This window comes from Miscanthus floridulus, chromosome 11 (assembly GCF_019320115.1).
Source record: "Miscanthus floridulus cultivar M001 chromosome 11, ASM1932011v1, whole genome shotgun sequence".
NCBI classification, from domain to species: domain Eukaryota; kingdom Viridiplantae; phylum Streptophyta; class Magnoliopsida; order Poales; family Poaceae; genus Miscanthus; species Miscanthus floridulus.
Window position 1 is genome coordinate 10,395,968 of NC_089590.1, and position 72,089 is coordinate 10,468,056.

The 72,089-nt window shown below is 42.6% G+C and overlaps 1 protein-coding gene, 1 non-coding gene and 1 pseudogene across 2 annotated transcripts; 2 read left to right on the top strand and 1 right to left on the bottom strand.

Moving 5' to 3' along the window:
* The first annotated feature begins 22,974 nt into the window (after positions 1–22,974).
* On the top strand, positions 22,975–37,591 carry LOC136494448 (ABC transporter C family member 4-like; annotated as a pseudogene).
* LOC136494929 (uncharacterized) lies at positions 32,134–33,109 on the top strand. Its single transcript, XM_066491096.1, has one exon. The coding sequence runs from the start codon at positions 32,336–32,338 to the stop codon at positions 33,020–33,022; it is 687 nt and encodes a 228-aa protein (XP_066347193.1). The 5' UTR covers positions 32,134–32,335; the 3' UTR covers positions 33,023–33,109.
* Positions 37,592–40,837: 3,246 nt separating the features above from the next.
* On the bottom strand, positions 40,838–40,946 carry LOC136495107 (small nucleolar RNA R71). Its single transcript, XR_010768888.1, has one exon. It is a non-coding gene; the product is annotated as a small nucleolar RNA R71 (small nucleolar RNA).
* Between the last annotated feature and the right edge of the window lie 31,143 nt (positions 40,947–72,089).

The window sequence follows — 72,089 nt, forward strand, 5'->3', positions numbered from 1 at the left end:
GGCCACATGGCTCTTGCTTTAGCTCAGTATGAGGACCTTTTCTAGCTTATTAGAGGTTACCTTTATTGGCATAAGAATGGCTTGCCAAATTGGGTATAGGACTAATGGAGACGGGGCTTCCGATCTTCCGTTAGGTGATGGTAACTATCGTTGTGGCGGAGAATGACACACCGATCCGGCTTCAGATCGAAAGATCGAACCCTGCAATCTTAGCACCACAGCTCCTCTGGTTATCAACCAAGTCATAGACCAGGTTGACCTCGCCAAGAAGGCTAATCCCTGCCTGCGCAACGAAGAACATAAGCAAGAACAAGAAAGAACGCAACCAAATTGCAGATGAAAGATTAATCTCACGAGTTGGGGTCTCACAAACCGAAGAACGGCGAAACTGTTTCTTGACAGAATAATCTAAGCAAAACCCAAAACCTAAAGTAGGTGGTGGCTACTGATTATATAGCCTAAGGGATGTCCAAGGATCCCTCTTCACGTCCTAAAGGTGCCCCAACACGTTACAAGGCCCAACGGCCCAAAAGACGACGATACAGTGCCGTGATAGATTCAGGACGTTAACTTGTTTCGACGATTTCTATTGATTCCGAAGAGGTTTTGATGTGAAACCACTTGGATTGGCTTCCTTATCAAATTAGCTTTCCATCCATATATGGATCATCGAAAACGGAGTTCGGATGCGTCTTGGGCATCCATTTTATTGCAGACTGGTCCTGACTGCCGAGGCAGACTCGAACTCGGATTGGACTGGGCCTCTGGCTTGGCTTGGACGTCCTTGCTGGCCTCCTAAGGTGGTGGCCAAGGAGGAGGACATCTCTTAGGTGTTCTCCATCTTCTTGGGACGTGCTCCAACTTGGGCCTGGGTCCCAAGGATGTCTAACAAGCCCATGACGACAGTGTAGCTCCCGCCAGAAATAATGATAGAATATATTGGTGATTTGGAGGCCTTGCCGACGTGATATTGAGATGGGACCAGATCTATTTGAAAGCTTATCAAACAAGCTTTCCATCAAGTGCTCATTGACCTCGATCGCACTCCGGATGGATGAGTTATGGCCTTTCCAATGAGGCACTGTCGGGCTGCTGATGAACCGAAAGTTCAACTTTGATGAACTTCCATTATGAAACACATTTGAACCTACAATCAAATAGTTGTAAAATGATTAGGGGAACGAGAGTACCCTTTCCTGGGCTCTCGATGCATGTTATATAGATAGGGAACAGCCCCCTATGTGGCATGTACATCTTGATGTTTGTTACAACAAACTCTAGGTCATCCTTATCTCTATCTGCATGTTACAACAAGCTATGCCGCGTGCTCAACAACCTTGAGCCTAGCGCATGTTCAATGAATCTAGACAATACAATCCTATTGTCTAACATCCCCTCTCAATCTCAGCCACCTACAAGGTTGAGATTGGACCTAAATTCTTTCATCTTGGACACTGTCAAAGGTTTGGTGAAGCCATCAGCAAGTTGATCATCCGTATGAATATATCGTATGTCAAGAAGCTTCTGAGCTACCCGTTCGCGAACAAAATGAAAGTCTATTTCAATATGTTTGGTCCTTGCATGAAAAATAGGATTTGCTGATAGATACCTGGCACCAACATTGTCACACCAAAGCCGAGCTACAGGAGTGTGACGAACTCCAAGTTCCTTTAGCAATCTTTGAATCCACATAATTTCTGTTGTAGTATTTGCCAAGGCCTTGTACTCCACCTCTGTACTAGAATGTGAGACCGTAGGTTGCTTACGAGCGCTCTAGGACACAAGATTAGGCCCAAAGAATACGGCAAAGCCGCCAGTCGACTTCCTGTCATCGACGCAACGGATTTGTGATGAAGGAAGTAAATCCAAGTAAATTTACTGAAGTCATCAATAAAGCTAACATAATAAGTTTGACAACCAACGGATGAGGGAGCAGGGCCCCAAACGTCTGAAAACACAAGTTCTAGAGGACTAGAGGACGCACTACTTGATTTGGGATAGGGCAGCTGATGGCTTTTGCCCATTTGACAAGCATCACAAACCAAGTTCTTATTTGAATCTAAAACAAAAGGAATCCTATGGCGACTAAGGACCTGCCGAACAATGGGTGTAGAGGCATGGCCCAAACGGTGATGCCATAGGGTGGAGGTGGACTTGATGACAGCAAGCAAATTTTTATTTGGACTTGATCTGGATGAACTTGACTTTAGCGGATAAAGACCACCCTCACATGGTCCTTGGAAGATGACCTTCCTCGTGCCCTGTTCCTTGATAAAGAAGCGATTCGGGTGAAACTCAAGAAAAGCATCATTATCACTCGCAAGACGATGAACAGATATTAAATTTTTACTAGCTTCAGGAACATGGAGAATTTTTTGAAGATGAATGGCGCTAGATGGGGTACGCAAAGTACTAGAGCCAATGTGATTTATCTCCATACCTGCACCGCTTGCAGAGTGGACTTGATCATGGCCGCCGTACTTGTCACGCACGGTGAGCTTGTCGAGCTCGCTGGTCACATGGTCGATGGCATCGGAATCGACATACCAATTGGTGTCAATCCCATAGGAAGCAGTAGTAGCTGAGGACGCACTCTTCTATGACGTAGGAGTGAAGTTGGCGTCGAACCGCTTGTAGCATCTAAAGGCGCTGTGGCCTTCCTTTTCATAGACCTGGCAGAACACGCCGGCCTAGAAATTGCCGCCGCTACAGCCACCACCACCGCGGCCACCCTTGCCACGGTGGAAGCCCCCATGGTTGCCACGGCCACCATGGTTGTTGGAGGTGTGGTTGCCGCTGCTGCCATGGCTGCCCTTGGTCGCAACATTGACGGAGGAGTTGGAACCCCCATCACATGCCTCCTTGCGTTGCTCATGGCTCATCAGTTGAGCGTAGAGCTCATGGATGGAGATCGGTTCGACCCACGCTGTAACGGCAGCCACGACAGAGTCAAAGTCCTCACTAAGACTGGTGAGAACGTAGGAGACGATCTCTTCGTCCTCCAACTTGCGGCCCGCTGAGGCCATCTCGTCGGCGAGACTCTTGATCTTGGTGAAGTACTCCACCACGGTGGACGTCCCTTTGGATGCCGTGGTGAGTGCCATGCGTGTGGCGATGACACGGGCATGGCACTATGATGCATGAAGTTCTTGGATCGCGGCCTAGAGGGCGGCCGCCGAGGTCGTAGAAGAAACCTGGGAGAAAATCTCCTTGGAAAGAGATGAAAAAAGGTAACTAAGGACCTGGCTATCGTTGGCGATCCACTCCTCGTACTCCGGATTTAGCACCGGAGCAGCCTTCTTGTCGTCAGCATCGGTGGGCGGGTCGGGTGCGACGAACGCGTCTAGAGGCGCCGCTCCGACCCTAATGTGCTTGGTGAGGCGAGCACCCTTGAGGGTGTTGGAGACCTGGGCATGCCACATGCCAAAGTTCCCCCGGTGAGCTTCTTAGTCACCGGCGGAAGGAAGCTAAACGCAAGCTTAGCGACGTCGGAAGCTTGCGCCATGGAGACGAATGTGTGGTGGATTGGATCTACCTAGTCTGATACCATGTAAAATGATTAGGGGAATGAGAGTACCCTTTCCTGGGCTCTCGATGCGTGTTATATAGATAGGGAACAGCCCCCTATGTGGCATGTACATCTTGATGTTTGTTACAACAAACTCTAGGTCATCCTTATCTCTATCTGCATGTTACAACAAGCTATGCCGCGTGCTCAACAACCTTGAGCCTAGCGCATGTTCAATGAATCTAGACAATACAATCCTATTGTCTAACAATAGTGACATGTACATGTAGAACCAAGTGAATTATAACCAAAGCCACTATGCAAATGTAGGAACGAGCGCACCTTATAATCATTGTTCGTATCCGAAGGTGCCATGTCCTCATCATCCTCCCCTTCTTGACAACAAACCGTCCTCGGTTTGAGCTTAGCTGGAGGACAAGTTGTTGGTAGTAGGCAACATTGCTCCCCTTCTTGAAATTTAACCTGTTGCCTCATTACAAAACTTGGGGATTTCAACATGACAACATTATCGCTATTGGTGCCCTCTAGTTGATCATATTTTTGCACAATGAAAGGAGATTTCATAGCTGAACAAATATAGACACAATGCACCATATACTCTCCTTTACAATTATATTTTCCAATAAAATGATATGTACAAGTAGACAACCATGACAATTCAACACATTTAAGTTTCTCTTCTAAACTACTAAGAGCATATAAAGTATCAAACTCAATATAACCCAAAGTATTTGAAGAATACAATAATTTTTTTTCTTTTTTTCGGTAGCAATGGGAAGCAAACGTTTATGTTCAGCATAAGTAATTGGTTCCAAAACATGGAAAACTAAAGCATCATCAACTAATTCATCTTTATCACAAGAAACATCAAGCAAATTATCATGGGACAAAGATAAATCAAGAGAGGGTTCCACTAACAATTGCTCTATGATAGCATGGTTTGTGGAAAAATTTAGTACATTAAGACAATTTTCACCTTTCGTGAGTGTAGCACCATGGGTATTACCTGTGTTCTCAGCAGGAGTAATAGGTGCATTGTGAAGTGATGGTTCTAAATTTGCATATGAGGTTGTGAGCTCCTCATTTTCTTCCATGTCATCCTCTCGCTTATATACATTATCCTGCAGAAGGTTAGTCATAGCAAGAGGAATAACAACAGACTCTTCCTCTAAATGGTGCACCTCATTATATGAAGTCAAAACAGGAGGTGGATTAACAAAGGTTTCTCGCATAAGGAGTTTCATATCATTCCAAGTTTGAGGTTTATTAGAAGGATCTAAAGACTCCCACCAAGATAGAGCAGAATGTAGCAAAACACTAGCTGCATTTTTTACCTTCCTCCTTGGACACATAAAGCGAGTAGCAAATATGTTGTCGATGGCAATTTCCCACTCCATGTACTCATCAGCACCTATACCATCATAAGTCGGTGGATACGAACAACCTGTCATTGTTAGAAGACAACAAAAGACAATACAAAAATATTATCCCTATCAAATGACTACGTGGTTGCAGTGGTGTCACTTTTGACATTAAGTGGAAGCATCTTACCAAGCTCTTACAAAGTTCTTATCAATATAAGCAGTGGGCGGTACAACCGGCGGCTAGTTCATGATACCTATGAGGTAGTGGTACCGAGATTGCAAGGACCTTTTTTTCTGTACTGATCTGAAATATATATGTGGAGCTTGGGAGGCACAAAAAAAACATATATATATATATGTGGCACACAAGTTAGTGACAGACAACAATATTGAATAAATGTCCAGAGCACTTGTCCTAGTTGCTGGCCTATACATGTTCCTATCACCAGTTGTGATAAATAAGAGAGGAAACAAGGATGAAAGGAAACAAGTATCAAAGGTAGCAACGGATGTGAACAAGGCAAAAAGTATCACAAACAATAGAGCTATTGAGTGTTCCTTATGTGCTCCTTTTCGATATCTTCTATTCTCTTTTACTATTTTTTTCTTTTATTTTTTTGTCTAATCTTTTTTTTCTTGCTTTTGCTCTTTTGATATTTTTTTCTCAGCAAGGAGCATACAAGAATAAACCATAAAAAATTTGAGCTCAATTGAATAAAAGATGTGGCCTATAGAAAATTAGGACTGTGCTCTAAAAAGCATACCAAAACTTGTGGGCCCAGAAACTCAATTTTCCTAATCGAATTTCGCAAATCTAATTTTTGTGAACCCAGCTTTGCTGGGATGAAATAGATCCAAAATTTTCTGGCGTTCTTCGTAGATATAAAATTTTCCTCGTTTCGAGTTCAGAAGCAAAAGTTATCACTGTTTTAAGGAAGCTGCTCGAATAAGGGTTTTAGTGGACACAAGATGTAAACCGATGGTGATACGGAATAGCGGCGGGTGAAGGGATCAACACAAACTAGAAAATAACACAATCTAAACCAGCAACAAGACTTTGACCAAGGACACAAATGTGGCAGAACCTCCTAAGTTATAGGGCCCACATGCACCTGTCACTGTCCGACGACCTTTGACATCTATGCATATGTTTCCATGAACTTAAAAAGACTGTCGGGTGTCCTCGGGGAACCCCGAATCATCCACGATTTCCGAGCAGGATCACGTTACAGAGTCATTGCAGTATTACAACATTTATTCAAGTATCAGTACCAGAGTAAAAACAGCGGAAGTCTTATGATAGCATAGTTTACAAACCAGTTGTTTCAAACCTTACAAACTAAGTTCGATAATTATTACAAACCATAGTAGTAGTGGAGCGGCATAATTAATATATACATAACACACAAAATAAACATCCTGCCCAAGGATCACACATTTTACTTCTCATCGTCAGAACGAACGATAGTCATGCAGCACGATCCAAAACAGATCTGCTCATGAGGCTCACCTGCAACAAGGGGTCAACGAACCCTGAGTACAAAAGTACTCAACAAGACTTAACCGAAACAAAATTGAGAAGACTCAGGAATGCAGGCTCAGGGATTCAAGGTATAGCTTTAACAATAATCAAAGTTCTTTTGCGTAAAAGCTCTTTAACAAAATTCTTCATATAGAAAACTTCATAAAAACATATACAAAGCTGACATGATCCATGTTGAGATCATGAAACTTCATATCCAACACCTTCACAAGCCTTATTTGAGTTCCAGTTGTTAATACTACGATGATGAACAGAGAAGTGAGTCTCCATAACCGAGGAGCAACGACGATTCGAACCGATTAAAACCCAGCTGGGGATTCCAGACCACACGATATATGCAGGTCCCCGACCTACATATACCAACCTACCCTCGGATCCTCTAAACAAGAACGGGTCCGCGCCACCCGAGAATACAGTACTCCACCAATCCAGCCCATTGCCACGTGGGTACATGCTATTCCCGCCATCTCTCCACTCCCAGTGCGCGAGTAGCCATTCTCGTAATAGAATCGCCAAGTTCAGGCTTACCAGAGTATGTGGTTAGTACTACAAAGTCTCACCACACACAGTTCAACAACGGACGTGCCTTAATCGACCCAGGCAGAAAGAACCCGCTCACAAGATCTCCATGTCTTGTGGCTCACACACACCGAGTCCACCCGGTCTAGATTTATTACTCCACATGCTCATATTTCATGATAACATAAGTAACCAAAGATCCATTTAAAACCTGCAGGTGACAGGTAATCACCTGGCTAAGCATGACTAAGCATATCTAGTCATTTTCGAATTAAAACAAGTAACAAGGTAGATAAGGAAAAACAAGGTTGGTAATGCACCAATTAGGTTTCCACTTAACTCCTAATCACTTAATTCAGTAACGGAAAGCAAAAGCGAATTTAATTTGTAAAACACAAGGTAGGGTTGTATGCATCCAGGGCTTGCCTTCGTTGACGGAAAAGTCCGGCTCCTGCGATGTTACACAAGTATTCGATCCCACCTCAATAGACGGATTAACCTCCTCCACAACTTGATTAACTACCACGTGCTCACCTTCGTTCACTACACGTAGTAACATTGCCATGTTTAACATGATGCGAGATACAAAATATGATGCTCGATGATGGATGCCAATTAACAACTAATTAAACATATTCATAAAACTTATTTCAATTGAACTCAAAATTTTTTGTAAAAGTTCATCACATGATAACTAAGTGGCAAAACAATTTTCATAATTTTTGGATAATTAATTAAGCCTAGAAAAATCATGAAAACTCATTTATTAATTAATTGAGCAATTTTTATCACATTCAAAAATGACTGAAAAGTAACATTTAATATTTTTCCTAAATAATATACATCACAGAGAGGTCACACAAAAATTTTCATAATTTTTGGAGCTCTAAATAAATCTACACAAAAATAACAAATTACAGCACTATTCAATCATTTCTGAAAAAGGAAAAATTCCATTTTGAACTCACCCGCTCACACAAACAACTCGGAAAGAACCAGGAGTCACACAAACAACTCGGAAAAAAAAACCTAGAGCTCACACAAACAACTCGGAGAAGAACCTGGAGCTCACACAAACAACTCGGAAAAAGAACCTAGAGCTCACACAAACAACTCGGAAAAGAACCTGGAGCTCACAAAAACAACTCGGAAAAGAACCTGGAGCTCACACAAACAACTCGGAAAAGAACCTGGAGCTCACAAAAACAACTCGAAAAAGAACCTGGAGCTCACAAAAACTACTCGGAAAAGAACCTGGAGCTCACAAAAACTACTCGGAAAAGAACCTGGTGCTCACCCCGAACGCACTGGAGCATAAAGCTGGATCAAAAGAGCAATGGATGAGTGGTTCGACGTGCACAGGAAGCACCAGTAGCTCACCCTAAACTCGATGGAGCAAAGAACAGGGCTGGAGAAGCAACGGTGAAGCAGGTTGACGATCCGAGCAACCACGGCGGAGCAAAACGTCGACGGTGGCGGTGCTCCGGCGACTGCGGTGGACAAAACTATCAAGCAATAAGGTATTAAGCACCACGGCATCAAGGCAAAGCTGGAGCTACGCCGAGCAAGGACAAATACGCACCGGAGAGCTCTGGCCACGGCGACACGCTCACGACGGTGGTGCTGCCGGCCGCGAGGAAGAAGAGCAACGAACGGGGGTTCCCGGCGAAATCAAGTGACCAAAACTGGCTGGCTGGGTGCGCAAGGATCAGGCAAAGCTAGGACAGGCTTTGCTGGGACGGCAACGACGCTGAATCAACGGTGAAAGCTCGACAGAGCAGCGGCGATGGCGACGGGAGAAAACAGAGGAGAAGGAAAAACGAAGAACGACGACTGCACAGGCTTTATAGGACGGCCAGGAAGCAAAGAGAAGCCACGCAGGGGCCTTTCCCATGCCAGCGCAAAGCCAAGGGCGGCCACAGTCACGTCTGGAAGCAGAAGGAAGATCGTAGACGGTGAGTTGGCTTCCGCGGTTACTGTTCATCAGAATTACCAAACTGCCATTCGATTTAAAAATCCAAATTACTCCCAATTTTATGTAACAACTCAAAAATCTCCAAAAATAAAAGTTGTTCCAAATTTAAAGTTCTACAACTTTGCTTTTATAACCATACCCAAATTCGGTCTACATTTTGAAATGCAAATTTGAATTCGAAAAGGGAACATTTAAAGAATCTCGCCTTTTCAAATTACTTCAAATTTTTCTAAACAACTTTGAAAACTCCAAAAACAAACTTTGTATAACTTGACAAGCTCTACACTTTTGCTTTTAGGCTCAACCCCAAAATATGCTTAGATTTAGAAATGAGTTTTTTAGGGCAGGCTTTAAATACTGAAAAATCAAGGTTTTCTTGAAAATTCAAAATCCAAACCAAATTTTTAACTCAATTCAAACCATACAAGGCAACACTCATAACATAAATGTAGACTTGTTTTAGTGAATGCATATCAAAGTTTTTCATATAACCAAATGCTTTGCAATGCATATGATGACATGTCCTGTTTTAGTATTTAAACACCCGAGGTGTTACAATCCTTCCCCCTAAAAGAAATCTCGTCCCGAGATTCAAAGTCATAGGGTAAGTAATGGAAAAGGAAATGTGTCAGTCCAAAAATATCCAAAATATGTTCATAAAACAGCTGAGGTTCCTTTACAAACTTGATTGGTAACAACATAGTACACTAACATTATTCTATATTGCCGCAAGAAACTCTGGAAATTTTTCTAACAAGTAATCTTCGGATTCCCAAGTAGCTTCTTCTTCTGAATGTTGATTCCATTGTATTTTGTAGAACTTGATTGTCCATCTTCGAGTAACACGATCTTTCTGATCTAACACTCGGATAGGATATTCGGAATAAGTTAAATCCGGTTCTAGTTCCACTCCTCCAACTTCAACATTCTGTTCAGGCACTAGGATACACTTTTTCAATTGAGAAACATGGAACATATCATGCACAGCTGCGAGATGTTCAGGTAATTTTAAGCGATATGCCACTTTTCCATACCTCTTCAAAATTTGATATGGTCCAATGTATCGGGGTGCCAACTTTCCTTTAACACCAAAACGGTTAACTCCCTTCATTGGTGATACTTTCAGATATACAAAATCTCCTTTGTTGAATACCAATGGTCTCCGCCGTCTATCCGCATAACTCTTTTGGCGAGACTGAGCTATCTTTAGATTACTCTGTATTTGCCTAACCTTGTCTTCTGTTTCTTTCACAAGGTCAACTCCAAAGAATCTTCTCTCTCCCGGCTCAGACCAACTCAATGATGTTCTGCATCTATGACCATAGAGTGCTTCAAATGGAGCCATTCTAATGCTTTCCTGATAACTATTGTTGTATGAGAACTCAGCCAAAGGTAAGCACTCATCCCACTTATTGGAATAGTTAAGGACACAACACCTTAACATATCTTCAAGTACTTGATTGACTCTTTCAGTCTGTCCATCAGTCTGTGGATGATAAGCTGTACTATACAGAAGTTTAGTACCCAATGAAGAATGCAATTGTTTCCAAAAGTTGGAGACAAACTGTGTACCCCTATCTGACACAATAGTCTTGGGTACTCCATGGAGACTCACAATTCGCTCTAAATACATCTTGGCATACCGTATAGTGGGATATGTATTCTGGACTGGAAGAAAATGTGCTGATTTGGTTAGTCGATCTACAATAACCCATACTGAATCAAATCCCTTTGATGTCTTGGGTAGACCAACAATAAAATCCATACTTATGTCCTCCCATTTCCAAGATGGAATAGGTAATGGTTGTAATTCACCAGCAGACCTCAAATGTATTGCTTTCACCTTTTGAAAAGTATCACACTTCGTTATATATCTAGCAATCTCTATTTTCATTTTAGTCCACCAAAATCTTTGCTTTAAGTCATGGTACATCTTGTTGCTTCCCGGATGGATAGATAACCTAGTAGCATGTGCCTCTTCTAGAATTGACTGCCGCAACTCAGGAACTTTTGGTACCACCAGGCGATCCTTGAACCATAACACATCTTCATCATCTATGCTGAAGCATTCTGCTTTTCCATTCTTGACTCTTTCCTTGATATGGGCTATACCCTTGTTTTCCTTCTGAGCAACAATAACTTGATCTCGAATAGTGGCTTCAACAATTATGTTGGTCAAACTACCTTGTTGAATTACCTCTACATTCAACTTCTCCATTTCTTGACATAGCGTCAAACCCATTGTTCTCACTGTCAGACAATTGCAATAACTTTTGCGACTAAGGGCATCTGCAACCACATTTGCTTTACCCGGGTGATAATGTACTTCCAAATCATAATCCTTAATCAGTTCTAACCATCTTCTTTGTTGCATGTTCAAATCCAATTGAGTAAAGATATACTTTAAACTCTTGTGATCTGTATAAATATGGCACGTATTACCAAGCAGGTAATGCCGCCAAATCTTCAGAGCATGGACAACTGCGGCTAACTCTAGATCATGAGTCGGATAGTGTTCTTCATGTTGCTTAAGTTGCCTAGATGCATAGGCAATGACTCGGCCTTCTTGCATCAACACACATCCAATACCAATACCTGAAGCATCACAATAAACATCAAATGGCTTCTCAATATCAGGTTGGGCTAATACTGGTGCAGTAGTCAACAGTCTCTTTAAAGTCTGGAAAGCCTCCTCACACTCTGATGACCAGACAAACTTGACTTGATTCTTCAACAACTCAGTTATGGGCTTTGATACTTTAGAGAATTCTGGAATAAACCGACGGTAATACCCCGCCAATCCAAGAAAACTCTAAACTTGATGAACTGTGGTTGGCGGTTTCCAATCAAGCACATCCTTCACTTTGCTAGGATCAACTGCAACTCCTTCGGCTGACAAGATATGTCCAAGAAATTGCACTTCCTTAAGCCAAAAATCACACTTGCTGAACTTGGCATATAGTTGATGTTCTCTCAAGCGGGTCAGAACAATCCTAAGATGTTCCACATGTTCTTTCTTATTCTTGGAATATACTAGAATGTCATCAATAAACACTACTACAAACTTATCTAGCTCAGGCATGAATACTGAGTTCATCAGATACATGAAATGAGCTGGAGCATTTGTCAAACCAAAAGACATTACCAAGTATTCATACAATCCATATCTTGTGGTAAATGCTGTTTTGGGAATATCCTCAGACTTAATCTTGATTTGGTGATAGCCTGACCTCAAATCTATCTTGGAGAAAACTTTGGCTCCGGCCAGTTGATCAAAAAGCAAATCTATCCGAGGTAAGGGATACTTATTCTTGATAGTCACTTCATTCAACGGGCGATAGTCAACACATAACCTCAGGGTCTCATCTTTCTTTTTCACAAATATTGCCGGACATCCCCAAGGTGAGAAACTAGGTTGGATAAACCCCTTCTCAATCAATTCTTGTAACTGAGTCTTCAACTCGGCCAATTCCTTAGGTGGCATCCTATAAGCCCTCCGAGAAATCGGAGCTGTTCCAGGTTGCAATTCTATGTTAAACTGGACATCCCTATCAGGTGGTAGACCGGGTAGATCTTCTGGAAACACATCCGGAAATTCACACACTACCGGAATATCTCTAATCTCTTTGACAACAGTTGCACAAACCTTGCCCACTGATCTTCTTAGAGTTGGAAGTTGGATGAGAAGTTGAGAATTACTATCAGGCAAACTTACTCTTAAAGTCCTATTCAAAGCATCTATAATAGCCTTATGCTGATACATCCAATTCATTCCCAAGATTACATCTATATCCTGATCCTTAAGGATAATCATGGTAGTGGGAAAAATATGCCCACCCAGGTTTACGGGTACCTGGTATACCATTTCCTTAGTACACAGACGTCCCCCGGGCGACTGTATAAAGAAACTTTCCTTTGTTGCCCCAATTGAAATTTCATGCTTCACGACAAATGTTCTATTGATGAATGAATGCGATGCGCCAGAATCAAAAAGTATAACTGCAGGGTGATTGGCAACAAGAAACATACCCATCATCACTGGCTCCCCTTCTGGAATTTCTCCAGCTTGAATATAGAACACCCGTCCTGTCTTCCTCTCATCTTTGCCCTTCTGAGCATTCTGATTGGGGTTCTTGTTTGGTGCCTGACCCTGTTGTCGATTAGCAGGGGCCTTCTGATAATTTTGATTAGCCTGCCTAGGATATGGACATTCCTTGGAGAAATGACCAGTCCTTCCACAATTATAGCATGGGTAGTTGTGACCCTGGGACGTTGGAGCATTGCCACCAGAAGCATTGGTTGACTATGAATTCGGATAGGTTATAGCAGGACGGACATTTGACTGTTGCCCAGCCTGAAACTGCGGCGGACGATAAGGAGGACGATTATGATGTACTGGATGATAAATCACCCTCTGCCTCTTCTGATTTCCCCCAAAAGATCCAGACGGCACACTCTTTTTCTTTTTGAGCTCCTTATGCTGCCGATACTTTGACTCTGAAGCAATTGCAATATTTACTGCCTCATGATAAGTGACATTGGTGCAAGTTGTCATCATTGTTTGCAGCTTGGTATTTAAACCTCTCATAAACCACCTCTTCTTCTTGGCATCAGTATTAACATGTTCGGATGCATATTGTGACAGATGATTGAATCTTCCCACATACTGCATCACTGTTTGATCTCCTTGTTTCAAAGCAAGGAATTCATCTAGCTTCATTGCCATCACTCCTTCAGGGATATAATGGGCTCTGAAGGCAGTACGGAACTTAGCCCAAGTTATTGGAATGCCAGCTGGTTGCATAGCCACTAAGTTTGCCCACCAAGCACTTGCTGCTCCTCTAAGTTGCTGGGCGGCAAACGTAGGTTTCTGATACTCCGTGCATGGAATAAGGTCAAATTTCTGCTCCATGGTTCGAAGCCAGTCATCAGCCTCCAATGGTTCATCTGCCTTGGTGAACACCGGTGGTCTTGTGTCTGTAAAATCAACATATGTAGCCTCCTGTCTGTTATGGTGACGACCACGGTTTCCTTGCATCTGATTCTGATTACTTAGGGCGATCTCATGAAGCAAACGGGAATTTTCAGCCGTCACATTGACAAGTGCAGTTATAGCATCAGCTAGATTTGTTGGAACTGGTGGCGGATCTGGAATACCATCCTCATCTTGTGAAGTTCTAGGAATATATGAACCCTGCGTACGATGCATCTGCTTATAACAAACCAAACTTTATTCACAAGCCTTTATTGAATTGCACAAAAGCCTACTCCAGACATATTACATAGGGTTTACTACTATAAACACCAGACCCTATAAGTACCAAAATAAGATACATAGCTTAACCATATTTAACTATTATACAACTCTACTCTTTTCCATGATTACTTCAAACTTCAGACTCGGTATCCATTCCGGAATTATTACCGCCTTCATCATCACTTTCATTGATCATTACTAATTCTTCAGGATCTTCTTCTTCTTCCTCTTCCGATTCGTTATCATCGGCAAGGATGACACCGAGGTCCATGGCATCAGCTTGAGGCTCATGATTTGGATTTAGTAGATTGCTAAGCCTATGAACTTCCTCATGTAGATAGGTATTATGTTCTTCTAAATCTTCTACATAGAATTCTAGCTCATGAGTTCTAGCTCTAGGTACATTTTCCCTATGCCAAGCCTCATTTCGTCCCTCCACCGTACGAACTAACATGCTTTCACAGTTCCTGTGTGCGGTGGTGAGACGCCTTAATTGATCCTGTAATTCTCCTACCTGTATAGCATCCAAAGCCCTATCTCTAGTAGCTTGTGCTAATTCTGCAGAAATTCTCTGTATCTCCGCCTGGGGATCAGGCCTAGAGCTGCTACTACTAGCACCGTCATTCCTAGGGGCAAGTTGGTGATGAGGAACTCCTTTGGGTCCAGTGGACTTACGGGGCAACATCTTGGTACGAGCCATACTGTAGGAAGCTAATTTAATCCAAGTAAGACCACTTGATCAAAGTCTAAAGAGCAGCTATGATGGATTACATTACTTAAACCAGACTCACTACTCAACTCTAGACTCAGAGGTGAAGGAAGTAACGAGTGAATTAATAATGATGCATGAATCGTTCTTACGAACAAAATCATCAAAGCTTATAATGCACATAAACAACATTTATTTTTATATAGGGCATAGTAATATTACTACTCCACCACACAAAACCTTTTTAATCAAATAAGGAATGGTGAGAAAGAAATAAGATAAGTCAGAAGCAATTTGGACCAAATTAGCAAGTTAAATTTAGTCATCCCAAATCATTTTGAAGTTTTTGTAAATCAATACAACAAAAACCTTGTAACGATCGCTCTGATACCATTCTGTGGCAGAACCTCCTAAGTTATAGGGCCCACATGCACCTGTCACTGTCCGACGACCTTTGACATCTATGCATATGTTTCCATGAACTTAAAAAGACTGTCGGGTGTCCTCGGGGAACCCCGAATCATCCACGATTTCCGAGCAGGATCACGTTACAGAGTCATTGCAGTATTACAACATTTATTCAAGTATCAAGTACCAGAGTAAAAACAGCGGAAGTCTTACTGATAGCATAGTTTACAAACCAGTTGTTTCAAACCTTACAAACTAAGTTCGATAATTATTACAAACCATAGTAGTAGTGGAGCGGCATAATTAATATATACATAACACACAAAATAAACATCCTGCCCAAGGATCACACATTTTACTTCTCATCGTCAGAACGAACGATAGTCATGTAGCACGATCCAAAACAGATCTGCTCATGAGGCTCACCTGCAACAAGGGGTCAACGAACCCTGAGTACAAAAGTACTCAACAAGACTTAACCGAAACAAAATTGAGAAGACTCAGGAATGCAGGCTCAGGGATTCAAGGTATAGCTTTAACAATAATCAAAGTTCTTTTGCGTAAAAGCTCTTTAACAAAATTCTTCATATAGAAAACTTCATAAAAACATATACAAAGCTGACATGATCCATGTTGAGATCATGAAACTTCATATCCAACACCTTCACAAGCCTTATTCGAGTTCCAGTTATTAATACTACGATGATGAACAGAGAAGTGAGTCTCCATAACCGAGGAGCAACGACGATTCAAACCGATTAAAACCCAGCTGGGGATTCCAGACCACACGATATATGCAGGTCCCCGACCTACATATACCAACCTACCCTCGGATCCTCTAAACAAGAACGGGTCTGCGCCACCCGAGAATACAGTACTCCACCAATCCAGCCCATTGCCACGTGGGTACATGCTATTCCCACCATCTCTCCACTCCCAGTGCGCGAGTAGCCATTCTCGTAATAGAATCGCCAAGTTCAGGCTTACCAGAGTATGTGGTTAGTACTACAAAGTCTCACCGCACATAGTTCAACAACGGACGTGCCTTAATCGACCCAGGCGGAAAGAACCCGCTCACAAGACCTCCATGTCTTGTGGCTCACACACACCGAGTCCACCCGGTCTAGATTTATTACTCCACATGCTCATATTTCATGATAACATAAGTAACCAAAGATCCATTTAAAACCTGCAGGTGACAGGTAATCACCTGGCTAAGCATGACTAAGCATATCTAGTCATTTTCGAATTAAAACTGAATAACAAGGTAGATATGGAAAAACAAGGTTGGTAATGCACCAATTAGGTTTCCACTTAACTCCTAATCACTTAATGCAGTAACAGAAAGCAAAAGCGAATTTAATTTGTAAAACACAAGGTAGGGTTGTATGCATCCGGGGCTTGCCTTCGTTGACGGAAAAGTCCGGCTCCTGCGACTGTTACACAAGTATTCGATCCCACCTCAACAGACGGATTAACCTCCTCCATAACTTGATTAACTACCACGTGCTCACCTTCGTTCACTACACGTAGTAACATTGCCATGTTTAACATGATGCGAGATACAAAATATGATGCTCGATGATGGATGCCAATTAACAACTAATTAAACATATTCATAAAACTTATTTCAATTGAACTCAAAATTTTTTGTAAAAGTTCATCACATGATAACTAAGTGGCAAAACAATTTTCATAATTTTTGGATAATTAATTAAGCCTAGAAAAATCATGAAAACTCATTTATTAATTAATTGAGCAATTTTTATCACATTCAAAAATGACTGAAAAGTAACATTTAATATTTTTCCTAAATAATATACATCACAGAGAGGTCACACAAAAATTTTCATAATTTTTGGAGCTCTAAATAAATCTACACAAAAATAACAAATTACAGCACTATTCAATCATTTCTGAAAAAGGAAAAATTCCATTTTGAACTCACCCGCTCACACAAACAACTCGGAAAGAACCAGGAGTCACACAAACAACTCGGAAAAAAACCTAGAGCTCACACAAACAACTCGGAAAAGAACCTGGAGCTCACACAAACAACTCAGAAAAAGAACCTGGAGCTCACAAAAATAACTCGGAAAAGAACCTGGAGCTCACACAAACAACTCGGAAAAGAACCTGGAGCTCACAAAAACAACTCGGAAAAGAACCTGGAGCTCACAAAAACTACTCGGAAAAAAACCTGGAGCTCACAAAAACTACTCGGAAAAGAACCTGGAGCTCACCCCGAACGCACTGGAGCATAAAGCTAGATCAAAAGAGCAATGGATGAGTGGTTCGACGTGCACAGGAAGCACCAGTAGCTCACCCTAAACTCGATGGAGCAAAGAACAGGGCTGGAGAAGCAACGGTGAAGCAGGTTGACGATCCGAGCAACCACGGCGGAGCAAAACGTCGACGGTGGCGGTGCTCCGGCGACTGCGGTGGACAAAACTATCAAGCAATAAGGTATTAAGCACCACGGCATCAAGGCAAAGCTGGAGCTACGCCGAGCAAGGACAAATACGCACCGGAGAGCTCTGGCCACAGGCGACACGCTCACGACGGCGGTGCTGCCGGCCGCGAGGAAGAAGAGCAACGAACGGAGGGTTCCCGACGAAATCAAGTGACCAAAACTGGCTGGCTGGGTGCGCAAGGATCAGGCGAAGCTAGGACAGGCTTTGCTGGGACTGGCAACGATGCTGAATCGACGGTGAAAGCTCGACAGAGCAGCGGCGATGGCGACGGGAGAAAACAGAGGAGAAGGAAAAACGAAGAACGACGACTGCACAGGCTTTATAGGACGGCCAGGAAGCAAAGAGAAGCCACGCAGGGGCCTTTCCCATGCCAGCGCAAAGCCAAGGGCGGCCACAGTCGCGTCTGGAAGCAGAAGGAAGATCGTAGACGGTGAGTTGGCTTCCGCGGTTACTGTTCATCAGAATTACCAAACTGCCATTCGATTTAAAAATCCAAATTACTCCCAAATTTATGTAACAACTCAAAAATCTCCAAAAATAAAAGTTGTTCCAAATTTAAAGTTCTACAACTTTGCTTTTATAACCATACCCAAATTCGGTCTACATTTTGAAATGCAAATTTGAATTCGAAAAGGGAACATTTAAAGAATCTCGCCTTTTCAAATTACTTCAAATTTTTCTAAACAACTTTGAAAACTCCAAAAACAAACTTTGTATAACTTGACAAGCTCTACACTTTTGCTTTTAGGCTCAACCCCAAAATATGCTTAGATTTAGAAATGAGTTTTTCAGGGTAGGCTTTAAATACTGAAAAATCAAGGTTTTCTTGAAAATTCAAAATCCAAACCAAATTTTTAACTCAATTCAAACCATACAAGGCAACACTCATAACATAAATGTAGACTTGTTTTAGTGAATGCATATCAAAGTTTTCATATAACCAAATGCTTTGCAATGCATATGATGACATGTCCTGTTTTAGTATTTAAACACCCAAGGTGTTACAACAAACTCAACAAAGCGGACTCTGAAACTAAAATATGCAAAGGCTATGGCGCGGAAGGTTCTAGGACAGGAAAAACGAGTATGGTACTGGACTATGGGACGAATGCGAAACACTCCAACAAGGGAATAAATATGAACCTGACGGTATACCTTAGCTCTGATACCACTTAATGGAGACGGGGCTCCCGATCTTTCATCAGGTGATGGTAACTATCGTTGTGGCGGAGAATAACACACCGATCTGGCTTCAGATCGAAAGATCGAACCCTGCAATCTTAGCAGCACAGCTCCTCTGGTTATCAACCAAGTCACGGACCAGGTTGACCTCGCCAAGAAGGCTAATCCCTGCCTGCGCAACAAAGAACACAAGCAAGAACAAGAAAGAACACAACCAAATTGCAGATGAAAGATTAATCTCACGAGTTGGGGTCTCACAAACCGAAAGAACGGCGAAACTGTTTCTTGATAGAATAATCTAAGCAAAACCTAAAACCTAAAGTAGGTGGTGGCTACTGATTATATAGCCTAAGGGACGTCCAAGGATCCCTCTTCACGTCCTAAAGGTGCCCCAACACTTTACAAGGCCCAACGGCCCAAAAGGCGACGACGCAGCGCCGTGATAGATTCTGGATGTTAACTTATTTCGACGATTCCTGTTGATTCTGAAGAGGTTTTTACGTGAAACCATTTGGATTGGCTTCCTTATCAAATTAGCTTTCCATCCATATGTGGATCACTGAAAACGGAGTTCGGATGTGTCCTGGGCATCCATTTTATTGCAGACTGGTCCTGACTGCCGAGGCAGACTCGAACTCGGATTGGACTGGGCCTCTGGCTTGGCTTGGACGTCCTTGCTGGCCTCCTAAGGTGGTGGCCAAGGAGGAGGACATCCAAGGACATCTCTTAGGTGTTCTCCATCTTCTTGGGGTGTGCTCCAACTTGGGCCTGGGTCCCAAGGATGTCTAACAAGCCCATGATGACAGTGTAGCTCCCGCCAGAAATAACGATAGAATATATTGGTGATTTGGAGGCCTTGCCGATGTGATATTGAGATGGGACCAGATCTATTTGAAAGCTTATCAAACAAGCTTTCCATCAAGTGCTCATTGACCTCGATCGCACTCCGGATGGATGCGTTATGGTCTTCCCAATGAGGCACTGTTAGGCTGCCGACGAACCGAAAGTTCAACTTTGATGAACTTTCATTATGAAACACATTTGAACCTACAATCAAATAGTGATATGTACATGTGGAACCAAGTGAATTATAACAAAGCCACTATGCAAATGTAGGAACGAGCGCACCTTATATTCATTGTTCATATCCGAAGGTGCCATGTCCTCATCAAGGACAACCTTTGTCCCCTTGTGTAGAGGCTACGTGTCATTGTGCCATCGGGAAGGGGAGTTCCTACATCTGTTTGCCGAGTGAATCTAATGGCTCTAACTTGTTAGACGAACCTTTGAAAGGTTTCATAGTGAACCCTACCGACCTTTACTTGGAAGTGGGTCAAGAGATTAGCTACCTCGAGCGAAATGGTAAATCACGACTCACAGTGAAAGTGTATAACCTCTGCAGAGTGTAAAACTGGTATATCAGCCGTGCTCACGGTCACGAGCAGCCTTGGAACCCTTACGGAATAGGTGATCACTAATGGTTAATGATGATGAACACTAATGATATGGATGATGTAGATGCTCACTAATGGTTAATCGTTTATGCTATTCATTATTCATGTTTACCTAATCATGTGTTTATATGGGCTTGTGATAAACTTGTTGCTACTGAATTGCTAAAATCATGACTCATTAAAAGCTAATTGCAGTTAACCAGTGTCAGCCTTTTGAGCCTCATGAATCCCATGTTATATTTGTTGAGTACGCCATGTACTTATGCTTGCTTTATTTTTCAAAAATTTGGATGAAAATCCCAGATGGATACCAGATTGCTAGAGTTTGGAAGAATTAGGCTTGTGGTCAACCAGTCAGTTGTCTCTGTGGATTTGGGGTCTTCGCCTGAAGATCGGAGTTGTCTTTTCGCTGTCTATACTCTGAGGTTACATTCTGTATATTAATACATTATGTATTTAAGCATTGTCTATTGATGTTACCCTTATTTGTAGCTATATGTGGGATTTAACTTCCTGGGCTCACATATGGTGCGTATCTGGTTTTGTTTTTAAAATCGGGTGCTACAACGTAGTTCTTAGAATAATCAAACCTAGATCGAAAATAATCTTTTTATGCTTAGCAAATTGGGAATAACTTATTAACAGCTCTAGCTGATAGAAACTTCCATCGTAAAGTGTATCAAAGAAAGAAAAAACTTTAATCCCAAACTTGCCACTATTATTTTTTATTCTAATTCAGGAAAAACCACTAGAAACTTTCATCTCAAAACAAAAAATTATCAGGAGTGGGATAGCAACGCATGGAGGTTTTGAAATAAGACATGGAACACACCGTGGATCCTTGCAGAACATGACACATGCGATTTTATAGAACCTTGTAAGAAAGGATATACCTTGGAGAGGGCCAGTCAATGAAAGCGGCATCCATATATATATGAAAATTATCTTTGTACCTATATATATAATACATAAAGTTGCCTCGTTGCAGCTTAAAAATTAACGGAGAGGGCGTGTCAACAGTGAAAACGACAAACTAAGAAACCGCGATGAATTTTCCTCCTCCGAATGTAAACCGACAAACTAAGAATCCTCGCTACTGCAACCGTACAACTATGCTATTGTTTCCTTTCATTGCCTGCAAATTTTCTTTAATCTACATCAATGGGGGACCATGAATAAGATCATGGATGTGAGTTAGAAAAGATTACCATAGAAAATAAGTGTAGAATTGAGATCCAAAGGTCTTGATCTTTAGACTAATTTGTATTGTTCATTTTCCCTTTTATCTGACTGTTAATGGAAAAGGTGCAATAAAGAATTGAAAAGCTATGTAGACATGCCAACTATTATGTGCTCAAGAGGAATGCAACATTCAAATTGACCTAGGCATCATTTTGCTTTTCTCAGTGAATTCTACGGTCACGTGATTGTGGCAAGAGATGTTGAGGTATAGATGAAGAAATTTGAAAATAATTAAGACAACAGTAATTGGTGCAAACTCTTTCACAAAAATGCCAACAGTGGTAATATTCATAGTAATGAGTACATGTGCAGTAGACGAAAACTAACTTTATTTACATCATACCAAATTTTCTTTTGCAATTCCCGCAGCAAGGCGTGGAGTTCTCCCCTAGTATTAGTTAATTAGGATCAACACAATTCACGCAAAAAAAAGGATCAACACGTCTTCAATATAATACTTTTGACAAGTAAGTCTATAAAAGTATTATATATTAATGAAAATAATTATACACTATGAAAAATAGTTTTCAGTAAATCTAGTAACACCATTCATGTGTTCACAATCTACATAAAAACTTTATATACTCATAGCCAAAGGGGAAAATTTTGATTTGAGACAAACTTAGATATACTTATATTCGATTTGTGTTTAGATGAAGTTTATAAATGAAGATGCTACGGCGTTTGGATTTATAGGGTTCGTAGTCATGACTTCTCCTTTCCCGCGTGTTTACAAGCTAAAATCTATTTGTCCCACTCTATGTATTTCCATGTCTTAGATGGAGTTTTGAGAATAGAGGGCCCCCACCCACATCCACTTCAGTAGGCAGGAAGCTGGATTTTTTTTTTAAAGTTTACTCAACATTGACCGCCTCCGGTCCTCCGTTGTTCAGTCAGTAGTATCAAAGAATCTGATTTGGTGCCATAGAATATATCCTACTTGTTCATTCTTCTACACTATCTTCTTAGTGTAGTTCTTAGGATAATCAAACCTAGATCGAAAATATCTTTTTTATGCTTAGCAAATTGGGAATAACTTATTAACAGCTCTAGCTGATAGAACTTCCATCGTAAAGTGTATCAAAGAAAGAAAAAAACTTCAATCCCAAACTTGCCACTATATATATATTTTATTCTAATTCAGGAAAAGCCACTAGATTTTATAGAACCTTGTAAGAAAGGCTACACCTTGGAGAGGGTCAGTCAATGAAAGCGGCATCCATATATATACGAAAATTATCTTTGTACCTATATATATAATACATAAAGTTGCCTCGTTGCAGCTTAAAAATTAACGCGACGAAATTTCCTCCGCCGAATGTAAACCGACTCAATCCCGATGGAACGGATCCCCAACGACAACGAGCTCCTCGGACTCGCAGTCTGCAGTCAACGCCGCAGGCACACGGGATGGCGCTCCCATGGTGGCTCGCCACCACGGCGTGCGCCTCGCCGCCACCCGGCCCCGCTCCTTCGCCGACGCGCTCGCGTTCATCTTCCTCTCCCCGTGCCCGCAGCGCTTGCTCCTCGCCGCCGTCGACCTCGCGTTCCTCGTCGCCTGCCTCGTCCACCTCGCCGGACGACCGCCTTCGCAGGGGACAGGGACACCCGGGGACCGCGGCTGCCCCCTCTCCCGAACGCGAGCCGCTGCTGCAGAAGCCGAGCCATCCTCCTTCGCCGCCGCTCTCCCGCCGCCACGTGCTCGCTCTCGGGGCCCTCCGCGGTCTTCGCGGCGGCGTCCGTCGTCCTCCTCGCGCTCGCGCTACTCCTCCTGCCGAGCACAGCCCTGGCGCGCCGCGGAGGGAACCTTCCTGGCCGTCCACGCCGTCGCGCACGGCGTGGCTGCATGGACCGTCGTCGCCTCTTCGCGGAGGAGCAGCAGCTGCTGCCCCGGAGGCGCACCTCCTCCGCGTGTTCTGGCTCGCCACCCGCCCTCGGCGCCGCGCTTCTTCTCTGCCTCGGCGGTGGTTCGCGGCGCGACCGCTCGCTGCTCTTCCCCGATGACATTCTCGCCTTCGCTGGTCTGCTCGTCTCGCTGCCTCTGGCATACACAGCGGTCACTGGCTTCACCGGCCATGGCACCGGTGCACAAGAAGGTGAAGCAGAGCACACCGGCGCGGAGGATCCTCCCTCCTCGCCGTACGCCGCCGCTTCGTTCCTGTCGCGCACGACCTTTCAGCTGGATCAACTCCCTCATCAACAAGGGCTACGCAGCCGATTCCCTCAAAACCGAAGACGTGCCCCCGGTCTCTGCCGGCCCACCCGCGGCCGAGGCGGCGTAACGCCCTGTTCATGTCCAATTGGCCGGCGTCGCCGGGGTCTCGGCACCCGGTTGGCGTGGCACTCTGGCTATCTTTCTGGCCGCAGCTCGTGCTGACTGCGTTTCTTGGCCTCGCGCGCCTGGGTGCCATGTACGTCGGCCCGTCGCTCATCGACGGGTTCGTCGAGTTCATCCGCCGCGGCGGGACACCGTGGGAGGGCTTCCGGCTCGTTCTCATCCTGCTCTCCGGCAAGGCCATCCAGACGCTGGCATCCCACCATTACAGCTTCCAGGGACAGCTTCTGGGCATGCGCATCCGCGGCGCGCTGCAGACGGTCGTTGTACCGCAAGTCGCTGCGCCTCACCGCCGGTGCCCGCCGAGCGCACGGTGCGGGCGCATCGTCAACTACATGCAGGTCGACGCTGGGATCGTGTCCTACGCCATGCACGGCTCCACGGCTGTGGCTGATGCCGCTGCAGATAGTGGTGGCGTTGCTCCTCCTGTACGCCTACCTCGGCCCCGCCGTGCTCATGACGCTCGCCGTGATCACCGCAGGACCGTGGTCACCGCCTTCGCGAACAAGCTCAACCTGGCGTATCAGCTCAAGTTCCTTGGCGTCCGCGACAGCCGCGTGAAGGCCATCACCGAGATGCTCAGTAACATGCGTGTCATCAAGCTGCAGGCGTGGGAGGACACCTTCGGCGGCAAGTTCGCGACATCCGGCGGGAAGAGCTCGGGTGGCTGGCCAAGATCATGCTCTTCATGTGCGCCAACACGGTGGTGTTCTCGAGGGTCCGCTCGCCATGACGGTGCTCGTGTTCGGGACCTACCTCGCCTCCGCGGGCAGCTCGACGCCGGCAAGGTGTTCACGGCCACGGCGTTCTTCGGCATGCTGGAAGGCCCCATGCATAACTTCCCGAGACGATTGTCATGTCCATGCAGGCGTTTGTGTCGCTGGATAGGCTGAACAAATTCCTGACGGACGCCGAGATCGACACTTCGGCCGTGGACCACATCGAGAGTGGCGGCGCTGGGGACACGGTGGCCGTCAAGGTGCAAGGCGGGGTGTTCGCTTGGGATGTGCCAGCGGACGAGGAGATGAAGGGCAACAACAACAGGAGCCCCGCCATGATGTGGCAGGAATGGCCAGGAAATGGGGCGGAGTTGGTGACAGTGCTGAGGGCATTGACGTGAGGTGAGGAGGAGTGAGATTACGGCGGTGGTCGGGACAGTGGGCTCCGGCAAGTCATCGCTGCTTTCCTGCATCATGGGGGAGATGCACAGCTCTCCGGCACGGTGAGTGTCTGGATTCCTGACTTCATTGGTATATTTTGGTCCCAGTCTAGTTTTACGCACTGTCTTTTTCGTTGCTTCTGTTTTTTGTTTTTTGGTCCCAGTCTAGTCTAGTGTCTGGATTCCTGTCTTCATTGGTGTTTTTTCGGATCATTTTACTTCGTTCTCATCTCCATTTTCTCTTTGATATAGGTTAGCATATGTGGAAGCACAGCATATGTTGCTCAGACCTCTTGGATCCGAAATGGAACCATTCAAGAGAACATTTTATTTGGAAAGCCAATGCATCCGGAGAGATATTCAGAAATCATAAATGCTTGCTGCCTAGAAAAGGATTTGGAAATGATGGAGTTTGGCGACCAGACTGAAATAGGGGAGCGAGGGATCAATCTCAGTGGAGGGCCAGAAACAGCGCATCCAGCTTGCAAGAGCTGTTTATCAAGACTGTGATATATATCTTCTTGATGACATATTTAGCGCAGTTGATGCTCATACTGGATCAGCTATTTTCATGGTGAATACCTCTTTCGGTTCATTTTGATGTTAAATTTATTCAGTTATTTTAATTTGAAACTAGTGAGTGTTGCAACTGTGATTGGTAAATATGTTTGGGAACTTGTGGACACTTCATGCTTGCAACAAACCACATTGGCTAGATTTATACCGACATTATGAAATTCAGAGTTCTATTTCAACATCAGATACCAAAACACACATGTCATCATAAAGTTGCAGAAAATGATAAATTTGGCCCTTGAATAAGAATTGTGCTGATACAGTATCTATCAATAAGCTCTCTGTTTCTGCATGCATTTGGTCTTTCAATATCTTTGGTTGCTGAGTTTGAGAAAAAAACCTTCACGTTCGTAGTGTCGTAAATATTCACCATGCCTCATATGTGATACATCATAACCGTCATAGGGAAATGCTCAATTGCTCAGTGACCTTCATTCCTTTACTCTGTTTTCTGTATAAAATAAATGTGCACCGACTTTCCAGACCATGCAGATTACAGATCTGCCCTATATGAGATTTTATTAGAGAAACTGGCAGAGGATTGATGAGCATTGTAGATTAAAAAAGAACCTTGCATGATATTCTGTTAGTTCTAGCATTCATAATTTATGCAGAACCATGATGGTATTGAATCTGTTCACAATCAGGTGGACTCATGACCTACTTAATTTCCCAATGCTATTTTTTTGTTACTTTTGCTATTAGTTATTACAAAGAAAAGTTCTTCCAAACAAGTCCAATATGGCCAGTGTTTAATTATGGTTCCTAAGCTGTACTCTAAAACTAGCCTTTGTTTTGCAGGAATGTCTGAAGGGCATACTCAAGAATAAGACCGTGTTGCTTGTGACTCACCAAGTGGACTTCTTGCAAAACGTCGATACTATAATTGTAAGTTTTTTTATCTAACCATATTACATTTTGATGAGCACAGATAGTATTATGTTGTGCTTGCTTGTGATTCACCAAGTGGACTCTTGCAAAACGTGCATACTATACTTGTAAGTTTTTTGAACTGTCCATATTACATTTTGACGAAACAGTTTAGTATTTCGTTCTTCCTTCATCAGGTAATCTTAGCAACACTGTGTGTTGACTATAGTTAGTAGCAGCGAGTCCCTTCTCGGCAGACGGCAGCGCCGTGAGAAGGTGCGAAGCAGTTGAAGCACCTCCCCCTGAGGTCCACAGGCACCGGACGACGGGGACCCGCCAGGCACCGGGCGTCCTGCTGTGCCGGTCGTGGTCAGGCTCCGATCTCAGCGGCGCCTCGGAGTCTCCTTGTCTGGCGTCCGAAGGCAGCAGCGCGACGAAGATGGAGGTCATGGAGTCCGCACCCGGCGGGCAGAGCTCTGGTGCTGCGGGTGATCATGGCACGCAGCACAGACGACGGCGACGCCGTACTAGGAAGCGGCGGCGTTCTGGCGCTGCTGATCAGGGAGGGCCTCCTAGCCAGGCGGATGAGGATAGCGGCGAGTCTCCTCTGGCCGCTGCTAACACTGGCACTCAGGCCCCCTCTGCGGGTGTCCCTGCCCGACATCGGCGCATCATCAACACAACCGCTCGGCTAGGATGGCCAGGGCCGAGGACGAGCTTTGCAAGGCACTCTCAGTTTCGATCGTTGTACTCGGCGACCCTTTCGTTGACGTTCTGGTGGCTGAGCTTGCTTGCCGCTATGAACTGCGGTTGAGTCGCTTGAGTTTCATCATCTGAATCGGGCTGATTGCTTGCTGGTTTCTCCCCGACGAAGATACAGCAACTCGTATCTACAATGATGGGCGGCCTCTGCTCCTGCTGTTACCATGCCACCCCAACGCTTACCGAAACACCCGCCAAGCGAAAAGACCCACCGTAAACAGGAGCTGTTCTCTTATTTTCCGGCGTTGGTCCCGACTCAAGAATGCGTCTGCGGTGGTCTTGCCCTCGCTCGTCAACGTCGAGTTGAACGGTATTCCAGAGCACGCCTGGGAGCTCGAGACGGCGGAGCACTTGCTGGCTGAATGGTGTTGGGTGCGAGAGCTCCACCCTGATACTATTGAACCGGCGGGATTACTCGTCCTTCCGGCTCAAAGCATGTGTTCCCAGCCTGAGCTTATCCCGGCGGACATGGAGTTGGTCATCGTCGAGCCCCCTGTGCTTGCTGAAGAGGTTCCCTCCATTGAAGCGTGCGTTGAAGTATGATATCAAGATCACCTCTACGTTGGCTCGTCATCTGGGGCGGATGACGTCCCGCCTCCACCTCTGCCGCGTGAAGACCCCGACCATGGGCGACGTTGACGCCGGCAGCAGGCCCCTGCTACGCCGGAGTCCGCTACCCGTGGCTCCGGTGTTCGAGATGGCGCTCCTCGGGTCTCTGTGCACCGTCGACTCGGCTCTGGTCCGGTATCAGGCAGCCACGTGGCGGATGGTGTGGAGCCGTTTGATGGCTCGCAGGCTCCTGTGCCCGATGCGACGCAGCTGCCCTCAATTCCTTCAACCGCCTCGATTCAGTCGGACCCTATTGATGATATGTCGGCTGTGGTTATTGTGCCAAGGCATGGGGAAGAGAATGCGATCCCGGAGATGCCGGGGCTTTTCGTTTTGGCTGTCGACAGATGGCCCTGTTTCACGAAGCCGCTGGCCATCGCTTCTGATAAAACTGGATCTGTGGGCTCATTCTTGGCCAAACACCGGGCTCTTCTTTCTGCTTTTAGCCCAGCTCGTAGAACTGAAGATATTCCCAGCAGACCTAAAGCTGCAGCCACCTGATCGGCTGGGCCTGATCTCAAACCCACCAAGGGATGCGGATGGAGGTCTCTTCCCTTCTCCGTCGCCGGATGACATCCCAATCCTTGATCCTGTTCTGACGGCGCTCTGCACTTCTCCGATGGGGACTGCTATTCGGAACGGCGGGACACGGCTCCGCTCCCAGAACTCATCTGGCTTGCGTGGTAACCATGCCAAGCCAGTTGACGTGGCAGTACGGCAGTGACTCCGCAACCGGACCCCCATTCGTGGTCCTGGGGCGTTGATTGTCATGGCCGTGACTCCTTCCACTGGGTGCACCTCGTTTCCCCTGCCGGCAAGGATCTCACTCAGGTCTCCCTTGATGACGGCAACGAGTCGAGCAAGCTCATTATGGGGGGACCGTTGCCGAACCTGCTGCAGTCGGTGCCGCCGCACACATCACCCGGAACCACAATCGATGACTCACGCGCTACCGTCCTGTTCTGCTGGCGCCTCCACTTTGGGGAGACCCCCCTCCCTTGCAAGTCTATTCACGTCGCCGTCCAGCAGAGGGCTGGCGACTATGGAGGGGGAGGCTGTTGTCTTCTACTTCCCCTTCGGCAACCCCTCATCCAGCCACAGCTTTCATTCTGAAGATGGCAAAGACTCCTAATGGTCTTTTGCGATTCCTCACACATCAGCAAGAGAAGAAAGAAAGCCACCCCCCAGTGAAGCTCCGCGCCGCAGCCGGCGGATTGCTGGGTTGGGTGTGGATCAGCATAAGGCTTGTCCCACACATCTGATGAAGCGTGTGGATGCGGGCTCTGGATTTGGATGTAGATGATGAGAAGGAGCAATTGGACCAACAGCTTCTTGAAGACTACGCCCAGCGTTTTCGTCAGCATGTTACACCCTCCCATACAAGGGCGCTGGCTGCTCTCTTTGGATGGGCACCTACAGAGGAGGACTTTGTTGTTGGGCCGGGTGGAGTGTGTAGTTTGATTTTACTCTTAGAGTTCCTGGTCGTTCTCTGTTTGTATCCAAATGAATCCATCACACATCTTATTTTGGAATGTAAGGGGGCTAAATTCTGTAGCAAGAAGAGATGCAGTGCGCGTGCTTGTTGATGCAGCCAGAATTGACATCCTTTGTCTTCAGGAGACAAAGATGAGTGCAATTTCTCGTCAACTTATCTTGTCTATGCTTGGAAGCGATTTTGACAACAATTTCATTTGCCGCCCTTCTATTGGTGCCAGTGGAGGAATTCTAATTGCCTCGAGACGCCGCTTGGGTACTGTTCAGGATAGCCGAGTGGATAATCACAGTGTGTCAGTCCAATTCTGTCCAGCCACTGAATCCCCTGGTGGCTTACTTGTGTGTATGGCCCCCAAGATAATCAGGAGAAATTCAGTTCTTGCAAGAGCTCAGGGATATTAGGAGTCAGTGCACTGGCCCTGGGTGGTAGCAGGAGACTTCAACCTCATATACAAAGATGAAGACAAAAATAACAGCAATCTGAACAGAGCGATGATGGGAAGATTCAGAAGATGGATTAATGATATGGCAGTAACGGAATTACCTCTCCATGGGCGCAAGTTCACATGGTCCAGCTCCCCCTCTAGTGCCTCTCCCACATTGGTGAAATTGGATCGGGTGTTCTGCTCCCTTGATTGGAAGAGATGTTTCCTGATTGCCTTCTCCAGAGCTCGGCTTCTAGATGATTCAGACATTGCCCACTTATTCTTGGGGCTGCGGAACAGTATTGCAAGTAAGAGACGGTTTCATTTTGAATCTTTTTGGCCCAGCCTGGCTGGGTTCCTGGAGACGGTTGCGACAGCGTGGAGTTCAGTGCAACCCCTTCCCTGCCCTGTGCAAACGCTGTCCCAGAAATTCAAAGCAACAGCTAGAGCCCTCCAAAGTTGGAGCCAAAAGAAGATTGGCCATATTACATCTCAGCTAGCCCTCGCAAAAGAAATCATCCATCAGTTTTGATATTGCACAGGATAGCAGAACCCTCCAGTCTAATGAATTATGGTTGCGTAACAACCTCAAGAAACATGCCTTGGCCTTGACCTCGTTGTTGAGGACAGTGCAAGGTTGAGATCTCGAATTGGATGGCTGAAAGAAGGGGACGCCAACACAGGCTTTTTCACAGGCAGGCAAGACATAGAAAGAAGAACTTTATTGCCAAGCTGAAAGATGGGGACAATATCCTCACCAATCATGAGAGAAGGCTGCTGCAATCTTTGATTTTTACTCAAATTTGATTGGGGAGGACAGTGACAGGGGCAGAACAATTAATCTGGACAGTCTTGACATACCCAGGTATGATCTGGAGGCTCTGGATACCCCTTTTTCTGAAGAGGAGGTTTGGAACACTATTAAAAAGTATGCCATCAGATAAAGCTCCGGTCCTGATGGATTTACTGGAAAGTTTTATAAAACTTGTTGGGTGGTGATCAAGGGTGATCTCATGGCTGCCCTGCAGGCTGTCTAGGGAAAAATTTCAGGAACCTCTGGATGCTAAATTCAGCATATATTACTTTAATCCCAAAGAAGACAGAGGTTGATCAAGTGAAGGATTTTAGGCCCATCAGTCTGGTTCACAGCTTCGCTAAGTTGGTGACTAAAATGCTTGCGAACAGATTGGCAAGTCACCTCGATCAGATGGTCCTCCCCCAATCAAAGTGCTTTTATTAAAAAACGGTTCATACAAGATAACTTTATGTTGGTCCAGCAGACTGCGAGATTCTTGCACTCCCAAAAGCAGCCCAGAATACTACTTAAACTGGACATTACTAAGGCTTTTGATTCTGTATCTTGGTCATTCCTCCTGGAGGTTCTTGATAAAATGGGTTTTGGCTCGAGATGGCGTGATATTCTGTGTGGTCTATTGGTATCTTCTTCCCACTCGGGTGCTCCTTAATGGTATCCCTGGAGATTTTATCCAACATAGAAGAGGACTTCGTCAAGGGGATCCCCTCTCTCCGATGCTTTTTATTCTGGTCATGGATGTTTTAAATTGGATGGTTACAAGGGCTTCTGAGGCAGGGCTGCTACAACCCCTATCTAGAAGACCAATTAGCATAGATTTTCCCTCTATGCGGATGATGTGGCCCTTTTTCTCAGACCGGCTGCAGAGGACATCTCTCTGACTCTAAGCATGCTCCATCTATTTGGGGATGCGTCAGGGCTCAAGACTAACGTTCAGAAGAGTAGTGTGATGCCAATTCAGTGCTCAGAGGATGATATGGCTGTAATACAAAGCTTACTGCCTTGTGAAATTATGAATTTTCCATGCAAGTATTTGGGTTTGCCCTTGTCTCTCAAGAAACTAACAAAGGAGCAATTCCAGCCAATAATTGACAGAATCGCGGATCAATTACCGGGTTGGAAGGCAGATTTGATGACACGAGCTGGTAGGGTAGTGCAAGTGCAATTTGTCTTGACAGACATGCTGATCTATCTAGCCATGGCTATAGATCTACCTCCCTGGGCAATTAAGGCCATTGATAAAATCAGAAGAGGGTTCGTGTGGAGAGGACGCAAGGAAGCAAAAGGTGGACATTGTCTCATCGCGTGGCCCAAGGTTTGTCGAGCAAAGGAGCTAGGTGGGCTTGGGATTTCTGATATGAAATCTCTATGTATTGCACTAAGAGTAAGATGGCCATGGCTCAAAAGTCTGAACCTAATAAACCCTGGGCAAGTTTGCCACTGCAAGTCAGCAAGGATGCTGAATGCCTCCTCTCCCTGGCCATTATTACTGAAATTGGTGATGGTGCCAATACCCTTTTTTGGAAGGATAAATGGTTGGCTGGTAAGAGCATTCAGGATCTTGCACCCAATCTGTATGTTCTAGTACCAAAAGGAAGGGCACGCAAACACACTGTGAAGACTGCTCTTGATGAGATGAAATGGACAGAAGATATCCAAGGGGAAATACCTGTGCAAGCTTTAATGGAATATCTTGAGCTATGGGATATGCTAGAGGATATAAGTGTACAGGAGGGGATCCCTGATAGGCATATTTGGAGGCTGTCCGCCTCAGGTAAATATACAGCTAAATCAGCCTATGGTGCACTTTTTGAGGGAGCCCTCAGTTTCGCCCCATTTGAGCGCATCTGGAAATCTTGGGCGCCCCCTAAGTGTCGTTTCTTCATGTGGCTGGTTGCTCACAATCGCTGCTGGACAGCTGACAGGTTGGCTCGAAGAGGTCTTCCTCATCCGGACCATTGTCTGCTATGTGATCAAGAAGAAGAGAACATCCAGCACCTTCTCATTGGGTGTGTGTTTGCAAGACAATTCTGGTATGACATCCTACATAGCATCGGACTGGCAGCACTAGCCCCGCAGTCAGATGTTTCCTCCTTTGATGATTGGTGGGACAAGGCGGTCTTGACAGTAAGCGAAGATGCGCGAAAGGGACTGAATTCCCTCATTATCCTAGGAGCCTGGACCATCTGGAAACATCGAAACGATTGTGTCTTCAACGGAGCTACCCCTAGATTATCTACAGCTTTGAACCTTGCTAGGGAGGAAGCCCTCCTTTGGTCTTTGGCTGGTGCTAGGGGACTGTCCCCGATACACAGCTCTTGATGTTTAGAGGGTCTCTGGTCATGGTTTTCTTCTCAAGCATAGGTGATTAGTTCCAGTCAGTAAGTGGAAGTGGAGGTGTGTTGGTGTTGTGTTTGTGGGTGTGGGTGTGTTTGGGTCTCATGTATGACTCCTTTCTCTTCTATTAATACAATGATATGCAGCTCTCCTGCGTATTCGAGAAAAAAAAAGACTATAGTTAGTAGCAATGTTTTCTTTCTTGATATATGGAAATAAACAGTAATCTATAATATTCACATCCGCGGCTACTTGGAAATATAGATACATTTTAATTCAAGTCCATCTTCAGTTTGTTTTTGCTATGAAGATATGTTGTATCTTTATCTAAAACATGAGCATATGTATGTATAATGATGTTACTCCGATGATACCATGCTTATTTTGTTGAGAGCTACAGGAAATTACATTACATTAACTTGTGTGTCAACATGCAGGTAATGAATGATGGGTTAGTCATCCAGTCAGGGATCTATCGTGAATTACTAGCATCATGCTCAGAATTTTCGGATCTTGTTGCTGCTCATCATAGTTCAATGGAGACACCAGGGGCACAAGGTTTTCATGTTCAGAACACAGAGAGCTCTGAGGCTTCCACTGGATCTGTAGATGCCCCATCTTCGGCATCAAAATCCAATGATGAAAATAGTGAATCAGCTGGCACTGCAACAAACAAAGAAGCAGGTTCTTCTAAGCTGATCCAGGAAGAGGAAAAGGAGAGTGGCCGAGTAAGCTGGCGTGTGTACAAGTTATATATGACAGAGGCCTGGGGATGGTGGGGAGTTGTGGTCATTTTAGCTGTGTCACTGCTGTCAGAGGGCTCCAGTATGGCTAGTAATTACTGGTTATCATACGAGACATCAGGAGGCCCTGTATTTGACACCTCCATATTTCTTGGTGTTTACGTTTCGATAGTTGCTACGACAATTATATTGGAAATGATCGCCACTCTTATTGTGACATTCTTGGGGCTTCAATCAGCACAGGCCTTTTTCAACAAGATGTTTGACAGCATTCTACGAGCACCAATGTCATTTTTTGACACCACTCCTTCAGGAAGGATCCTAAGCCGGGTATGTGCTGTAAAGCCAACTAGACAGCTTCTATTTGTTATACATTATGTAAATAATCACTCCTTGAAAAGTAATGTTAATATTTTTGTGGTTTTGACTTTCACAGGCATCATCGGACCAATCTAAGATTGATACTAATCTTGTGTTCTGTGTTGGTTTTGCCACATCAATGTGCATTTCAGTGGTTACCAACATAGCTATTACTTGCCAAGTTGCATGGCCGTCAGTAATTGCAGTACTTCCTCTACTGCTTTTGAACATCTGGTACCGGGTATGATGTGATCCAACTACCACAATGCATCCCGGAGGACTTCTGTTAATGTACTACTTAAGATAAATACAACACTCATAATTGAATCAATAATAAAATGAATTTCTTTCCTTTCATCCTGTTTTTCAGAATCGTTATATTGCGACATCTCGAGAGCTTACTCGTCTTCAAGGGGTAACAAGGGCGCCAATTATTGATCACTTTACAGAAACCTTTTTGGGTGCCCCAACTGTAAGGTGCTTCAGAAAGGAGGATGAGTTCTACCAGACAAACCTGGACAGGATCAATTCGAATTTGCGTATGTCATTTCATAATTATGCAGCTAATGAGTGGCTTGGATTTCGCCTGGAGCTAATCGGCACACTTATTTTGTCTATAACTGCTTTTCTCATGATCAGCTTGCCTAGCAATTTCATCAAGAAAGGTAATATTCTAATCTGAATTTGCTGCATATTCATAAAACTTTGTATCTTGAGGTAGAGTAGAATTGAATCAATTGATACCCTTGTAGTATGTATATTGAATCAATTGATACCCATGCTAATTTAGAAGTTATGTTAGAATGTCTAGTTATTGTGCCTGTCATATTGTTCTAATAAGAGTTGTTGCCTGTTCCCTAAAACGAGTTATAGTGGATGTTCTCATTTGGGAATAATATAATATACTAGAAATAAATGAATTGCTAAGTAGGAATGGATTGCTTTTTTCTGGGGTGAACTTCATAGCATGGCTTATTGTCCTTATTGTGTGAATATTTTTTTTTCGTGACCTTGAATGGCACACTTTTCATTAAGAGGAAGTAGAATTTGGATTACAGGAGCAGGTCACCAATGGTAATGAGAATTATCATCAGTTGCCTAAGACCGATATAGCACTAGGCGATATTACAAACCAAACTTTGCGACAATAGCTGATAGCATCCACTAACTACATGATCATGACACAGAGTCACTGCGCCTCAGGGAGGATCCCGTCAACCTCCGGAGCAAAACTCTATAGATGTTTCTTTCAGCAATGAAGCATTAATAGTTTTTTGAAAGCATGTCAAGTCTTAAAATTTTTCTGTTGCATCATTGTATGTCTGAAGGTGAATACTCAAAAAGGATAACTGACGAATTCTATTGAAAGATAAATCACTATATTTTCTCAGTTTGATCCTTTGCAAAACTTAAAAAACACAATTCTGATGCAGAATTTGTCGGCATGTCCCTTTCCTATGGTATTTCTCTCAATTCCTTGGTGTACTACACAATTTCCATAAGCTGTACGATCGAAAATGATATGGTAGCCATAGAGAGGGTGCATCAGTACAGTACTCTCCCTTCTGAGGCAGCATGGGAAGTTGCCGACTGTCTTTCCTCACCAGCTTGGCCCAGCCGAGGAGATATCGATGTGAAAGATCTGAAGGTCAATACTTTTTATCTGTATTACGTTCTAGTACCTTAACAAGTGGTAAGATGAATGAGTAATAAGCACAGCTCTTTTCAGGTTCGGTATCGTCAAAACACACCACTAATCTTGAAAGGAATTACTGTGAGTATTAAGAGTGGAGAAAAGATTGGAGTTGTGGGAAGGACTGGCAGTGGAAAGTCGACTTTAGTGCAGGCTTTATTCAGGATTGTGGAGCCTGCAGAAGGTCATATCATCATCGATGGTGTCAATATCTGCACTTTGGGGCTTCGTGATCTGAGGTCTCGCTTTGGTGTGATTCCCCAAGAACCTGTGCTCTTTGAAGGAACTGTAAGGAGCAACATAGACCCAACAGGGCGGTATTCCGAAGCTGAGATATGGCAGGAAATACAACCTAAACCTATGCTCTGTTTAACAAGATGAACTCCCTCTTGGATGCTTAACTGTTTTTTTTCCCTTCTATCAAGCCTGATCTGGCCAAATTTACTTCTCTGCAGGCCCTCGAGCGTTGCCAGCTAAAGGATATAGTAGCCTCAAAACCAGAGAAGCTTGATGCACTAGGTTTGCTCTGTTTCTTGAGTAAAAGATAACTGTGCTATAAGTTTCAAGCTTATTCAAGTTGTCAATTATGTTATTAACCAAGCATATTTGAGAACTTGTATAATTTGTTCCCCGTGTGGTTTCCACACACTACTTTGCGTCACAAAGTTACAAACCCGCTACTTAAAAGTACAGCTTCACGGATACAGTTTGAAATACACACAAGTTTAGACCTGCAGTGCAATTCAGTTGTGGCCCCCCTTTTTTGTGGCACGATTAGCAAAACATGAACAATGTTTCTTTGCTCATCGTTTGTTCTTTGCAGTCGCCGACATGGGGGAGAACTGGAGTGTAGGGCAGAAGCAGCTCCTCTGCTTCGGCCGAGTTATACTGAAACACAGCCGGATCCTCTTCATGGACGAGGCGACAGCTTCTGTTGATTCTCAAACAGATGCGGCCATCCAGAGGATTATCCGCGAGGAATTCACCGAATGTACCGTCATCAGCATTGCACATCGGATACCGACTGTTATGGACAGCGATCGAGTTCTGGTGTTGGACGCAGGTAGGCCTTTGCGTGATTTTCCTGCCTTTCTCCTATTTTTCTGAAGACTGCTAGGTTACATGTTGCGATGTTTTTCATTACCATAGCAACAAAAATTACAAAGTAATTACACAGGTTTAGGTACCACGATTATCACACACAGATAGTTGTAGCAAAAGATCTAGCTGCAATCCAGGCCATCCCAATTGAAACTGAAGTGGAGAGCTGATTGCCTTTATTAAGATTTTGTGCCTCTGTTCAGCCATTGTGTATGTGTTTATCTGTATCAGGTCTCGTGGCAGAATTCGATGCACCCTCCAAGTTGATGGGGAGGCCATCACTCTTTGGTGCGATGGTTCAGGAGTATGCAAGTCGCTCTTCTAGCTTGAAGGAAACCGTTGGATGAGACCACTTTTCATGCCAAAACACGACAGTATAGGAGAAAGTTTAGGCATACGCATAGGCATAGCATCTAATGAAAAGGAAAAAATAAATTATAGGAGTTTCTGTAAGCTTGCGAGCATAAAGCTTTGTTCGCTACACCATGTCTTATCTTCAATAGAACTGAACTATTCGGTTTGCATTTCCACCAATTTTGTATGTGATGAAAGCTCAGAGCATCTACAGGAAGTTTGTGTAATTTACTTGCTAAACCAATACTTTTTCAAGTTAAGAAAATACTTCCTCCATCCTGTAATATAGCGCATTCTAGCATTCAAAATTTGCCCTCAAATATAAGGCATTCTAAAAGACAGAAACCCATTTTTCATTAAATACTTTTCATTTATTAGCCAATCACCACTAATCGTGTCGATGATAGCGTCTTATTAGGAAATAAACGGAGGGCACATATGTCTTTTGTGTTCTCTCTTAATCTGTCCTAAAATTTTTTAGAATGCACTGTGTTATAGGACAAAGAGAGTAAGTAGCAATCTAAATTTATCTCACTCTCCAATAGTTTCATATATGAACTTTCTTATAATAAAAAGGCCATATGTTGTTTTTTAGACGAAAGAAGAATTATATTAGATCTAAGTACATCATCACGTTACAAGTACACTGAAATACACTACGTATATCCAAAACCTGATCATCTAAATTGTCCCCACGCTTTGTATAGCCCAAAATCTCAACTCCAAACCTATATGACTGGTTCGTATAGATGACCACACAGGCAAACACTCGGCAAAAGGCCTGAGAATATATGCCCAAGGAACGACGGCCAACATTCCTGCAGGCGAAGTGGAGAAACTTCTTCTTTCTTGTGTTTTCCTTCTTCTTTCTGCCACCGAAAAATAAGAAAGATTGATCTAAAACTTATTCTCCCTAATCCATCATTGTGGTCAGATCTAACCACAATAAAACGGAGAAGAGACCGGAGAAAATTATTCCATGACGGCGACATCATCTCCGCCTTGATGTCGCCATCCGGAAAGCCAAGTCTCCATGTCTTCAAACCGATGAAGTTGCTGACGCTGATGCCGCCCTCATCTTCAACAGAGCTGCCATGGAAAAAACGAATCCACCCTGCCCCCTAGCCATCATCGGGGAGGAGGGGGAGGAGATAAATTCCCAGTACCAAGAAACTTGGCATGGAGAGTCTCTAACCCTAGATGACTCGTTCTACTAGAAAACTTATAAAAAATAATGGATCCCCACTTCCCACCGGCCCTTGGCGAGACGCTGGAGGGGAAGGGAGGGGGACTATTGACGGTAGTTAACGACCATTATAAACCATCAATATAACTTGTGTAAGGGCATAAAATAATCATCAACATAGGTTTAGGGGTTTAAACTAACAAATTTCACAAGTTTTGCTGAATCCGTGTTTTCAGCAGGGTTTATCCAGAAAACCGTCAAGATGGACCCGAACGTCAGAATTAATCGCGCTTCTCTGCGACGAATACAACTCCAGAAGGTTTCAGAGGACAATAGAAGGCAAACCACCAAAGAAGACCACAAAGAGGCAGACAGGTGAGGACAGCCGACCCCACCTGTAGGACGTCTGGCCCCCTAGGCCCACATGGTAGCCCCTCCTCGTGAAGTCGGTTCTCCACCGCCTTAGGGTTTGCATATACGCCGTTCTTTCAAGTTGGTTTGATTCGAGGGCTCAGAATTGATGCTTCCCCCTATATATACCAGCCCCTGCCACCCCTAGGGTATCCTCCATCATTCAAACAGTCATTCAATCAAGAGATCAAACCTTGATCATCCTTAGAGCTCCACCATATTCTAGGTCATAGCTAGCTAGGCTAGATCTAGAGGAAGGCAAGCTTCGCTTAGATTCCTGATCTTATCAAGAGCGTGGCTTGGTATAGCCCCTTGTATCCTCTTTTATATCTTTCATTATTCATATGTTTACTACTAATTGATTCGACATTGTTCTTAATATTATTTATGTTCCTAGTTATCATGTTCATCATTTACTTTGATTGTATGCTTAGTATAACTTGATTGTCTTTATGTTCAAGCATAAGTTCATATAGCGCTCACCCTAATGTACATGGGGTGAGTGGTCGACATTGTGTAAGCGTGGCACTTATATGTTGTGTACCTATGGATGCACCCCTATATTCCGGGCCATGTGGTAGATCGCGGATGTGACACTCCCGTTGAGTCCTTTGTAGTTCACTCCCCGAATATAGGTCAAGTAGGATCTAGTTATGAAGGAAGTCATGCTCTGTTCTTGATCTTCCTTAGTAATATCCCTTATGTGTAGATATAAAGTTGATCTTAGCCATGACTACTAAGTGTAATTACACTATTCATAGTATGCTTTAACTTGTAATAAAAAGTGACTTAGGAATTATTTCTCTAATATCTACTTAGCCATGTTAATACCTATAGAAAGGAGTACTCTGAGTGATCAGTGTTCATTTATCATTTACCATTCATATATATTTATCTCTTGACTTACCCCTGTTGTGAGTAGAGTAATGGTTATGGTTTATTTCTCTATCAAAAGTATAAGTTATCAATATATTCCATCTAGTCCGTCTTCCCTGTGGTAAACATATAAATAACGATACCTAGGAATACTCCCTGGGTGAAATGCTACAATGGTAAATTATCTGTGCACATGCAGATCCCTTCATATACATATTTGCATTCTTCCTAGTCACAATAAAATACTTAAGTACTTCTTAGTGTCATTCTAGAGATGACGCTAGAAAGTACCAACAAGCATTTCTAGCATCATAGCTAGAGATGACAACTTAGCAAAAGTGATATTAAGAAATGTCAATAACATTAGGTGGCTACTTAAACAAATGACAAGTTTATAAATACCAATAAGCATTTCTGGCGTCGTTGTCGAAAAAGGTAGCTAGGCAAAAAGGAATATTGATAAACTTTTAAATATTGATGTTATCGAGGAAACCATTGACCTCTGCTCAAAACAGGCTCAATCAGGCTTACCCTTGTTCTATCTACTTTTATATCTTATGTAGGGTATTGTATGACTGGTTTTGACCTTTTGACAAACTACATTGAAGATCTAGAAGCATTAATTAGGAGGACCAGAGCTAAACTTAAGAAAGTTCCCACTTTAGAATCAGAAGACAACCAGACAAGAAGCTTAACACTAGTTTTTGAAGCCATGGCTGACAAGTCTCTCCATGAATTCTCTGCTCTAACTATGACCAACATCCATACTGGACCGGCGATTAACATTGGAGACAATGCTTTTGAGCTCAAGCCAGCTCTCATCAATATGGTGCAAGCCAGCCAGTTTTGTGGAAAGGCACATGAAGATGTGAGGGCTCATCTCCAACACTTCCTGGATATTTGCAGCGCTTTCACCATCAAGGGAGTTACCAGAGATGCCATTTTACCTTGCCTCTTCCCATTTTCACTTTTGGGGAAGGCAAAGCAATGGTTCTAAGCCAACAACGATAGAAATACTACATAGGAGAATTGCTCCACTGCCTTCTTAGCAAATTTATTTCCCACAGGCAAAACCAATGCTCTACGTGGAAGAATTTCAAGTTTTTAGCAGCAATATGATGAATCTATCCCTAAGGCATGGGAACGCTTCCAAGACTATATATCAAAATGTCCTCATCATGGGATGGAGGATTGGCTACTCATGTAGACTTTCTACCATGGGTTGACAGACAACACTCATGAGAATATGGATGCCGCTACTGGAGGTGTATTTTTATCACTCACAATCACACAAGCAACAGCTCTTGTGGAGAAGATGGCCTCCAACCAAGGTTGGAATGAAGAACGTCTTTAAACCCGCAAGAGAGGTGGATGTATGCATCAACTTAAGAAGGTAGACATGTTGTCTGCCAAGATGGACCTACTGATGCAGAGGCTTGAAGACCGAGCCACTGAAAAGAAAGAAGAAAGAAGTCATGCACATTCATGATTCCCGCATGATGTATGAAGAATGTGGAAACACCGGGCATTCAGGAAACAACTGCCCTAAAATCCACGAGGATGTGAACTTCATCAACAACCACAATTATCGTCCTTAACAGAATCGAGGATGGAATCAGCAACAAAGACCCTAACTACCAAGGTAATTACCAGTGTAACTATCAAGGTAATAATTTCAATAATCAACCACCCTTGAAAGATTTAGTTTCAGATCAAGCTAAAATTATGGAGGGCTTATCTAGAAAATTAGCTTCTAATGACAAAATGTTAGAAAATATAAATAATAGAATGGATAGCTTCTCCTCAGCCATTAAAAACCAGCATAACTTTAATAAAATGATAGAATCACAAATAGCTTCAGCTGGCGGCTGCTGTTCCTTCGACCGACAAAGGTAAGATTCCAGGACAATCGGAAGATATCGAAACTGCAAATCTTGTCGATGTTCACAATGCAGGTACTACTACATAGAGCCATCGATAGGGGCTTGGAAAGATGAGTCTCTGCCCATCAAGAAGGGTGATCTGAAAGACCTGTCTTCCCCATAGCCATTGGACCTCACATATTCCAAGAAGCTATTTGTGACTTCAGAGCAAGTGTCAACATTATGCCAAAGGTAATTTATGATAAAATTAATGGAGATACTTTGTTGTACACAAACATGTGTTTGCATCTTGCAGATCAGTCAATCTGCTACCCCAAGGGAGTTCTTGAAGACATCTATGTATGAGTTGGACTATCGTATGTTCCCGCAGACTTTGTGGTTTTAGAAATAGGTGGAGATGTAAGGGCACCCATTATCTTGGGCCGACCTTTCCTAAACACCGCAAAAGCCATCATCTACATAGACAGTGCCAAGATCTGCTTCACAATCAAGGATAGAAATGAGAAGTTCACCTTTAAGAATCGTATACACCACTCTCCTAGTCATCCACAAAAGGCATACTTGCTCGAAGAGACAACAATGACCAAGAAGAGCAACAACTAGAGAAGAAGGAAGAATAAGGCCTAGGTAGCCATAAGAAGAATCAGTCAAGATGATCAACACACTTCAATTAGAGTACGACCACCTCCTCGCTTCACCATTCCTTTCCAAGAAGGAAGATCCAGGTGTACTGATGATTGAGTGTACTATTGGACAAAGAATCTTCCACAACACCTTCTGCGACATTGGATCATGTATTAGCATAATATCCAAGGTAACGTATGACTATTTGTTTGGTGATGAACTTTTGTTCCCTACATATATGTAATTACAGATGGCGGACCAATCAATCTGATTTTTGGTGGGAATAGCAAAAGACATCGTGGTCAAAATACAAGATTACTATGTTGCTACCGACTTCATGATTCTAGACATGGGAGAAGAAGAAGACGTACCTATCATCCTTGGAAGACTATTCCTCAACACTATGAACGCGATCATCTACATTGGATCAGGGCAAATCCACTTCCAATTCCCTGGACAAAAGGTACGTTGCTATTTCAATAGTTATACCACTTATGAATAGCCAAAGAAGACCCGCTCTAGGAGAAGACATCGAGCATCCCAATGCTAGAGGAATCAATCCCCAAAGAATGAAGATGAAGATGAAGAAGTTGTGAAGAATGTACCTACCATGTTGAAGTCGAATTCATAGACCAAGCATGTCTAGAAAGAGAAGGTGACATCATCTTTAGAGTCACCATCACAAGAGGTACAACCATCAAGGTATCCATTATCGGGGCCGATTAATGCACCTGAAGAATGAACAAGACTGGAGAAGAGTCTTGTCCGGAGGACTTAAAAATCTGAACCCTCAGTTAGGAGGTAAAATTAGTAGTTATCCATATTTACTCTTTCACATTGCATAAATTATTTTCACTTTAGCATATTTACTCTTTCTACACTTGGCATTGCATTTAGAAAAAGAAAATAAAAATTGCATTACTGCATTATAAATCCTATGCTCCATGTGTATACTTTTACGGTGTGTAAAAATCTGCAGGAATATTCACCGTGGTGGCATAAAAATAAAAATACCATGCATACATATAGTTATATTTCATTACATCATAAAATCAAAAAATATTAGAAAGACATCCTGCTAAAATTCTGCCAAATCAAAAATATTTCTAAACCTATAGAATGACTAACCCCTAGACGGTTGACCACTAACCCATTTTATCCTAATCTGTTCCATGAGTTTTGTTGTCCTTGTTGATATTATTGCAAGAGCAAGTTCACCTAGTCGTCTTCATCTTGTTTCACCAGGAGTGCGTCCTCTAGAGGAAACTCAATTTCCTGATGGATGAGAAGGACATCCAATGGTGAACCCGCTCTGAGAAGTACAAGTTTGAACAACCACACCAACAACTAACTTAGGGGAAGGGCATCCCCCGTGTATCTAGATAAGTATTTCTTTCTCTTTTGTTTATAAGTTTGCTATATAAAAAGATGCATAACTAAAAACAAAATAAAAATTTATCCATATATAGTAATAGTAATAGTAATGTGTGATCTAAAAATAAAAACAAAATAAAAATTGTGTGTCTAGTTTTCTATTTTATGAGCTGAATAAATAAAAAGGACTCTAAAAATAATTTCTTGAATAGAAATGATGAATAGTTGCTCTATTGTAATTTCTTTCAAGTACCTTGTTTTTAGCCTTGAATTCTCCCGTGTTTTGGAAAAGACTGTTTTGATATAAGAATTTACTCTGAACTTGAAACTCGTGGGTAGCATATGCTTGATCTAAGTCTAGGTAATTGATGGATATGATATGAGAAGGTTTGAGCTACTGTTTATCTTGTTCCAAGTGATACTAAAGTTCTGGAGATTTATCTTTTGAAAAACATAAAAATGTTACATGATGAGTTCCTGTATGACAGCTTGAATTTCTACCAGAGCCATACATGATATTTCAGCTAGGAAAACTTCCACTTATATGCTGCTTATTTTGCATTGAGTTTAGTCAAGCTTTGTTGGCCCTTATGAGAGGTTTGTCATGCTCTTAAAATCAAGATCACGCACACACCACCCACATATGCACTACTCCTACACTGGGGGTAGGCGCAAAATCATGCCATTCCATTTTAGATCTACCCAAAAATGGTTTACTCCTACACTGGGAGTAAACACCAAAAAATATGCTTGATAGGTTTTTTTCATTTACCAAATAAATACTCCAAGTTCTTGTTGCTATCTCTCAAAAGTTCTATTGCATTGAAGAAGCATGGGCTATACAAAAGTTATTCATAAAAGAAGAAGAAGAAGAAAAAAGAGAGAATTGAAAAAATGGACAAGTGCTCGAGATATCTAAAATAATGGGTACTCGGATGCCCACCTAGAAAAAAAAAGAAAAAGAGACGAATAAGATAGCCCATAATCTGTTGCCAATGTTTCCAAGTTTCAAAAGAGGGATAAGTTTTCAAGGATCATAGTAGAATTAGGATAGCCACCATATATATCCACCATACATATATACACACATATGCACATCTTGATTTGATTGTATGACTCAACTCTCTTTAGATCCAAGGTTTGACTTTACAATATATGTATTGCAAGTATTCTCTTTCATGCTTTCTCCCATCCTATGAGCTCCACATAAGCTTTAGTTGTAGGAAGAGAAAGGCATAACATCATTATTGCCTTGGTGAGGATCCACAAATACCACATATATTGAGAGACTTGAGAGAGTTATACAATGGAAGCTCTGAGTTTTGTTTTGAAAATCTATAAAAACGCTGGAATAATGGTTGAGCCAAGAACTTGAGACAAAGTGCTTGACTTGATCGTTCTGTCTTTCAATTGCTCAAGACCTAAGTGAAGGCAAAGAAGCCCCATGGTTGAAGGTAATATGGGTAAGTTCGAAAGTCAGATCAGTTTGTTCTAATCCGAAGGAGAATTCTTGTTTGAACGTATGTGTACTTTTAAGGAGTTGCTATAATGTTTTCAAAAAATAAAAATACCATGCATACATATAGTTATATTTCATTACATCATAAAATCAAAAAATATTAGAAAGACATCTTGCTAAAATTCTGCCAAATCAAAAATATTTCTAAACCTATAGAATGACTAACCCCTGGACAGTTGACCACTAACCCATTTTATCCTAATCCGTTCCACGAGTTTTGTTGTCCTTGTTGATATTATTGCAAGAGCAAGTTCACCTAGTCGTCTTCATCTTGTTTCACCAGGAGTGCATCCTCTAGAGGAAACTCAATTTCCTGATGGATGAGAAGGACATCCAATGGTGAACCCGCTCTGAGAAGTACAAGTTTGAACAACCACACCAACAACTAACTTAGGGGAAGGGCATCCCCCGTGTATCTAGATAAGTATTTCTTTCTCTTTTGTTTATAAGTTTGCTATATAAAAAGATGCATAACTAAAAACAAAATAAAAATTTATCCATATATAGTAATAGTAATAGTAATGTGTGATCTAAAAATAAAAACAAAATAAAAATTGTGTGTCTAGTTTTCTATTTTATGAGCTGAATAAATAAAAAGGACTCTAAAAATAATTTCTTGAATAGAAATGATGAATAGTTGCTCTATTGTAATTTCTTTCAAGTACCTAGTTTTTAGCCTTGAATTCTCCCATGTTTTGGAAAAGACTGTTTTGATATAAGAATTTACTCTGAACTTGAAACTCATGGGTAGCATATGCTTGATCTAAGTCTAGGTAATTGATGGATATGATATGAGAAGGTTTGAGCTACTGTTTATCCTGTTCCAAGTGATACTAAAGTTCTGGAGATTTATCTTTTGAAAAACATAAAAATGTTACATGATGAGTTCCTGTATGATAGCTTGAATTTCTACCAGAGCCATACATGATATTTCAGCTAGGAAAACTTCCACTTATATGCTGCTTATTTTGCATTGAGTTTAGTCAAGCTTTGTTGGCCCTTATGAGAGGTTTGTCATGCTCTTAAAATCAAGATCACGCACACACCACCCACATATGCACTACTCCTACACTGGGGGTAGGCGCAAAAACATGCCATTCCATTTTAGATCTACCCAAAAATGGTTTACTCCTACACTGGGAGTAAACACCAAAAAATATGCTTGATAGGTTTTTTTCATTTACCAAATAAATACTCCAAGTTCTTGTTGCTATCTCTCAAAAGTTCTATTGCATTGAAGAAGCATGGGCTATGCAAAAGTTATTCATAAAAGAAGAAGAAAAAGAAAAAAGAGAGAATTGAAAAAATGGACAAGTGCTCGAGATATCTAAAATAATGGGTACTCGGATGCCCGCCTAGAAAAAAAAGAAAAAGAGACGAATAAGATAGCCCATAATCTGTTGCCAATGTTTCCAAGTTTCAAAAGAGGGATAAGTTTTCAAGGATCATAGTAGAATTAGGATAGCCACCATATATATCCACCATACCTATATACACATATATGCACATCTTGATTTGATTGTATGACTCAACTCTCTTTGGATCCAAGGTTTGACTTTACAATATATGTATTGCAAGTATTCTCTTTCATGCTTTCTCCCCTCCTATGAGCTCCACATAAGCTTTAGTTGTAGGAAGAGAAAGGCATAACATCATTATTGCCTTGGTGAGGATCCACAAATACCACATATATTGAGAGACATGAGAGAGTTATACAATGGAAGCTCTGAGTTTTGTTTTGAAAATCTATAAAAATGCTGGAATAATGGTTGAGCCAAGAACTTGAGACAAAGTGCTTGACTTGATCGTTCTGTCTTTCAATTGCTCAAGACCTAAGTGAAGGCAAAGAAGCCCCATGGTTGAAGGTAATATGGGTAAGTTCGAAAGTCAGATCAGTTTGTTCTAATCTGAAGGAGAATTGTTGTTTGAACGTATGTGTACTTTTAAGGAGTTGCTATAATGTTTTCAAAAATCTTAAAACTTCTGATTCATTGCTAAGTTTAGCATTGCTCAGGGATGAGCAAAGGTTAAGCTTGGGGGAGTTTGTTGACGGTAGTTAACAACCATTATAAACTATCAATATAACTTGTGTAAGGGCATAAAATAATCACCAACATAGGTTTAGGGGTTTAAACTAATAAATTTCACAAGTTTTGGTGAATCTATGTTTTCAGCAAGGGTTTATCCATAAAACTATCAAGGTGGACCCATACGTCAGAATTAATCGCGCTTATCCTATGATGCAAACAACTCTAGAAGATTTTAGAGGACACTAGAAGGCAAACCACCGAAGAAGACCACAAGAGGCAGACAGGTGGGGACTGCTAGCCCCACCTATAGGCTGGTCGCCCCCCTAGGCCCACATGGTAGCCCCTTCTCGTGAAGTCGGTTCTCCACCGCCTTAGGGTTTGCATCTACGCCGTTCTTTCAAGTCGATTTGATCCGAGGGCTCAGGATTGACGCTTACCCCTATATATACCAGCCCCTGCCACCCCTTAGGGTATCCTCCATCATTCAAGTAGTCATTCAATCAAGAGATCAAACCCTGATCATCCTCAGAGCTCCACCATATTCTAGGGCATAGCTAGCTAGGCTAGATCTAGAGGGAGGCAAGCTTCGCTTAGATTCCTGATCTTGTTCAAGAGTGTGGCTTGGTATAGCCCCTTTGTGACAGAACCACCCAATTCATACAAGCGCAAGTATGGCTAGCCCCCGTTTAACACTGTTGACACGCACATACTTTCACTTATATATACCCGGTAGTCCGCCGAGTGTCACGAAGGACCTCGGTAAATCAACATCATAACCAAGATCGCACGATTAAGTAAATACACATCATATACATGGAGTTATAGCGGAAATAATGTTTACAATGAGTTCACAAATAATAATACAAGTTTGGGTTTTAAAACCAATTAGTGAAAACAACATAGCTTTCAAATGATTACAATAATATAAATTCCAAATACATTGCTAGCATACGTGACATCCTCTGACAAAAGCATATAGATAAGAACACCATATAGAGTCACCGAGCCCACTGGCGGTTAGCCACCATCTTCAGCAGGCCGAGAACTTCACCTGCAACATGGTGGGATAAACCCTGAGTACTCGAATGTACTCAGCTAGACTTACCCATCATAAACCAAAAATAAAGTGACACCAAGGATCATGCAAGGCTATATAAATGGAGCTAGCTAGACAACATTTTGCATAAAAAGCCACTAGTTGAGCTATACATTTTATAATTCGGTAACCAAATTAGCTATAGCTATTCATATCTAGATTAGCAACTAACCTGTGCCAAACATGTGGAATATCATTTAGTAACATGCAATAGTAACCATAGTAGGTGTAATATTTCCATGTTCATCATAACCATCACATTCCATAGTCCAATTACTATGATGAAGAAGCTCCGTCAAGTTTCTCACTATCCGGGAGAGATGGCGATTCGAATCGATTGCAACCAGCTGGAAGTTTATTCCTAACACAAACCCAGACATACCTGCGCCAAGGTAGTCTTATATCACCTTTGGTACAACTTAGGTCCAATTCGCGTGTTCGATCAGCGCCGCACAATCAGGGACACTATCAGATGCTAGGTCAATCAGGACTCTAACCTGCCCTTGGCCTCACACCGGCTCCTAACACATCCTTACTACCTCCACTATGTGCACTCTAACAGAACGAGGCCTAGGCCTGAGTTGAGCTACCCTGCTTCGCTGGTTGGAATGAGTTATTCGTCCAGCTAAGTGAAAGGCATGCGTTCAAAATGACAAGAGGGCCTCCAACGATGTAGGTCCTTAATCGACATAGATGGAATCACATGTCAACCTACACATAGACTCTGCCCGACCTCTAGTTACATTACCCCATGGTTCTGTTCCACTGATAGCAAATATAGCCAACCGTGCTCCGGTATCCACCTATATCTCACAGGTGACAGGAAATCACCCGACTTCTACCGGTCTAAGCATTAGCTAAGCATATATTCGATCCTAGACCTATACAAGGTTTAATGTATATATATCTGGACTAAGGTAGTTATATGCATCAAGTGTTTCCAAATCAATTCTTACAACCTAATGCATCAAACATAAAGGACTCAAGTGATATTTTGTAAAACTATAGGAGGATTAAAATGCTCCTGGGGCTTACCTGGGATCCAACACAAAGTTAGTTCAATTAGCTTGCACCGTCTTGGGGAACATCTTCCACTCTAGGCATGCACTCTAGGGGTCCTTCCATCTTCGAGATAGGTCCACCAACACCGTCTTCTAGGTTCGACTCCATTATCACGTGCTTCATGTTCACGCGTTGTGCATCTAGCGTACCTAGATGAGATGCAACAATGCAAGTGCATTAATGCAAAGAATGGTAACATGAGATGCATCATATAAAAGCATTCAAGACAAGTATAAGGTTACACCTCAAGACATATGCACTTAGAGAGCAAGTCATTTAACTAACTATCACTCAAGTCCAGCATAGGGGTAGCAAGCATAACAAGCATGGCACACCAGTTAACTCAAGTCAAACTATTAAAATCATTTAACAATCAAGAACTAATTAAGCCTAGCATCACATAAGAACTAGGGCTACGGTGAATGACACCAACATAATTAAAGCTCTAGCAAAACATGCATCAAGATCATTTTGTGGCAATATGCATACATGACCATTTATTAGTTACACGCTTGACCAACATTATATAACACATTTATAAGATACCTCAGGTAGATCAATTTAACTCTAGTAGTGTCATGAGCTAACACTAACAAGCATACAAAGCAATGCAAAGTGAAGCAAACAACTTTAGGTACATGCTCAGATTCTGGGTAGCAGCACAACAGTCACTTGTTTTAACCATAAATGAAGCTATAGGCATCAAACAAAGGTGATCCTAGACTTTCTGGAAAGCTTAGGAAATTGTCTACAACTTTGGAATTTACACCTAGAGCTGATTCAAAGGTTAACAAGTGTGAAAAATACTAAAAAGCCGATCTACTCAAACTAGGACTAGAAAACTGACATGAACTTCAGAAATGCATAACTGGAGTTTTAATCATCCACCAAACATGATCATTAATTTTATGGAAATATTATTAAGTTACTTATAACTTTATTGTTATCTTCTTAAGATAATTCTATAGCTAACAAGGTTAAACAACCCAATGAAGACATATCTGTCTAGATTTGAACAAAACCTGCCATTCCACTTTGAACAGCAATAACTAGAGTTCTAGACCACTAAAAGCAGTGATCTTAGACATTTTAGAAAGCTTAGGAAAAGCAATACAACTCTCCTATTATCACCAATACATGATTCCATGTTTAAATAAGCCAAACAATACAACCATTCAGATCTGTTCATAGCACATGCAAAAGCTGACAGCAAATTTGTAAAATCTATAACTCCTAAACCAGCAGGCCTAAAATCATAAAGTTTTAGGACAAGAAAGATAAGGAAATTATCTACAACTTTTGTATTCAACATATCTATAGAAAACATCATTACCACTAATCATGCAAACTATGCATGCAGCCATTTTCAGCACATAAGCAAAGTGGTGCTTCACTTCATTCTTTAACAAGGCCATACATGTACCACTAATCACATGGATCACAAACTACTATTAAAGTGGTCACTCAACATTAGTTATGGTTAGCATAAAAAGCATCTTAACACATCTCCAAAACATGGAGGTTACATATTGATGTTGCTTTCTCATTTTTATTCTATGGTCACTTGTTTACTAATTAGCAAACATAGACAAACCTATAAAGGAAAGCAACCTGCCCCAAGGTGATTTAGAGGCTGGCCTTAACAACACACAAACATACACTAACATACACATAGCACACATTAGAGTAAGAGCTAAAGCAAGGACTAGAAATATGCATAGGCAACATACTCGCTAGTTATTATATTAACAAGAGAGCAAGCACATAAGACATTGAACTAGCTTTAAACCATTATTGCTCCTAGCTCAGCAACATTTAACTTAGGGTAAGCAAGGGAGCATCATATGACTTAACTACATGCATCTACTAGCAACTTTTACTCTCCTATTTATATATATAAAGCTATATATTGATTTTTAGTTGATGTGGCAAACATCTAGTTTGGACCTGAGATTTTTATGAGTGGTAGGTGCTATCAAAACATGGCTATTGCACAAATTTCACATGCTTAGGTTTTATAGATTAATTATTACAAAAAAAAACAAATTGCTATTGCAAGAAAACATGTGTGAGCAAGATAAATATAAAACACACTATTTTCTACAAACACATAGCCATATTATGTATCAACATGACACAACAACCTCCTACCAAGGTAATGGAACAACATTTTCCATTTTTACATCTTCAAAAAAAATTATAACTCATTTAAAATTATTTATCAAGCACTAAACAAGTTAAATCAATACCTCAACCATACTGCATCCAATGAGCATTAAATTTTTACCATAGCACACATATAGCATCAGTAGCCTACCATAAAAATTTTATCACAATTGGAGCACCACAACTTTAGATATGAATTTATTTCTTGAAAACCCTAATTAACATAGATAAATAAAAACAGCAAAAACCTTCTACTAACGCATGTCATAAGATGACTCTACTGCATAGATCTACTCTCAAGGATTCCAAAAAGTCTTCATTTGCTATTTTACGATTTTTCCACATATTTATTATGTTTTTCTAAAGTTTCAACTAAATTAAAAGCAATAAAGGAGAAACACATTTGCATCGGAGACCCTAAACTTTCCTCAAATACCGATTCCAACGAACAGGTCCTTCTAGGCACTATTCATATGAGTCTATAGCTTTGCAGTTAGTCCCTCCCCTTTTCTCAAATTCTTGCGTGAGGTCCTTGTCACGATTTGGAGCAAGGGGACTCGTGGGAGCTCGCTAGTTCCGGCCGAAGGAGGCTCATCGGCGACGGAGCACCAGGGGGTCCATGCGCATCCATGGAGGGGCTCAGTGTGGTAGGGGCTTGCCTATGGCTGGCCTGGCCATGAGCGCCAGCTACTTGCAGTTGCGGCGGCCGTCGGTAGGCTAGCTCCGGCGATCTCCTACTTGGTCGAGGTGCGCCGGTCGAAGAGGAGGATGAGGCAGAGGTGGTGGTGCACGCGGCCGCGGCTATGGTGGGGAGTAAAGGCGGGAATGACAGCGGCGACCAGAGCTTCCACGGTGGCCATGGTGGAGCTCTGCGTTCACACTCTAGCAGAGTCGAGGGAGAGTAGAGAAGAGCCAAGAGAGTGGAGGGAGGTGAGCGCAAGTGGATAGCGGGCACAGGGAGCTCGGGCACATGGAGGGGTAGGAGGCATGCGTCGTCCATGGAGGGGGCGTGGCTAGCGCATGGAGGGTGCGTGGACATTTCCCCGAGTATGTGGCAAGCGATGAAGTGGCCGGCATGGGATGCGGTTTGGGCCAGTTATGGGCGGAATTGAACCCTGGGCCCAAAAGCAAAGTTGAAGCCCACGAACTGCTCTACAATATTTATTTAGGGGCCATGGTCATTGGGGCAGTAGATTAGCAGTTAATTAGCTTCAAAAATAGCATTGTCAGTGATTTGATAGTGATTAAGCTTTGCTCATTGTTTGTTAGCTTTGGGAGGTCGAACTTGGTCAAACTAAGTCCAACTTTGTTCATGCTCAACTCCAAGCTATAAACTCCAACTTTTATATTTGGCTCAACTTGAGTTGCTTAACAAAAATCTGAGAACGCAAAATACCAACCATCATCAACATTGTAATCTAAGACTTAGCCAAAATTTCAAGATCCAAAATAGCATTGGGTTCAGTTTTGAGGCCTTCGTTTGACTAAGTTAGGGACAAAACTAGCTCATGACCCTTAAACAAAGTTTGTTGTGCACAACTCAAGCTACAACTTTTTTTAAGGTTAAACTTCACATTTAGTCCTGAAACCATAGTTTCATCTTGGTCAAAGCAGCGCCTCATTAAACCCTGGAATTAGGGTTGTCGATAATTGAGTCATTTTCTTGACATTAGCTCAACATGAACCCTTCATGACTTTTATTCATGAGTTGAATTAGAGCTGTTTGAGCAAGGTCACAGGGTTTGGTCGACATCCCATATTCCCATTCACTTAATAAAGCAATTCAAGCAAGGTTATAACTTATCATTTCATGTGACTTCTTGGCTTCAAACTTCATGAAACTTTTTCAATGGTGGAGATAGATAGATGTTAAGGTGATGCTCATGAAAGAGCCATGTTTAACACTACTCAAGCATACATTTGAAAAGGGTCAACATGTAAACAATGGTGTGTTGTCTAAATTTAAGTTGGGCTCATTTTCATAAATTTGACCTCAACACCTTCATCACCATTTCAGAGATAAGGAACTAAAGCTCCTGATTACCTCTTGATCTGTCATGTTTGAGCTCAAACCCACTACCTAGCAAGTAGCTAATAATCGGGGTGTTACACCCTTGTATCCTCTTTTGTATCTTTCATTATTCATATGTTTGCTACAATTGAGTCGACATTGTTCTTAATATTATTCATGTTCCTAGTTATCATGTTCATCATTTACTTTGATTATATGGTTAGTATAGCTAGATTGCCTTATGTTCAAGCATAAGTTCATAAAGCGCTCGCCCTAATGTACATGGGGTGAGTGGTCGATATTGTGTAAGTGTGGTGCTTATACGTTGTTTACCTATGGATGCACCCTATATTTTGGGCCATGTGGTAGATCGTGGATGTGACACTCCCATTGAGTCCTTTGTAGTTCACTCCCCTGAATATAGGTCAAGTAGGATCTAGTTATAAAGGAAGTAATGCTCTGTTGTTGATCTTCCTTAGTAATATCCCTTATGTGTAGATATAAAGTTGATCTACTTAAACAAGTGACAAGTTAATAAATACCAACAGGGGCCCATGGTGATGGATGCGGAGCCGACGACGGTGGTAGTGCTAGGGTGAGCGACTCACTAGTCACAAAGCGGTGGCTTTTTTGTGTGTTGTCGAGGCTCGGTTGTTAGCTCTCTAAGGCCATATGTTGTTTTATGCGGCAATTCTAGGTCTACACGGCATCCCTGTCGCTTTGACTCATGCAAACAGACATCAACATCTGCCCCAACAAGTGTCACCATCAGTTCCCTGCCTAGCCAGCGAATCTAATTACTTCCACTCATCGCATCTTTGCTAACATTCAACCAAGCTGACATAGTTAATTCACCCTTGAGCTCACTAAATTGTTTGTCTTCTGATGAATTGTAAGTGCAATTCAACCTTAATTGTGGGTTTTGGTGATAATGACCATGCAATTAGAGAACTAATGAGATTTATCGAGATGACAAGCAGGAGAATCATAAGAAAGGATGTTATACATAATGGAGGAGCCCCCAATTACAAAAGGTGATGGCATCAAGCACAAAAGGAGGTTTATTTCATTTATATTTTTAAATTGAGTATAGGAAAAGCCATACTATAAAGGGAGACACAATGCTTAAGTCATTTTGTGCAACCAAGTGCTCAATCCTACACTAAAGCATCCTCAAAACTCATCCAAGACAGCCAGCTCAACATTGTTCTATCCCTTGCTGTCTAGCTTGGTGCTGGTACTACCTTAGATAGGTCGTGGCACTACCATGACTTATCTGACCGTTGGGACCAGGGGAGGTATTTATACCTCTTCCCTTCCCTCACAATGGTCTTCTTCTTGGCCCAGTCACTTAGACCGATGCTTTTTTGCTCAGTGCTCTTTCTCTCTCTCCTCCATTGGTGCCCTAAAGCTCTCAAGCTTTCCCCTTTGATTTTCCCATCAATCCTTGAGAAAAAGGCTCCAAACTCGATTAGAGAGCAAATCCACTGATTCCCCAACTCAAAAGAGCACTTGGTTCATGTTTTGGCCAGCTGGTTATGTTTGTTACTCTTAGACCTTTGCTCCTAGCCGGCTAGAGCATCGCTCGTGGAGCTTGCCAACTTGTGTGGTAGCCCTAGGAGGTTTATGAACCATCTCTTGAAGCTAGTAAACTCACCCCTCATCTCAAGAGTTAAGTCTCTTGACTTCAGAATGAGGAAGGGTTGCAAAGCTCTAAGCCTTGGTGGCTAACCTCAACAACATGGACTTAGGCAAGCCTTAGTGGTAAACAGAACCACGGGATAAATCATTGTGTCACCGTGTGCTTGATTTACTTCACTTGCCTTTCATATTGTGTTGAGTTGATTTCTAGGGTTTGTGGCTGATCTACTTGTGTGTGATACTTCTACCACTTCTAGTTGTTGATCTGTGTTCTTCATACCTATAGGAAGCTCAGTAATTTCTCTGATCGAAGTTTCCATGCATAGTTTTTGAACTATGCTTCAAAGTGGTTTGTAGGGGGCGGCAGTGCCGCTATGTCTAGAGCGACAGTGCCATGGGTCGAATTTGATATTTGCTCAAGTTTTGTTTTCACAGGCCTATTCACCATCCTCTAGGCTAACCAGAGATCCTACAAGTGGTATCAGAGTAGGTTACCTCGTGCATGCTTCACCATGTGAGGTATGGAACCTAGAGGAGGAATCCAGTGGTGTGCAGCCTGAGCACATCAATCTAGAAAATGTGGACCTGCATGAAATCGACAACAGCGAGCTCAGCACATCTACAATGAGCAACACCATGTTCCCACATCTAGAGGTGATCGATGCTAAGAAAGGTCAACATGAAGAAGAAAGAAGGAAAAGAAAGGAAGCAAGAAAAGAAAAAGTGAAGCAAGAGAAAAGAAGAAGAAAAAGCAGCAAAGGTTAGAATACAAGAAGCAAAGAAAAGAAGAAAGAAAGCTCAAGAGAGAAGCAAGAAGGAAAAGAAGAGAAGCTAGTAAGAAGAAGGAAGAAGAAGTAAAGTCAACCTAATGCATCATCAAGTGAGATGTCAAGTAGCTCGAAAGATGGAGATGATGATGAATCTTATCAAGTGACCAAGGGTAGCAAGAAGGAGAAGAAAGGAAAGGGCGAAGCCAGCACCAACAACAAATATGTAGCCGTATCCTTTAACTATTCTTCTATGTCTATGACTAACCATGATCGAAGGTCTTTCATCAATGTGACCTCATTTCGATGGGACTAACTTTGCTAAGTGGAAGCACTTGATGAGAGCCTATCTTATAGGTCTTCACCCTGGCATTTGGGAAGGTTGTTTGCAATGGATTTGAGCCACCAGTTGATCCCAAGAATCCAACTCCAACCGAAATGCAAATCATTCATCTAAATGGTCAAGCCACAAGTGTGTTGCTTAGTTCATTGGATGGTGATGAGTACAATAGAGTGATGGATGTTGATGTTGCCAAGCAAATATGGGACACTTTGCACCTTGCACAAGAACGGGTTGACAAAGTGAGGAAGGCAAGAATTGAGTTGTTGATGGCTAAGCTCAACTAGTTCATGATTTTGGATGGAGAAGGGCCACAAGAGATGTCTGATAGGTTGATGGTGATTGTCAGCAAGATTAGAGGCTATGGTGGTGATGAGCTTGACGATCACAAGGTAGTCAAAATCATGTTAGAAGCCTATTCACTAAGAAATGAGACCTTGGTGACTCTAATTAGAGACAAGAAGAAGTTTAAGTACTTCACACCAAATGATGTACTTGGGAGGATCTTGACCTTTGACATGCAAAGAGAAGAAGCAAATGAGAGGAAGAAGTTTGGTGAGTTGCAAGCAAAGCTAGATGGCATGAAGATCAAGGATGTAGCTCTCAAGGCCAACAAATCAAGCAAGCAAGGCTCTAATAGCAAGTCCAAGATCAACAAGCAAGCCTTCAACTAGCAAGCCAAAAGTAGTCAAGCAAGTCCAAGAGCAAGTAGAGACAACGTCATCATCAAGTGAAGATGAAAATGATGATGAACAATTTGAGAAGGTTGATGATGTTGCTCTCTTTATGAAGAGATTCCAAAAGGGACTTAAGAGGCAAGGCTACAAGGTAGTGAGAGGAAGTTTTCAAACAAGAAGAAGAGGACATACTACAATTGTGGTAGCACTAAACATTTCATTGCGAAATGTCCATATAAGATCAAAGATAACAAGTACAAGAGGGACAAGAAAGAGGACAAGGCCAACCATAGAAAGGGAAAGAAGTGGAGGTTCCTCAAGTTGCTGCTGCACCAATTTCCACTGACGTACCTGATGCTGAACAGCAATAGACCCCTACTACAACCTCTGCACGTGGTAGTGCTGCACCTTAGAGTGGCAGTGCCACACCTACAAACTCAGCAGCAGCTGATATGACTCCTGGTCCATGGACAAAACCTATAACCAATCCTTGAGCAAGAAGAAGATGAAGATCCAAAAGATGAACAAGAGGCTATTGATCATCCTAAGACTAAGACAAACAATACAATAGGATCATCCCATTGACAACATCCTTGGGAGTCTTTGAAAGGGAGTATTGACTCGTTCTCATTTAGCAAATTTTTTTCAATATAACTCATCTGTTTCCTCTTTGGAGCCTCTCAAGGTAGAAAAAGCAAGTTGAAGATGTGGATTGGGTGATGGCCATGCAAGAAGAGCTAAACAACTTCGAAAGAAATCATGTTTGGACATTGGTGGAAAGACCCAAGATGAACGTGATTGGCACCAAGTGGGTCTTCCGCAACAAGCAAGATGAGAATAGGCATGGTGACAAGGAACAAGGCAAGATTGGTTGCTCAAGGCTTCACTCAAGTAGAGGGCTTGAACTTTGAAGAAACATATGCACCTGGTGGTAAGGCTTGAAGCAATCTGAATGCTTCTAGCCTATGCCGCTCATCACAACTTCAAGCTATATCAAATGGACATGAAGAGTGCATTCCTCAATGGCCCTATTTAAGAACTTGTCTATGTTGAGCAACCACCAGGCTTTGAAGATCTCAAGTTCCCCAACCATGTTTACAAACTCCAAAAGGCGCTCTATGGGCTTAAGCAAGCACCAAGAGCATGGTATGAATGCCTTAAGGAATCCATGCTTAAACAAGGCTTTGAAATAGGCAAAGCCGATCCTACCCTTTTCACTCGCAAAGCTGGTAAAGATATCTTTATGTGCCAAATATATGTCGATGACATAATATTTGATAGTACTAATCATACTTTTTGTGAGGAATTTAGTAGGATAATGACCAAGAGATTTGAGATGTCCATGATGGGTGAATTGAAGTTCTTCCTTGGATTTCAAATCAAGCAAGTGAAGGATGGAACTTTTATTAGCCAAATGAAGTAGACCCATGATATGCTCAAGAAGTTTGACATGGTGAATGCCAAGCCTATTAAAACTCCCATGCCAATCAATGGACATCTTGATCTCAATGATGAAGGGAAAGGCGTGGACACCAAGGTATATCACTCTATGATCGGCTCTCTACTTTATTTGTGCGCATCTAGGCCTGATATTATGCTTAGTGTGTACATGTGTGCTAGATTTCAAGCTAACCCAAAAGAGTCCCACTTGGTGGACATTAAGAGAATCTTATGATATTTAGTACACACTCCTAACCTTGGCTTGTGGTATCCTAAGGGCTCTAAGTTCAATCTACTTGGGTATTCGAATTCTGATTAAGTCGGTTGCAAAGTAGATCAAAAAAATACTTTCGGGACATGTCAAATTCTTGGATGGTTCCTAGTGTCTTGGAGTTCTAAGAAGCAAAATTGTGTAGCCCTTTCCACCGCTAAGGCCGAGTATGTTACAGTCGGTGCATGTTGTGCTCAACTACTTTGAATGAGGCAAACCCTTCAAGATTTCGGATGTCGATTTACCAAAATCCCATTACTGTGTGGCAATTGAAAGTGCCATAAAGCTTGCAAACAATCTCATAAGCCACTCAAGAACCAAACATATAGACATCCAACATCATTTCTTGAGAGACCATGAAACCAAAGGAGATATCAAAATTTGCCATGTGAGCACCGAAAAGCAACTAGCCAATATCTTCACTAAGCCTCTCGATGAGTCAAGGTTTTGTGCTTTGCAGTAGTGAGCTAAATATACTTGATTCTCATAACATGGTTTGAATTGTTGCACACCTTGATTGATCAACTAGTATCTAGGCAAAGGCTTAAAAAGATTTAATTTAAGTGCTTCAAAATGATTTATGAAAAGAATTAGTATACTATGATCATTGCTTGTACTACTTATCTATTGCTTGATCATAATATGCTAGAGATATGTGTCCATATCCTATATATATAGAGCTATTTAGTTGTAGCTAGACCCTCACTATTGCGGGATGTGGTAGTACCACGCTTATCCTATGGCAATGCCGCTCTGCGACAGTGCCGCGTATAGGCCGCGACAGTGCCACGTATAGGCCGCGGTAGTGCTACATTTTGAAATGCACCTAGTCATCTTGGGCCGCAACAGGCAGTTACTATGGGCCCATCTCTTCTCCTTATCCCCATCTACCCCATGGTAACTCTCTCTCTTTCACCACGACGTAGCGCCCTCGTCTCTCTCATGTGCCTGCATCGCCTGCGCCGTCACCGCTTCTGTATGTCGCGTCCCAGGCGGTGCCACATTGGCTACTAGAGCTCCTGTGCTTCGTTGGCCACCGCTGTAGCTCTTGGGTGGAGCAACTTCTCTCCTTTCCTCCCCAAATCCGTGAGCTTCAAGGTGAAACCCTAACATCTCCTTGATCTATGCAATGGAGTTTGTTTTGTGTTGGATAATGGTTTCTAGTGACTACATGACTAGAGTAGAAGTAGCTTTGATGGATGAATTGAATCAAAATAGAGATTCATGGTTGGAGTGTCATTAGTCCATGCGGTAGTGCCGCATGCTGGGCGCGGTAGTGCTACATGCTACAGTCACTTTCCTATAGTATGAAATGCTATTCCATCGATGACTCTGTGTTGTGATTGGATTTGTTCACCAGATCTGTTACTATTTTAAACATGAGGTCACTTTACCTATTGAATGCATAACTCCATATCTCTGATTAGATCTATATACTCTGAGATTGTATGATGGTCTAGAATAGCATGTGAGAAGTGATTTGAGTAAGCAAGAAGAAACTAGTCTTGACCTAGGTGAAGTACCAGGTGCGGTAGTGCTAGCACTATCTAAAACCTTTTTGGTTTAGGTTGCTTCCCTAGTTCAAGATTTGATTCGTCTTGTCTATTCAAACTATTTAACAAGTGTTCTTCTACCTCCCATTTATACAGTTTCTCATTTGGGTATACTCTTTGGCATAGATGGCATCCGGAGGAGATGATGATCGGAGGGTCCATAGGAAGTTTGATACTCTAAGAGAAAAGCCCCTCTCTCGTCATGGCAGAAGGGCAGCAGGTAGTAATAGAGGGGCATCATATATTGCTAGAGACACAGGGAGCCGTGATGAGCATATCTGGCAAGAGGAAGCCTTGGAGAGAGCTGGACGTGTCATCCCTCCTGATGCATGTCCTAACACACCACCACACCTTGATGAGTTTGACCCTTCATATCTCAAAAATTATGATGAAGATGTGGTGGAAAGGAGGGCAAATGACACTCATCATCATCTAGTTGTTGACTATATGGGTAAGCAAAAGATGGTTGAGGATGCTAGAGAAGAGAACCCATAATTGGTGTTGAAGGACTTGGATGTTGATTATAGATTTTGGAATATCTTCCATTCCAACTTCTACACCTCAGTCATATTCAACAATAAGAAGTCCAAGATTGTGAAGATGAAGTATATTGACTAGGAGGAGTTGAGAGAGAAGAATGACCCTAATTTCAATTAGGCAATCTAGGCTTGTGAGAGATTTGGTTTGATAGACATTATGGCTTTCAGGTATGATTGGAACATAGAGGTGCTAGCTCAATTCCATGCCACCTACTTCTACAAGAGCAACACTGATGAGATACATTGGATGATAGAAGGTCGTCACTATCGTGTTGATTTCATGACCTTCAGCCGTATCCTTGGGTTTGGTGAGGAGCACCGTGGGTTCTCCTATATTCATGATGAGAGGAGGGCTGAGGTTAGAGAGATAGCATTCATGTATCTTGGTAGTAGATCTATAGATAATAAGGTGAAGGGCCTGAAGAGCCACTATTATATTCTCAACAACCTAATCAGGCACATAATTAATCCCAAAGATGGATCTACATATGATCTTAATGGATATGTGAGGAATGTTCTTGCTAGGTTTTCTCTAGGGGGAGATAAATTCAATGTTCCTCACTTCATGTGGCAATAGATTCGAGTAGCAGTGAATGATGCAAGGAAGGGGTTGCCCTATGCTCCTTACTTGATGTTTGTAATTGAGAGAGTCACCGGCTATAGGTTTGTCAAGGATGGATTGCATGAGCAATACAAGATTGGGAAGGCAAGACATGCCAAAGCCAGTGAGACCATTGCCTCTCCCTCTGATGTGCCTAAGTCCTCTCGCAGTGGAAGGAAGAAGAAGAACAAAATGGTGCAGTGGATCAATGCCATTTTTGTCAAATTCACCTATGCAGCTGAGAGGGCATACGAGACACAGATGGAGCAATGGGAGATGCATGCAGCCACAAATCTCCCACCTCGTCCTCCTCCTCCACCACCCCCTCCACATTATGACTTGCCTGGTTTCTCAGACTCCGAGGAGGATGAGGAGGAGACCGAGGAGGAGTTTGACTACTAGACGACCTAGGGGTCGACCCTGCGCTCTTTGCGCCGCACTCACCACAACTCGACCACCCATTGCCAAGGAAGGGTGGTGGTGTCTTCGGACAATGATGACGATGATGGCGGTGATGGTCATGCTGCTGGTAGAGATGATGTCGATTGGGAGGACATCCAAGAGGAAGATGAGTGAGTGGATGATTTCTCTCTTTTTAGTGTTTTATGCCAAATTGGGAGAAATTAGGGGGGTCAATCTTTTTCGATGCCATTTCGACGCCATGCTGGTCGCTGTAGCTGGAGCTTCATGTTCTATTTGATGAGAGTAGCTGATTAGATGTGAGTTTGAGGGTCGCTCAAAACTCTATTTTTGTTGTAATAATTCTACCTAAGTACTCTATTTGTATCGGATATGGACATGTATCTTTGTGTGTTGTAGCTTGTTGTATAATTGTGCTAGATTGTTGATCTTTTTATATATAATTTGTTGTGTGGTGCTTGATTTAACCTATGCTATTGCAGTCAATGTGGCAGTGCCACACATACTGCCCGGTAGTGTTGCTCTGTGGCAGTGTTGTGGCAAAAGAGCGGCATTGCCGCACCTTGCTGCATCAGTAATCTATTGTGTGCATAAACTGTCATTCGCATCACGCTTATATACATGACACTATGTGCAACACCCCATAGGAGCATGGATGTAGGGAGAGCCCCATCACCTTGACTAAAGTGTGAATATTGGCCTCTAATGCCAATTTGAGAATTCAACTCTCAATTCACACATTTGAGGGAGTCTTTACACCCATGGCTCAAAAAATCTCAGTTACATTTCATATCATTTGTAAGCTCTAATTGAGTTGTCATCAATCACCAAAAAATGGGGAGATTGTAAGTGCAATTAAGCCTTAATTGTGAGTTTTGGTGATAATGACCATGCAGTTGGAGAACTAATGAGATTTATCGAGATGACAAGCAGGAGAATCATAAGAGAGGATGTTATACATAACATAGGAGCCCCCAATTACAAAAGGTGATGACATCAAGCTCAAAAGGAGGTTTATTTCATTTATATTTTGAAATTGAGTACAGGAAAAGTCGTACTATAAAGGGGGACATAATGCTAAAGTCATTATGTGCAACCAAGTGCTCAATCCTACACTAAAGCATCCATAAAACTCAGCTAAGAAAGCCAACTCAACACTCTTCTATCCCTTGCTATCTGGCTTGGTGCAGCTAGTGCCACACCTGAAGAGCGGCTATGTCGCAGAGCGGCACTACCACTAGATAGGTCGTGGCACTGCCGTGACTTATCGGACCTAGGACCAGGGAGGTATTTATACCTCTTCCCTTCACTCACAACGGTCTTCTTCTTGGCCTAGTCACTCAGACCGATGCTTTTCTGCTCAGTTCTATTTCTCTCTCTCCTCCATTGGTGCCTATTGGTATTTCTTATGTCTATTGGATAATTCCACAAGCGCACAGAATATACCGCTGTAGCACTTCACCCGAGAGTATTCCAAGGTACGTTATTTATTTTTATCCCAAGGGAAAGCGGTAGCTAGTAATGATAATAAAAGAGAGATCCTTATATACCACAACTTAGTATCAACTAGTATAGGGGGTAAACAAAATATGGTAGGAATGGTTGATGATGAAACAAGCCAAGATAAAGATAATAAGATAACTAGTAAGGATAGCTAGGTGGGAGGACAATGAGAGAGTTTTGGACTCCTATGTTTCTAACTCTACTTGTGTAACTTAACCAAATCACACAGTTGAGACACACAGATTGATACCTCACAACAAGTATGCTAGGCGATTGGTGAGATAATAGGGAGTGAAACCCTATCCGAAGCAGCTACCTTTTTATGGGGGCCCTACCTTTTAAGAACTTGTCTATAACACGTGGCAAAATACAAAGGCTAGACAGGGCTATCACCACTTGCTAGCTACCACAAACTATCCATCAACAAGCAGGAACCAAAGGCAAGATCAGTGTATAAGCACCACTCTTACACCTTCTCTCACTACTCTAGCTGTAATTACAAGGCCAACTAGAGCACCCTGTGATAGGCTGATGATCACAATACAGGTGTGTTTCCAAGATCACAATCTAGTGTATGATAACTCTATGACTAGATAAGCCACAACAATACTATAACTAGTATAATATTACACAAAGTAAAGACTAAGTAAAGTAGAGAAAGAGTAATATTTTGAATAAGGTAAAGTCTTACAAAGGAAAGGAAAAGGTACAATGGCTATACCAGACTCTCCTGAAGACAGCTCCAGAAGACCTGAGCAAAGCTCACTACTCAGCTCTAACTCCCACTCTAGGCTACACTACTAAGATAAAGTGGACTAACTACTCTTCACTTGAGCTCGTAGGCTTCTTCACCATGAATGGAGAGGGGGGAGTGACCCTCTATTTATAGGTGGAGGTGGAGGAGTGCCATGTCAGCGATCTGTGTGACCTTGAACATGCAACCATTGGATCCACCGCCATAGAACCACCTCAAATCCAAGAGCCAGGCTCATTTGGCATGTGCTAAATGTGTGGGGAAGGCGGTGGAGGGCTAGAAGCCTCCTTTGGGAGGTCGATCGACTTGCCTATGGCAGCTGGGCCCCTCCACTTTCTTCTAGAAGGTGTCCCCATGTGTCATGGAGCATGTTTGCAGCTTCAGTCATGTTGGATGCTTTGTTGTGGGTCCATGAATCCAGTGTGACTTCATCTTCCACCCTTGATGTCATGCCCCGCGAGACCGAAGACTGACGGGGGTTGTCGCTCACATCATGCGAGGCCCCTAGCAGTGCACTTAGCAATTCCTCTTCAGGATCTATGCGTTGAGTTACACACACATACCCGATATAGGACATACCGCACAACTTAATTGCATACACACTTTAGTTTCCAACACATAGCTGAAACATCATTGACCATAAAATAGATTCAAGAAAGAAAACTACTATTAATGCTAACTCTCCACTTAACTACTATCTCCATTCTAGGTTATATCTCATACACTTGTCTACTCATCGAGTTACACGCAACTAATCTTGGAAAACAACCTTCCAAGGTCTACTACTAGTTGCACCCATTGGAGCTAGTCTCGGAGGAATGTCTTGTTACCTGCAAAACAACTTAACGGCTGCACCATGAGTACATTGCAGTACTCGCAGGACTTAATTCCAACATATTATATTTGGTGGATGCAAGGGAGGATATTAGGCATTTGTATATTTACAAAAAGCAATGGTGTTTCTTAAAGATATGACATGCTATGCTTGATTACTAGAACAAAAATGTACAATTAACAACAAGATTGCATTTGAGTGCTCTTAGCTCATTAACAATGCTACCATGGGTATAAAAAGTAGGAACAACCAAATGGTTCCATCCCGAAGGACTTCAGGCTTTCAAAACTCTGTAGAGGTATACAACTGTACCCACACAGAAAATGGGACTAACCACCATAGACCAGGATCATGGTAGTAAGGGTTGCCTCACATCTTCTAACCTTTCCCTAATCTGGCCTGAGTGTCCTATGAAACGTTCGACTGGTGCCCGATCAATGTGTTGAACATTCTCGACTGACACCACCCCCTTGCTAGTTTCATGGATAAATCGGTCGTAACTAGTTACTTGGCTTATCGACCCTATCCAGTGATATGTGGTCTATACAGGGTGGTTACTTCAGACTCACAGTATCCCAATAAACGATCCTTAACTGCTCCACGAGCTACGTTGTTTGAGATCCCACACTCACAATGACCTACCCCTTGCATGAGCAAAGTTACCAAAGTGGAATCCAAGTTTATAACCTTAAGTGAAGTGAATCCCATCCAAATTAGGAAGGTAAGTCAAGTTGTACCCTCATTGCTTTTAGTAATCATTTATCCAAGTGTAGCATCCTACACGTGCGAGAATGAGTTCCCTTCTCATACTCGACTTCTATCATTGATAAGCAACTAAGCAATAAGCTGATTAAGTGTTTCCATTCACATTGTTTAGATGAGAGGCTTCTACTAGATTAATGAGTGACTCTAAGTGTAAGGTGATCAAGATTATTATCCAAATCTACATGTAATGCACAACTCATAATGAGACTTCATAAGTATCCAAAGTAGGGTTCATAGTAGTGGGGTGCCTGCCTAATTGTGTTGCCAGTTCTAACTCTCAAAGCCAATGATGATGATTCATACATGTTCCTTACTCGATTCGAATTTCATGAAAAGATCAAGAGAGATCCGATTGGAGAGATGCGCCGAAGCTCGGAATGACGAGAGGGTTATGAATAGATAGGAGTAGATCATCAACTGAGAACTTGGGAAGAGGCATCTAACTATGGTTCCACTGTTACTGCTATTTTGTAATGGGTATAGACTAGTATGGTCAACTTCTTGGGTAAGCTTTCTAAACAATCTCACACTCTCTATGGTCTGGTGGACACTTCGTCCTAAATGACGGACACTCAGCTGTGTTGGGTGTCGAGGTGGGTTGTCTCTGGGTTGGCTCTATTCAGGTTGATAGATACTCCATGGAGGCCATAGATACTCTGATAGATTCATGACTTAGTCAATTCTAGGGTTTACTAGCAACATCGAATGGTCCGACCAGGATGGTAGACGCTCTGATATAAACTGGGTACTCTCGGGTTCCTTGGTGACTATTCTTTATAATTCAGCTGAACACTCTGAATGAGTTGTTGAACACTCCAGTTATTCCCACTCAGCAAGGGTATGGGTGTTCCTATAGGGGAGTTTACTAAATTGGGAAGGCTTATCAGACGCTCCGCCGCACTTGGTGGACACTCCATGAGTTGGGCGACAGAACCTATACTCTAGGTTTTGGGTTGGTTAGATTCCTGATTTGGGGTAGCAAACATCTATGCATGTGCACCAAACTTCTAGGATGACTCTAGGGATATGTTGGGCTAGAGCTAGTTAGGTTTTGGGTTCCATCTCTTCCCATGAACTACTTGATATTAAGGCTTGGGATTGAGCAAAAGGAACTTAGCTCCAAGATTGAGAATCATGAGAGGCTAGGATCCTTGATAAGATATTGAGCACACCTTACTTTCCATTCTTGAGGAGAAACATAAACATCCTTTGTGAAGAGTGAGATGTCACCGCCCTCCATGATCCATACATGCATGAAAGCTTGAGATTAGGGTTTGAGAGAAATTTCCAACTAATTGAGATGAGTGCTCATGAGCTAACCATGGTCATGAGATGAGGATAAGCTGAGCTTGATGAGGTGATGACCTTGGGTTGCATGTCTTCACTCCATCTTCCACCTTCATCTCCAATCTCCATTTTCTCTCTCTAGTTCTTCCTTGTTCTTGCTCCTTTAGAGAGAGAGGAAGGTGACAAATGAGAGAATGGGTTGAGTTGGGAATTGCTTTAGCTGATGATCCCATCTTCCATTTCATGCATATGACATGTGGGGCCAAGGGTTGAGTGGAGGACAACTCATTCTCCACTCACTGCATGCAGTTTAGATACTGGCAGATGGTCTGGTACTGATGTCGGACTATCCGGTATTCTCTGTTGGTTGAGAGATAGATCCAAACACTTAGGGGTTTGGCATTGGGCCAATTAACTTTATTCCAAAGGTCAATAACCTGATCCTTAACATTCTAAGCCAATGTGTTACATCTTTCAGACTGCGAGTCGCCTCATTGGGTAGGAAGGCAATGTATTTGTGATTTCTGCTTGTATCCAAATGCCTATACGGCTCATCTAGGAGCTTTGTTGGTGATGAAAATTGAGAGCCTAGGTTGTAGCAAACTCAGGTCATTACAACTCTCCCCTCCTTAGAATAAGCTCACCCTTGAGCTTTCCCATGGTTCCATTAGGGAATTGCATTTGAAAAGACTCTGAGGTTTCCTCCTTTAAATTGGGGATAGCTTTCCTTTCCTCTTAACGATTTCTTCCTCTCGAGGATCACCAAAAGAGGGAGACATTCTTCCTTCATCCTCTATTGGGTGGTCCGATAGACTTATCAGATGTTCTGGCAATTCTTATAACTAGTCATGTGACTTAACCAGTTGGAATTACAGGTCTAGGTGGACACTCCACCGAACTTGATGGACGCTCCGTTAGCTCATGGATAGATAAGGGTTGATAGTCGAGTAGTTAGGGTTTCTTCCTCACTTCCCCACCTTTCCTCCATCCAAGACACCGCACTTGCTCAGGCCATCGCCCTCACCATTTTCGGTCGTTCTTTGTGGCTTCAAGCTTCTCGAGATGGGAAGGTGTGTAATACTCCTTCCTTAGTCACTCCTCCCTTTCTTTTTCCATAGCAAGGGGGCTAGGGTTTGCTCGATCTAGAAGTAGGATTGGTTTGGTTGAATCCCAACTTGGTGAAGATGCAGAGCATGCTTAACTTGTCCATTGGGTAGCCTTCAGTTACTTGGAACTGCTTAAGGTGGTGGATCTTGAGGATGTGATGTCTTGCGGTTGTTCAAATCACTGCTGAATCAAAAATTGATGGACTCTCCATCGACCCTAGTGAAACATTCTGCTAAAACCTTAGGAGGCTTAAAAATGTCCTGAACATGTCATTTACCTTCTGTGTTGAGTTTGACGGTTGGTCCATGACTACTGTGGACTCTCTGTCAGTTTCAGTCCATAGCTTAGGTTCCTCTCTGTATGTTATCAGAAAATTGATGGACTCTTAGTGTCGGAGACTCTGGTATGCACCAGTTTAGTCTTAGGTCCAATGTTTATAATTCAGTGGATGGACCGCCATCATCACGGATGCTCCACTACTCTCTGGGTAGTTGCAAGTCAAATTTTTGTTGACTTTCTTGTCATCAAACCTTAACATGGATCCTTAGACAACATCATGTGACATTGCAGTATTGTACCCTTGATCCTTAGTGCTAGCAGATATGATTGCATTCTTAAATTCCCTTAGCACTTATTTGATCCGACCGTGATCTTACTTCTTGTTTGTATTTGTAGATCTAGCTTCGGTCATTGTTTGTCAAGTGTGGGTCAGCCAAGAAGGAACCACACATCGAGGAGCAAAGCAGTCGTCTGGCCTCTCATGAGTAGGTGGTGCCACCTAAGAAGAGAGAGGCACTACACGCTAGGAGATCCAAAAAGTCCACTTCGCCTGGCATTATTGACGATGATAAATTGGTGTTGATGGTAGTTAACAACCAATTTAAACCATTAATTAAACATGTATAAGGGCATAAATATAATCACCAATAAAGGTTTAGGGGTTTAAACTAATAAATTCCATGAGTTTTGGTGAATCTGTGTTTCCAACAGGGTTTAATCAGAAAACCGCCAAGGAGGACCTAATCGTCAAAGGAAATATGGAGTTCCGTCGTGCTACCTACATGGGAAGACTCTAGATGGGTCCAGAAGCCACGTCACCAAAGCGGAGGGCCACCCCTGATAGGTGGGGCCACCTAGCCCCCCTGGGCCCACCTGTCAGCCAGCTTCGTATGTTGGTCTCCCACCACATTTGAGGATGCATTTAGGCTGCTGCTTAAGTCGGTTTGATCTAAGGGCTCATGTTGGACCCTCTGGGCTATATAATATAGACCCTGCCTCCCCTAAGGAATAAGAAGTCATCAAGTCATTTGAGAAGATAGAAACCCTAATCTCCTCAGGGCTCCTCCTCCTCCATAGCATAGCTAGTTAGGATAGATCTAAAGGGAGGCAAGTAGGACTTCGTTTGGATTCCCGATCTTGTCAAGAGCGTGGTTTGGTATAAACTTTGTACCCCTCTCTCTTTTGTTTCTCCATTATTTTTATATGCTAGTTACAATTGTTATGACAATCTTAGTGTTCATCTTATTCATGTTCTTCATTATGATGTTCAACGTCTACTTTGATTATATACTTAGTATAGCTAGTTTATCATTGTATTTATGCATAAGTTCATATAGCGCTCACTCTGATGTACACATGATGGGTGGTCGACATTGTGTAAGTGTGGTGCTTATACGTTGTTTACCTGCGGATACACCATATATTCTGGGTCATGTGCTAGATCACGGATGTGACACTCCCGTTGAGTCCTTTGTAGTCCACTCCCCGAATATAGGTGCACGTAGGGTCCGATTACGAAGGTAGAATGAGCTCTGCCCTCAATCTTCCTTAGTAATATCCCTTAGGTGTGGATATGATGATGATCTTAGCCATGACTACTTGGTGTAATTACACTAATCAAATGTATGCTTTGACTTGTAATTAAGAATGACTTAGGAATTATTCCTCTAATATTCTACCTGACCATGCTAATGCTATAGAAAGGAGTGCTCTGAGTGATTTATCATTATTATTACTTATTATGTACATCTCTTATGACTTACTCCTGTTATGAGTAGAACATTGGTTATGGTTTATTTCTCCTTCAATAGTATAAATTATCAATACATATCCATGCTAGACCTTCCCAGTGGTAAAAATATAAATAACGATACCTGGAATACTCTTAGGTAAAATGCTACAATGGTATATTATCTGTGCGCTTGCGGATACTTTAGGTTCATAGATTTATATATATTCTCTCTAGTCACATAATTAATAAAGAACTGCTTAGTGTTATTCTAGTAGTAATACTATGTAGTACCAACAAATATCTCTACATCAACACTAGGGATGACAACCTAGTAAAGTTAGGGACATAGGTTTATGATAGGTGGCTAAGTACTTCAAACAAGTGACACATTAAGAAATACCAACAATGGGCCATGCTCGAGTAGGAAGAGAAGGAACAACCTCTCAGACATGGCAATGGTCCAACAAGTAGGTCTAAGAGGGAGGACTCCCCGTTCAATGAACTTGAGGTGGATTGCAGCGATGACGAGTATGAGGGAGAAGGGGTCCATCCAATCCGCTTGGAAAATCATCCAAAGAAGGACTATTCTTGGGAGAGCACCAAGAAATATCGAGAGGCTTACAACAAGAAGCACTACCAATAGGATAGTGACACCCTGTCTACCTACTTCCGGTCATAGGTCCAATTTTAGCTCTTCTAGGGTGGGTTCATCAGCAGGCCAATGCAAGAGAGTTAGTGGATCAACTAGGCCTACTTGGATGGCTTCCCACGCATCAAGGACTTCATCCAAAAGTTCTGGGTCATGGGTCTTCATAAGGTGATGGAGTTCAATCACAACTAGAATGAGTTTGCTAACCATCAGTTCTATGCCACTTGTGAGGTGGACATGGAGGATGAGCTTCTAACTTGGATGACTGGCAAGAAAATCTTCACTGCTTTGTTCTGGTATTTTACTACTCTCATTGGTCTTGACTATGAAGAGATGAAGACTAGGAAATCTATGGGGGATCTTCTGTTAATGTAAGACACAAGACCTATATCTTCTATTCAGATAGGAAACCTAATCATCGAGGTAGCAAGGACTTTCGAAGGTACCCTTCCTTAATCTTCAGTATGTTAAGGCATACCATCATGCCCAAGGTTGGGAATTTCGATGCTGTTCGCGTCCCTTATTATGAGGCAATAAGAACTATCATGTCCAGGGACAAGCTAAACATTGTTGAGTGGTTGGCCGCTAGGATGGTAGAGTGCAGACTTGATAGGAGAGGTGCCTTGGTCTTCCAGCAATACATCATGGCATTGATCCATCACAAGACTAGCTTCTTGGGTATTGATGGCACTGTAAGACCCTAGGTGTTTTTCACCAATTAAACAGTGGGTTTGAGCTCCAACATAACAAGTTCAGTGGTAATCAAGAGCTCTAGTTCATAATTTTGAAATGACAATGAAGGTGTTGAGGTCCAATCTATGAAATTGAGTCCCAACTTGAACTTAGACAACACGCCTTTGCTTACATATGGACCCTTGTTAAGATTTCGCAAGAGTAATGTTAAACATGCATGTTTCATGTACATTACATCAACATGCATCCATCTTGACTAGTGGAAAAGTTTCATGAAGTTTGGAACCAAAGAGTCACATGAAATGATAAGTTACATTTTTGCTTGAATTGCTTCATTTAGCAAATGGAAACATGGGATGTCGACCAAATCTTGCTACCTTGCCCAACTGACTCTAATTGAACTCTACAACAAAAGTCATGAAGGGTTCGTATTGAGCAAATGTCAAGAAAATGCTTCTAAGTGTGGGAATAGCTAAAATTGTCTTTTTCATGATATGGTTTTGACCTATGTTGACCAAATGTTTGGATTGCTTGCATGGAGTTGGACCTTAAATAAAAGTTGGAGTTTGAGTGGAGTAGAACAAACTTTATTTTTGGACCAAGCCTTGATTCAACTCCTAAGTAGCTCAAACAGTGGCCTCAAGTTTGAATGCAGTGTTGTTTTGGCCTCTAAAAAATCTAAGTCCTTGATCGGCAACAGCGAGTTGACA

What these genes read in the sequence shown, in the direction of transcription:
- LOC136494929 (XM_066491096.1), top strand. Translation starts at nt 32,336, where the DNA reads ATGAAATGGACAGAAGATATCCAAGGGGAAATACCTGTGCAAGCTTTA.